This window comes from Rosa chinensis, chromosome 1, assembly GCF_002994745.2.
Source record: "Rosa chinensis cultivar Old Blush chromosome 1, RchiOBHm-V2, whole genome shotgun sequence".
NCBI lineage: Eukaryota > Viridiplantae > Streptophyta > Magnoliopsida > Rosales > Rosaceae > Rosa > Rosa chinensis.
In genome coordinates, this window is record NC_037088.1 from 49,025,836 (window position 1) to 49,096,968 (window position 71,133).

The 71,133-nt window shown below is 38.3% G+C and overlaps 4 protein-coding genes, 2 long non-coding RNA genes and 1 other non-coding gene across 10 annotated transcripts in view; 3 read left to right on the forward strand and 4 right to left on the reverse strand.

Annotated features, from left to right (window-relative positions):
• The window catches only part of LOC112168790, a 6,283-nt gene extending 1,238 nt beyond the window's left edge, over positions 1 to 5,045 (reverse strand). The window contains exons 1-7 of the mRNA XM_040512405.1: positions 5,040 to 5,045; positions 3,123 to 3,235; positions 2,457 to 2,567; positions 2,116 to 2,192; positions 1,510 to 1,576; positions 843 to 883; positions 550 to 624 (exon numbers count right to left, since the gene is read on the reverse strand). Coding sequence (XP_040368339.1) covers positions 612 to 624; positions 843 to 883; positions 1,510 to 1,576; positions 2,116 to 2,192; positions 2,457 to 2,567; positions 3,123 to 3,194 — 381 coding nt within the window. The 5' untranslated portion in view covers positions 3,195 to 3,235; positions 5,040 to 5,045 and the 3' untranslated portion in view covers positions 550 to 611. The remainder of the gene's footprint in view (positions 1 to 549; positions 625 to 842; positions 884 to 1,509; positions 1,577 to 2,115; positions 2,193 to 2,456; positions 2,568 to 3,122; positions 3,236 to 5,039) is intronic.
• Positions 5,046 to 5,075: 30 nt separating this feature from the next.
• On the reverse strand, positions 5,076 to 7,541 carry LOC121050920. Of its 3 annotated transcripts, none has more exons than XR_005804390.1 (3): positions 6,781 to 7,541; positions 6,634 to 6,698; positions 5,076 to 5,683 (listed from the first exon to the last, which is right to left on the reverse strand). It is a non-coding gene; the product is annotated as an uncharacterized LOC121050920 (long non-coding RNA). The 3 variants fall into 3 exon arrangements; XR_005804391.1 differs by lacking the exon at positions 5,076 to 5,683 and adding an exon at positions 5,940 to 6,381; XR_005804387.1 differs by lacking the exon at positions 5,076 to 5,683 and having other exon boundaries at positions 6,469 to 6,698; positions 6,781 to 7,540.
• Positions 7,542 to 25,600: 18,059 nt separating this feature from the next.
• Positions 25,601 to 27,820, reverse strand: LOC112182585. Its single transcript, XR_002929507.2, has 4 exons — positions 27,564 to 27,820; positions 27,231 to 27,470; positions 25,840 to 25,923; positions 25,601 to 25,711 (listed from the first exon to the last, which is right to left on the reverse strand). It is a non-coding gene; the product is annotated as an uncharacterized LOC112182585 (long non-coding RNA).
• Positions 27,821 to 29,072: 1,252 nt separating this feature from the next.
• Positions 29,073 to 32,118, forward strand: LOC112181707 (L-3-cyanoalanine synthase 2, mitochondrial). The gene is made up of 10 exons (XM_024320093.2): positions 29,073 to 29,491; positions 29,957 to 30,066; positions 30,195 to 30,252; positions 30,355 to 30,618; positions 30,733 to 30,870; positions 30,988 to 31,039; positions 31,222 to 31,301; positions 31,444 to 31,503; positions 31,608 to 31,688; positions 31,777 to 32,118. The coding sequence occupies exons 1-10, from the start codon at positions 29,306 to 29,308 to the stop codon at positions 31,873 to 31,875; spliced, it is 1,128 nt and encodes a 375-aa protein (XP_024175861.1). The 5' UTR covers positions 29,073 to 29,305; the 3' UTR covers positions 31,876 to 32,118.
• Positions 32,119 to 32,598: 480 nt separating this feature from the next.
• Positions 32,599 to 32,686, forward strand: TRNAY-GUA. The gene is given in 2 exon segments: positions 32,599 to 32,635; positions 32,651 to 32,686. It is a non-coding gene; the product is annotated as a tRNA-Tyr (tRNA).
• A 13,079-nt stretch (positions 32,687 to 45,765) lies between these two features.
• On the forward strand, positions 45,766 to 56,590 carry LOC112181669 (ATP-dependent helicase BRM). 2 transcript variants are annotated; one of them, XM_024320054.2, is made up of 14 exons: positions 45,766 to 46,525; positions 47,372 to 48,709; positions 48,865 to 50,208; positions 50,395 to 50,507; positions 50,638 to 50,725; positions 50,853 to 50,939; positions 51,110 to 51,202; positions 51,275 to 51,358; positions 51,441 to 51,644; positions 52,155 to 52,397; positions 52,473 to 54,035; positions 54,128 to 54,670; positions 54,978 to 55,229; positions 55,657 to 56,590. In XM_024320054.2, exons 1-14 carry the CDS (start codon positions 46,337 to 46,339, stop codon positions 56,311 to 56,313), a joined length of 6,798 nt encoding a protein of 2,265 aa, XP_024175822.1. In that variant the 5' UTR covers positions 45,766 to 46,336; the 3' UTR covers positions 56,314 to 56,590. The 2 variants fall into 2 exon arrangements, with proteins under 2 accessions (XP_024175822.1, XP_024175823.1); XM_024320055.2 differs by lacking the exon at positions 45,766 to 46,525 and adding an exon at positions 47,026 to 47,239.
• Positions 56,591 to 65,687: 9,097 nt separating this feature from the next.
• Positions 65,688 to 68,545, reverse strand: LOC112181673 (ubiquitin-conjugating enzyme E2-23 kDa). The gene is made up of 6 exons (XM_024320057.2): positions 68,306 to 68,545; positions 68,126 to 68,205; positions 67,500 to 67,614; positions 67,325 to 67,377; positions 67,094 to 67,222; positions 65,688 to 66,040 (listed from the first exon to the last, which is right to left on the reverse strand). The coding sequence occupies exons 1-6, from the start codon at positions 68,347 to 68,349 to the stop codon at positions 65,910 to 65,912; spliced, it is 552 nt and encodes a 183-aa protein (XP_024175825.1). The 5' UTR covers positions 68,350 to 68,545; the 3' UTR covers positions 65,688 to 65,909.
• Between the last annotated feature and the right edge of the window lie 2,588 nt (positions 68,546 to 71,133).

Consider the following 71,133-nt stretch of genomic DNA (forward strand, 5'->3'; position numbering starts at 1 on the left):
AGCCTAAATAAGCTGCAGTTGCTACACAAGTCAAAACTAACATAGCCTAACATGCCTTTTACAATTACAAGTGCTTATCTGAAGGTTTTGAGGTACTATAGGAATTACTAAGTAAATCTAGGGGAAGATGGATGATAGAAAGACCAAAAAGAATGCTGAAAGCTAGCTCATTTCCGAGGTTATCTAAAACCAAAAAGCTAAGCTACCATCACCAATACAGGTTTACTAATTTGCTTCCTGTCACAACCCTTTTCAGTGAAAACTTCATATTGCATAACTAAACCCATAAACATTTGCATTTGTGGAGGTAAAACAGCAATACCCGAATTAGTACTTTAAGGCTGGTAATTGACTTGAAGAATTAGACAAAAAATCCCAACTTCTGATCAACTATGTAAATCTAGTTCATCATATAATGACACTATATACCAAATCTTTTTTATATTACTTGCAACCGTATCGTTGTTTGTCTTCCTCTTCCAGTGAACTAATCATAAACTCTAATCATAAATTTAGATGCATAGCTTAGTTGGATGATCAATAGCAAACCTGTTGTCCAACAGCATATGTTGGTAGCAGTGAACCTCCCCATGATTCAAAGCGATACACATCTAAGTAATTTTTCTGATACAAAAGCAGTAGCAATGGTTCAGATAAAATTTCAAACACTACAATTATTTACCAACCACATAAACATTATATGTAGTATGTAGTGTCAGCCCCTCACAATTATTTCCCTGCTTTCTTTCATCCAAAACTCTCACAAAATCGATAACACAAATCACAATTGAATTCCATACAACCAAATCTAAATAACAGAGAAATAAGTTGAAAAAATTCACCTCAGGAACACTTTCAGCTGCTTCAAAAAAGCTTTCCCTATCTGAAACCCAATAACACTGTCAGTGAGTATAAAATCCTAACAAATTTGGAGAACCAAACCAAATAGTACTAAACATTAAAATGTGAATAAAATCAAAGTAAAAACTTAAGATTTCAGAGTTTTCCATTCAAAACGATGAACTTAAGCATTTACTAAACAATACTAAAATAAATAAAAATTCATGTTTGTTGACAAACATATGAATTTGAAGTTTGCTGACAATTTAGTAAAAGATGGAGCTTTACCATATTGTTAATAGAAGAACTCGGATAGAATCAAAGGTACATGCAATTAAACAAAATATTATGATGGACACATGCCACCAACAATAAGATTAATTATCAAAAGTATGATGAAAATTTGAAATGTAAGGTGCAAAACTATCATGATTAAATTTAAAAAGAACATATATATGAAAACCTTCAACTGAATACACCAAATACTAAAGCAAGTAAATATCATCTTATTAAATTTTGATTTACAGATATAACTATATAAGGGTACTCATGCGGTGCAACTTTTTATTTAAGATTTCCTTTAACTCATATAGCTTATCCATGACTTACAATGTATCTGTAAAAGAAAGAGTTCCTTAATACGACAAATATCTTTAATTATAGGCATACCTTCTCAAGTCGGCTTACTTCATTAGCTTTAGCTACACGAAAATTAAGTGCTTCTTCTTTTTGAAATCTGCTTGAAGTATTGAAGAAAAGAATAAAACCAGATTTATCAAAGTCAAACAAAATCCAGACTCGGTGTTTTAGTATGGCCAAAATTTTCACATTACCCATACCAGAGAGCAACTAATCAAATATCTTATTGAAGATGCACATCCTCGCATGCACCAAATGTATTGAACTGAAGTGCACTATCTCTATCCCTTTATACTTAAATGAAATATAACTGATAAATGTACTCAACACCATATTTGATAGAAGAATCCTATAAATTAATCTTCCCTTTAAAGTTCATCTAAATATGCACATCTGTTTTCTCAAATAAATAAAGTAATAAAAATTATGCTGACTCATTTGAACTTAATGCTCTTGGCAGACCAAAAACAAAAAAAACAAAAGAAAACCTAATACTCTTGGACACACATTTATCTTCTCAAAGACATGGAAACCTATACACATAAACTAGAGTAGATAGATATTGTCCCAAAAAAACAGAAAAAAGAACTAGACCAAATAGATACAGGCAATATGTTTTAAAAGGCCGTTTCAAACCTATGGTCCAAAATGCGCTTTTCTGCTTGTGAGGTGGAATTAGCAAGAGATTCTGATAATACTTTCAATTTTTCGACCTGCAATTTAAAAGAGGAGAGTTCAATAGTAATATGGAAAAAGAAGATTGTTCATTATTAACTACGCACATGCAGTGCCCCTCAGAGGAATCACTCAGTTTCCAGATAAATGAAAAGTATGGCGTTTAGATTAACTATTATAGTATAATTCAAATTTTGTGTCTTAATATTTGCCTATTTGGTACTATTTTTATCCATTGCAACCAAGAAATGCTTGTTCTAGTGCCCTTTTACTGGATAGCTGAAATGACATCAAATTGGGACCTTTTCAGTGTGCAACTCAGGTGAGTCCCCATTGTTCAAGGATTTCTTCTTTAGTAACAGAGACTCCAACCTGGAACATAGTTGAATTTCTACGAGTGCTGCTTTTAAATTCTGCAAGGAAATTAGAGCTTTCAGTTTTGATGAGTCACAACTTCTTTAGTTATATAAAGAAATAAATTTATATCAACACAACTGTATCAGGTACAAGTATCACTAATGGTCAGGTTCAACTGCCTGAACCGTACAGGTAGTTTAGCACAACTGAAACATACTGAACCCAAAGAGTCCATTAACTTTTTTTCCTTCCTTGAAAATTTAACTGAGACCATGTTTGAGAAAACTGATTGAACATGGTCCACTATTCAAACAAAAGGACCAACAGAAGTGCTTAGTTGTGAATAAAGAGATAAAATACAGCAAGCGAAAATGTATGTTGTGCCTTTTGCTGTGATAAATGGGAGCACCTAATATTAAATGGTTATTACAGAGGCATAGAAAAATTGGAAGACAAATTAGAACAAGCATGCACACAGAAATCGGGTGCCTTACTAAAATGGAAATTCAGTTGGATCATGTATAAAAATTATCTTAAACAACATTTGTGCAGTACGGATCTGTTTATATGGATTTTATGCTCATTTGCCTATGCAGGAAAATCAAGTATACCTCTACCGTTGCATCTTTTGCTGTCTCCGATGAATTGTTACAACTTCCACTTAAAGGCTGCTGCAGTGTCATCAGTTTATCAAGTTCCTCCCTTATGCTGCAGGCTTCAGCATCTATTCTGAGGGCATAAGGTCATAAAACCACGAGCAAAAAGATTAGGCGAAAGGTTGAACAGAGCATATACCGCACTCAAATATCAATGCAGACCATTTAAGAATCAAAACATGTAGCTGGAAATGTCAAGCATTCATTAAAATGAGGTCAAATAGAGTATATCCAAACAAAGTTATTGATATACAATATATTCCATACTGAAGAACATAATAGTTAAACAGAGAAAAAGGCAAACCAAGAAATTAGAGGTCTGGAAAGAGAATTGTGAGTTATTATACTAAGAATTGATAATCTAAAACACGAATCAGTTACATTCCTACACACAGTGCTGGGAGTTTCATTAATAGATTCCAAGTTATTGTGAAAATCATACTAAACTAGTTTGGACTTTCATATTCATAAGCCTGAATTCCCACATTCACCCACCAACACTACTTGAAGTTTCATCAATAAAAAGCATGAATTCCCAAAAACATGGACATGCACACTACTTGGAGTTTCATCAATAAAGTCCAGAAAATTATGAAACCATACTTAACAACTTCAGAGTTCCATCAGTCCAAAGCATGAACTCCCATGCATACCCATACAGAGAGCAGCATATATACATACTCATGAAAGTATAATGCTGGTTCATTAGAATCCAAACATGAAATAGTCACTTCAATATGTAAAAACTACCACTGCATATAGAGAAACAAATTTGACTTCTCTAGCCATAAACAAGATAACAGAGCAGTTATTTCCATTCAGAATATAATTTAGTGCACTAAACATTTAGCTACAATGATGGAGAAATGATGAAATATTTTCATCTGCTGTAATGTAAAACTGAAAAATATAACAGTCATGCAGCAAAAGAAAGTTTTATTCCATATGGAAGATGGCAATTCAATCTACGGAGAAAGAAACAGAGTTTTTTCTGGGGCCTGGGAACTTAAGCCTTCAAATGATGATATGAATACGTAACTCATGATCCTTGAATATATAGAATATAACTTTTGGATCGAGACTTGAAAATCTCAAGAACAAAATAGCCTGTAGCTCCATTACTAAAAGAACCAGACAATTGCATCACACTAGCAAACTTATTAGTCCCAACAGCTCGAGTACATGTCAGGTCTTGAGCTTTATAGAGCCCTGACTCAAAACTGAAAATATAGGGCACGCCCTCTTTAATATTGTTATGTATAGAGGCATAGTCTTTAATTGTCCTCATGTAAATGCATGCTGAACTGATCCAGTAATCATATTATTGCCCCCAAACTCTATTTGATGAATGACTAAACCCATTGAAGCTTTAATTCAATTGAAAGAAGAGGTTTATAGTGGATCATATAGATAATATGGAGAAAAAAGCCACAGATAATGATTGATGATGCGAACCCAATCCTCAAGAAATACTCACACTCAGCCCAAACCCATCAAATACCCATCTCAATTCTTAACTTTCCGTAAACCAATATCAAGACAGATATGAAAATATAGAGACTCAAACCCAGTTATGCAGTGCTGCTAAAACTAAAACTAAAACGAAACTAAACAATGGAAAGCAAACCCATTACAGAAACTATAGATAGTTAAAACTCTGTTTTGATCAATAGCAATACACACGAACCCTCAAACACAACCCAGAAAACCCAGACTAATCGCATCAAAATTGATAAAGAAAAGCATGGGAAGAATTGAAGAACTTTCAAGTATAATAAACAAATAACCATAGATCGCCCAAATTAGTGATCGAAAAATGAAAAACTCAACCATAGAACCCTAGATTCACAGTGTAAGTGAATAAAATTGTACCTTGATTTGGCCAGAGAAAAAACCAATGAGCAAGACGGCCAAAGTTCTCAACTTTCTCCAAAGGCTCCATGGACGGAGTTCTCAGGAAGCATCTCAAGGCCGTGGCGGCAACAGACTATTCAACTTGGCCGCTGGCGAAGGCTTCGAATCCAAGGCCATATAGAGGAGATCTGAAGGCGGAGACTCGTTCTCCTTGGCGGCTATATGCTTTCACGGAGGCTTGCCAGACCCTACTGGGGCGGCTCCATCGTCTCCCGTAAGAAATTGTGGCGCAGATAGACTTCATCTCCGTCAATTTCAGAGAGAGACGGAGAGGATTGTAGAGAGAGAATGTGAGATTCGGAGACACAGACAGAGGGAGAGGGAGAGGGAGAGGGAGAGTAGGGTTTGGAAAGACAAGGGAGCGAGAGAGAAGGAGAAGAGAGTTGGTAGATCTTCTACTGAAGTGGCCAGATTTGATAGAAATATGATGAAGAAGTTCAATCTTAGCCAACAAAGAATCGAGAGAGTGAGAATCGAGATCTGAGAGAGCTGAGTGAGAAGGAGAGAGGGCTCGTGTTTGAGTTTTCCTCACGGTTTCTAGGTCGAGCTGAGAGAGCCCGAGTGAGAAGGAGAGAGAATGAGTGAAGGGTCGAGGTCGATCTCTACAAGCACAGGTCAAAATAATTAGAAAATTTTAAAAGAAGCTCCACACTCGGACAACATTTAAATGTTGTCTGAATGTCACAATATTTTCTAGTCAACTAGGGCTTGGTTATTTGAGAGGGAAAAGTACCAAATCAATTTTTGGATATCCCTCCAAATTTGAGATAGGAAATCACCACCTTCTACAACTACACAAATGTGTTGTCTGAATGCTCACCATTTTTCCAAATTAAACCAGTATGGTTTTAGTGTATATTCAGATGACAGAAAAAAAAATTATGTCGTCTGAAAAACTCAGACGACATAAAACAAAACTTATGTCGTCTGAAGTGTGTCGTCTGATGCACTTTTTGGCATAGTGCTTAATTGAAAACGTCCAAGACCTTTAGTTGATTCATTTCCATTTATGTTTAAGGACCAAACTATCAATTACCAGTTACAGTGCATAACCTTATCAAACCATTACTCACTTCATTTCTTACCCTTAGGCCATGTTTGGTTGGTGGAAAGGAAATAAATCATTTTTCTTTCCATTGGAAAAGTGAATCCTGAGGGGGAGGGGAGGAACCAATTTCCTCTACTTTTTCCTTTCATTTGGGAACCAACTTCCTTTCCTTGACTGTCCCAAACGCAGGAAAGGAAACATTTTCCTTTCCCAATGCCCAGATTCTGGGAAACAAATATGGCCTTACAGTATCTAGAATAATTGTTAAAAACATTGCCGTTAGTTAACCTTGATCGACCATTCATAATCTCCATAACCCTAGCACTACCCTCTTCCAAATTTTAAGTCAACCAAGAGCAATTCCAAATCAATTTCATTCTATTCAACCACATATCAATATCACCATAATATTAACAAGAATAACTGTATTCATTCTACTTCATAAAATCCATAAAACCTCAACTTCAATAAAACATAGTTCACGATCCAAAGCCCGACCCTTACCATTTCGCCTTTTCTTTACTGCCAAGAATCTCGATATAAAGCCAATCTCCTACTCTTCAGTGCCCCTTAACACAAATTGAAAGCAACGATATCAATATCCTATCAAACATCATATAACTTTGTCCACAACGGGGGTCGGAACCTAACCTTCCAAAGTCCTCATCACTGAGTAATGGATTTCCCATTTCCTGCATCCAATTCCAAGCTTAAGGTTCCATACACCCAATACACAGATTTCACCAAAACCTCACAATCAAAATTGAACACATTACGTTAGGGTTCCATTCCACAACAGCCAGAAGCTCCAACCTAAGCAAAGAAACGACAGTTTACCTAATAGAGGCGCCTGGGAATCCAGTGACGGAGCTGTGGTGGTCCACATGCCAGTGGCAGAGCGTGCGGCAGCTCTGGCCGGAACTGGAGGTCGGGGTTTTGGGATTTGGTAGCTCGTAAAATCCTGACTCGGGTTATCGTGGTCGTGCAGCTCGAATGTGGCCAGAGATTAAAGAACGAAGAGCCACAGAGTCGACGTCTCCGGCGACGCCGTGTGCGGTGGCTTTCGGGCCTCAGTAGTCGACAAAACTTCTGGGTTTGAAAGTTCAGATTGTTCTGGGCACGATGGTAGCGGAGGTGTATTGAAAAGATAGCCAGAAACCGACGAAGATCAAGGAGTAAGGCGGTGGAACTGTGATTCTCCCGTGCGGTGGCTGCAGGAGGTGCATGGTGACGGTATGGCTCGGGCTCTGATCAGATTTAGGGGTTGCATCAATTGATGGTGGCGGTTTTGTGAAATGGTGGCCGGAGGTGGTGGTCTCCGGTGATGGCAGAGGAAGAGAAGAAGAAGAAGAAAGGTCGGGGAAGAGAGAGAGAGAGAGAGAGAGAGAGACTGTACGGCCAAAAGAGAGAGAAGTGAGTGAGAGAAAATCTTTAAATACCAGAAAGCGTGAAAAGTCTATTTTGCCTATTTTGCCCTTTCAAAAGTTTCCGAAAAGTCCGTAAAAGAATTAAAATTCCGTAGACCGTAACTTATTCAAAAGAATTCCGATTTTTGCGTGCTTCGTGTCTACAAACTCCGCTTAATACCTTCTACAACTTTCATGAAGAAAGTTTTCTCAAAATCGGAACCAAACAAAAAGTCAATTTTTGTAGAAGATTGAACGAAGGTAAAAGTAAAATTCTTAATCATTTACCATCCGAATTACTGGTAAATGGATAAATTTTAGGAACAGAGTGAGAGAAAAACTTTAAATACCAGAAAGCGTGAAAAGTCTATTTTGCCTATTTTGCCCTTTCAAAAGTTTCTGAAAAGTCCGTCAAAGAATTAAAATTCCGTAGACCGTAACTTATTCAAACGAATTCCGATTTTTGCGTGCTTCGTGTCTACAAACTCCGTTTAATACCTTCTACAACTTTCATGAAGAAAGTTTTCTCAAAATCCGAACCAAACAAAAAGTCAATTTTTGTAGAAGATTGAACGAAGGTAAAAGTAAAATTCTTAATCATTTACCATCCGAATTACTGGTAAATGGATAAATTTTAGGGACAGAGTGTAACATTTTAAACCCAAAAAAAAAAAAAGATTATACAAGCCCTATAATGCTCTACATGAGATTATAAGTAAAAAGATCTATATTCTCTACGTGATTCATTTATGAGAGATGATTGTCTTGGAATTGACAATGTATGCCCCAGAAGTGGCATGAGTACCAAAATCAATAAGCTTATTATAGCTAATGCATATATGAATTTGTGAGATCTATGATTAATGATCATCGATGATAATTTACATATGGTAGCTACCAAAAAATCTTTTAAGGGTTGTATTTATGTTATACCACGTTTCATTATGGATGTCGACAAAGTATATTATTGGCCAAATTTGAAAGATGCAATTCCAATGAAATTGAATACTTGAAACGTGATGAAATACTTTGACCTTTAACCCTACAAGTTACAAAATGGTATTTACTAAAGTAAAGATAAATCACTACGACACAATGTCTATTTATAGAGACATGAGATTGTGAATATATTCCCTTATACGAATGACAATTTTCTATAAATACAGTGTTACATATAGCAGTTATATTGACAATAGATTTATGGCACATTGTCATCATATATTATGAAGATCTTAAAGACAAATTGCTAAAAGCAAAATCTCAAAAGTAAAGTGTCATTATAAGCCTATTGCTTATCAAATCCTTGAAGGATTCAAATGCAAGTCCATGAATGGTTGAAAGAGCCTGAAGCTCACTCGTGGAATCAAATAGTCTAAAACTGGCTCATATGTACGCATTTCGTTCTAATCAACGTAATCTAAATTGCCTTAATGAGTACTATGACGAGACTACTATTGAATTCGAATTATGATCATAGTGTTGCAACATATTCTAACTTTCGCAAAGTTTTGAATTACTTAGAGCTCTTGAAGACTTATATGAGATGCATCAATACACAAAGATATTGATGTGTATGGCTAGGTATGCCATGATTTTTCAAAGTTTTAAACTATACAAAGCAAAATGTGTCAATTTCTTTATATTGTTTAGCTATTTCTTTGTGTATGAATTTGAGCATATGAGATTGTTTCTAACCTTATCATATGAGGTAAGGCTTATTGAAAATCGTCTAGCTTTGTTGGTATTGATTAAAATTTGCAGGTATGAAAATTTGTAATGAGCCCCTATATGCAAAGCACACATGGTCTCACTTCAGTGATAGACACATCAAACTACTATACATGGTATATGTAGCTTATCGCATACATAAATGAGGCTTGTAACAATCAGGGGGAGATTCTCATCACTGGAGCATCTAGATGCATGCTACCTAGGACATATGAGTGTTGTGCTCTTTTTCTCCTTCGACCAGGGTTATTTTTGTCCCATTGGATTTTTGTTACCTAGCAAGGTTTTTAACGAGGCAACAATAAGCACGTCTAATATCATCATTCATTAGTGGACATCTAAGAGAGAGGTGTTGTAAATATTATTATCTATGTGGCTGTCCACGTAAATACTTATTAGTTATGTACTTTTATGTAAACTCTACCTCTATATAAATAAGGCTAATGAGACTGAATGAGAATATTTCTACTTCCTCTCAACTATTCTCTCTTTATCTTCTCTGTATTTTATAACAATAATTAATTTGTCACAATTTAACTTGCCTAAGTCAAACCGTGTCAGCACGTTTGACTTCCCAATGATAATTTGACACATCGCCTCGTAATTATTTTAATTGAAAAGTTATTTTTTTCGTTAATCTGTGAAAAGACATTTTTAGGTTTCACTTCATCTTCTTCGATGACGATGTTGGTATAGATACCTCTCAGACACAAATAACGGAAGCACAAAGCTCATTAGCCACTTAAAGTAATGCCAATAAAGCCCAGACATGATGCCGATATCATACACTTGTGGTATCGGGTGGACCACAGCTAGTCCTACATTGGAAACAAATAGGTGACAAGTTCATCCCCACATTATAAATACATGTCTCTCCACTCATTCTCATTGACCAAAAAAAAAAACTTTTATTCTCATTTTTCAAAATTGATGATCATACAAACCAAAACCAAACCCCAATTTCACCAAAAGCAAAACAATGGAAAACCCATAGTACGTTTGACGCCAGCACTCCCCTCTTGTATATTTATTTCGTCATTTTGATGATATCATGACGCCATCAGTTACAAGCCAGACTCACTACTGAGGGAAGATCCTTATAGAGTTATAGTTTAACTTGTAACAAACTTCAATTCTCTCATCTGTCAATTTTGTATAATTTGTGATCTCTGTCTGTGTGGAACAGTCAAAATTTTAATATTATTAACCTCAAATTTATTGCATGCATTACCCAATGTCCAATATGATCTTGTGTTATACAGACAAGGATACATGATGAAGTGTAGACTTACGCGCTTTTATTTCAAATATTATTCAAATTAAATTTGCATACAGTTGGGGTAGAACGCGCCCCACGCGCGAGCTAAAAAAGAAAAAACAAAAGGAGAGTTTTCTCTCCCGGCCGTACGCCGGTGGCTCCCCCGCCGCTGCGTTATGGTCCGGGAGGGGAGTTTTGTTTCTGCGTAGTGATGGGGGTCCATGGCAGTGGCGAGGCTCTAGGTTGGTGGATGGGTTGTCGGCTCCGGGTGTAGTCGGATCGATCTCGATCTGCTACCCCGGTTCATGGAGGTTTTGTGGTGGTGGTGCAGCGAATGATTTTGGGGCTCTGGCGGTGCTCTCTTTCGCCACCATCCCTGCGTGTTGGGCTGTGGTTGTCCTGATCTAGATGCGATGGTGCTGATCCTGGAGGGGACCTGTCCGATCTCGTTTTTGGATATGTGGGGGTTGTCAGCCTAGTGCTGGGGTGGTTTTTTGTGACGTGTCAGGGCGGAGCTGCGGCGAAGGGTTTTAGCATGATGCTGTTTTGACGTGTGGCTTTGGCCTAGTGGCGTTGGCGTTTCTGGCGGTCGGTGGATCTGCTGGTTATGCTTGGCCGTGGCTGAGAGTGGTGGTCTTTAGGCTGAGCTTGATTCTTGGGCCTCTCTGATGTTTTTTCTTTTTGTGTTCTGTTGTTATTTTTTGGTAGTTAGTTTTCGGTGGTTGTTTTGGTAAGAATAACTCCCTCCTCTTATGAGCGAGGGTTAGGGTTTTGGTCTGGTCTGCTAGCGGTGCTTTCTGGCTATCAACGTGACGATGAATCACCCTTACACGTGGTCTGGCTGTTTTGGACACGGTGTCCGAACGGGTGAAAACAGTTCATCGTTTATGTTTCTGGTGATGTTGTATCGCCATAGTTAGGTTTGGTTAAGGTTTAAGTTTGGTTAGGGGTTGGGTCTTTTTGACTCATGTAAGTCACTGGTGGTGATGGTCCCGTAACTTTGGTTTCGATGATATTGTAACCTGTATGGTTATTTGGTTATTAATAGAAGGTGGTACTTTTCTCAAAAAAATTAAAAAAAAAATTGCTTATAGTTGGGTCCGAGAAAATTGCATTTGCATTAGAAAACATATTAACTCAAAGTTCAAAATGTGATAGATAAATGAACACGTCGTCTCATCTATTTGTCGTCCAATTTGAGCTCTCATACTTTCACCTATGTAAAACAAATTTGATAATCCTCATTGCAGTTTTGTAATTTCAGAGAGGCAGAAGGTCTGAGGTTATTCTTAGAATAATGTTAGCTTGATGACCCAATTTTCATTTTCAAGTTTCAACGATGACCAATTAACAAAGACATAGCACTATATTGGATATGACGCAAAATAATATATAAAGACTGATTCAATGGCAGTACCGTGGTACCTCATTTGCAAAGGAAAGGACAAAAACAACTTAATCATGTCGTGATTTAATTATATATACCAAGTTTGATTAAGGAACTCCAAAAGCATGCCTTTTTAGTAGGACAGGCAAAAAACCTAAAAGCCCGAAAATCCGGCCTGACCCGCGTTGACCCGACCCGTACGGTCCGGGCCTTGTTCAGATTTGGGAGAAACAGTTCGGGCTAGGGTTGAGATATATAAAAAACGGTTCGGGCCCGGGCCTTGAATATCATTATATAGAAAGCCCATAAGGCCCGTTAGTACTCTTTTTTTGGGCTGATTCAGTACCCACCCTAGCATATATATAGATATATATATATATATATATATATATATATTATACTAAACGTCTAACCCTACCTTTCCTTACCTTCCCATCTCTTTCCTCTCTTTCTAGCTGCACACTTTCTTCTCTTCCTCTTCTAGTCTACTGAGGAGTCTCTTAGAGCTGGTCTATGTGAGATTTAATTGAAGGAAACCAGCCCATCACGCACAATGCATATATCCCATTGCTTATTCTTCTTCTAACTAAGGTATATGGTATACCTCCATCTTCTTCTTCTTCTAGTCTCACCCGTCTTTTTCTTCTAGTCTCTTCTGGTTTTGAAGTTTTTCTCTTTCTGCAGGTCTTGGTTGGTCTTTGATTCGCATTTATGCAAGATCTCAGAGTCTTTGAAGAACCCAAGCAAAAACGGAGCAACCATCGGCGTCGTTTTGATGTTGATTAGTTAATCGATTTGTTTTTTTTTTTCTTTGTAAAAATCAGATTTGTTAGCTATTTTGTTCAATTAATAACTATATAAGCATGGAGATCTTTGTTTAGTTTATTCGTTTTGTTCAGTTATTACTGCTAAAGGCATCCAGTTGTGGAACCAAGTCAATCAACAAGCTACAGATTTTGTGTTGGTTTTTTGTTAATGGAGGCCGTCAAGCCCAGAAAAATGAAAGAAAAAAATCCCTACTCAGCGGAAGCTGGTACAACGATCCGTGGCCTCGCTAGGCCATGAATATTATCTATCCGAACAAATGGAGAATAAATGGAAAATTTTTGTCCAATCTGCAGATGCAGATCTCTTCGTTCTGTTGAAATTTTGTTTGTTTTTTTTGTTTTTCACTAATTTTCGAAAATAGCAAAATTGGGCCCGAAAAACCCCGAAATCCAGCCCGAAAAAAAACGGTTCGGGCCTAATCCGGTCCCAGTTATTGAAACACATCATTTGGGCCCGGCCCGAAGTAGTGTGGACGGGGTTTGGGCCCATAAAATTTAAGCTAAGCCCGGCCCGTGCCCAGCCCTACTTTTTAGATCTTGCCAAAGAAACTTTTCAAATTCAAGTAATTGCAAATTATGTGATGATATTTTAGATCAGTTCTCCTCATAAATTATCAAAGAGTTTGATAGATTATAATTTGGGAGCTTCTATTCATACCTCCAAAATTAGCATTTAAATCTTCTTTTTTTAAGTAATGATTGACTTTGTCAACTCACATAAAATGACAAATAAAGACACAACATGGAAAAATGATAATAATAAATATAAATTCTCTTCTTACCTCCCCACCATCTTTGATAAACTGAGCTATGTATTCATGTTTCATTTTACCCAGCAAAAAAAATAAGAAGAAGATGAAGAAAAAGCTATTCTTTTTCTGTCATTTGGATTTCACATATGATAACTTCAAATTTTATTGTAATTATATTCATTTTTTCATGATTCAAGAATCAATTTTGAAAACCTACCTAAAATCATATGCAAACAATATAGTAAAAGCGATGTTTCAAAATTGTATCTATTGTATGGTAGCTTGGTTGTGGCCATTAGTCTTTAGGGGAAATATCACCAATGGTCACTAAGTTATGACTTATTCGACACGTAACTCACTGTATTTTTAACAATATCACTTAACTCACTCAGTTTCACATCCGTCTTTCACTTAACTCACTGTCGTTAATTCTACCGTTAGCCGTCAAAATTGAGGGTATATTTGTCAAAACACTTAAAAATCATTTTTAACTTAAAAAAACTACATTTATTAGACTTTTTTCAATTTTTTTAAATTTCTGAAATTTCTAATAAAAAATAATTTTTTTAACTTAAATATAATTTGAAAAAAAAAATTGTCTTTTTAAAAAAAATAAGTTAGGAATGCATTTTTTTAGTGTTTAGACAAAGATACCCTCAATTTATATATATTAAACTTTTTTCAATTTTTTAAATTTCTGAGATTTCTAATAAAAAATATTTTTTTTAACTTAAATATAATTTGAAATTTTTTTTTGTCTTTTTTTAAAAGTTAGAAATGCATTCTTTTAGTGTTTAGACAAATATATCCTCAATTTTAATAGTTTTTAACGGCAGAATTAACGACAGTGAGTTAAGTGAAAAACGGATGTAAAACTGAGTGAGTTAAGTGATATTGTTGAAAATACATACAGTGAGTTAAGTGTCGAATAAGTCATAACTCAGTGACCATTGGTGATGTTTTCCCTTAGTCTTTATCCAGATCTTTAGTCTTTTCATTAGCATGTAATTGTGCATGCTCATGTTCTTAAGTTTTCATCTGCATTTTTTGTCGTCATGTTAGAATCCTAATCAAGATGAATGGCATGTTTTCAACCTCATGCAACACCTTTGTTCAGACTTTCGAAAGAAACAGTATAAATGGGTACTTTCTCGTTGAAATGAATTCTGATTATCCCTTCCTGAGGTTAAACCTCAGTTTTAATATGAGATGCAATCATCTTCCTATTACTCAAAGCAGAGACGTTCAAAAACCTAGGTATAAATCCATCATTGCCATAATCAGTAGCTAGCAATAGCTCTCCTTAATTGTGTTAGACTCTCAAGAAAAGTTCTTTATCGTTTGGTGGTTGAAGCATGGGAGTGGAACTCACTCGGTGGTCGCTTGAAATTCAATGTTTTTGTTGAAGAACCGTAAGTTTGATGATTATATATGGGCTAATGACATTTAGGAAAAATTAAGGAGGTGTACTTAGCAAATTGAGTATTTGAAAAGTAAGTTAGAGGTCTAGTATACAAGGAGGTTCAAATGCCAATTTCGAAGGTATGAATAGAACACCCTTATAATTTTTTTTTAAGGAATTAACAAAAAAAGTAACGAAACAAATTAATGGCCCAGTGGTGTTCACCTGGTCAGTTACTGACCAAAGAATTTATGCTCAATAACCCTTAGATTTACATCAAATGGTGGAAAACAAAATACTTCAACTTAAGAATTTATGCTCAATAACCCTTTGACGTGATGCTTTTATAATTATCATTGTATACGATAAATGTCTGCTCACTTAAGAGACAGTTTTTAAAGGACTGTGAGAGACAAGTGAATCTGACGGCTGAAAATAAATACGCAGTTTTAAGTTGTTATAATTTCTGCTTTTATATTTAATGTGGTTGAGATGCATTTGTCCCTCACAGTTCCTTAAAACTGTCCCTTACATGAGCAAATCTGGTATACAATAACCTACCAATGAAACTAATATGTTCTTACAATAACCAACCGGTCTATTATTACTCTTACTGACTTACTACAATGATAAACTATCTTCATGCAGATAGAATGACCTACCAATGAAACTAATCTATTATTATATGAAATTAATCTACAATAATGTCATCGAAGGAGACCCCATCCTACTACAAAATTAAAAAGAGAGCTTTTGTGGAAAGAAAGTAGAAAAAATCAGTATATGCCACCACATGGGCGGCTGTGGGGGATCTCAGTATATACTCTATTAAGACCATCTCCAACGGAAGTGTCAATTGACACTTGGATACACCAACAATTATAAATGGTAGAAAATGGAACTCCAATGATATTGTCAAATCCTACATGGATTTAACAGATCCTATCTCAATGTCAAATTTGACATAGCTACTAGGTTCTGTCATTTAATATTTTAATATATAAGGACCCATTAGGTGAAAAGCTTTATGAGAGAGTTTCAGAAGTTTGTTAAACAAATGGACCCACAAGTAGTTTGAACATATAATATAACAATATCATTTTTAACTCATCGGTTGGAGTTGATATGTTTGCAAGATTAGTCAAAATATTATTTGCCATATCATGTGTCAAATTTAAATTTGACACAAGCTCAAAGACATTTCCATTGGAGATGCTCAAAGCTGATCTAGTGCAAAGCCGGCGGGTTCTCTCCCCTTTCATATAAGTTGCCCCCCTTTCATATAAGTTGCCAAATGTCACTGAATAGCATTATGCTTCAAATCGATCATTCACACTAAACAAACCCATAACAAAATCATAGGTTAATTTTATATATATTATGAAAAACTGACAAAAACAAACTACAATGAGAACTTGCAGGAATAGTACTTGATTGCTGAAGTTACTCTAGCCGCTAAGAGCGTAGACAGAGAGAATTAAGAGAGGAAAAACCCTTGTTTTCTCAAACCCATCGTTCGTGATCAAGCAACATGGATTTCATGGATGAGATGGCAGTGAGGCTAGCTGCATCCTTCAGCCTGGTTGATGGAAGGAAATTGGTGGTGAAGGTTTACGACATTCACAGACCTATATGGTCGGCAAATTGCTGACGGCTGGGGCTTTTAACAAGCGATCTTTCATGGGCATGTTTTGACGTGCATGAAGGCACGAGGATCATGTTCTGTTAACTTTGATGGACCCTTCTAATCGGAAACATATCCTTCATGGCAGCCCTTAAGGTTTCAAACTTTCAATCAAGCCCTGGCAGTTCTAGCTCCATATGATGGAGTTGGGCCAATCAGTGAGGTGCCCTTGTCATTGTTAGCGTTCTAGATAATGGTCAGAGGTTGCCTCCGACCTTTCATACTTAGTGGTGCCTTCGAAGGATTGACAGTGCGCCAAGGCGCTATATTGAGAAACATTGGTTGGAATTTGAGGCATGCTGGATCCTGATCCAATTTGAGATTGATCTGATGCAGCCAGTGGTTTTCTGACGATGTTTCACATTGGAGGATGGTCTGGATATCGACCTTGATTTCTTCTTTGAGAATCTATACAGAAGGTGTAAGGATTGCAACCTGCTAACTCATGTAGGGTTACCATGTTCCTATGACCACCACTAGCAGAACCATTGAGGGCAACAACTTCACCTACATGTCGCAACCTTGAGCATGCACTAGCTAGGGTTGAGTAGAACATTACTATTGGACTGAGTTTAGTCTTTGGCACTTAAACCACCCAAGCAGGGGTCACGGGATTGGTGAAGTTTGCACTGCAACCAGTACCCAAACCTAGGGCAAGACAAGCTTTACACATCAGGACCATGTAGACTGGCATTAGAGCAACAATGGATGGGCAGGAGGCCGTGACAGTAGTTGAAGGTGAGCAGGAGAACACATCTGTGATTGGCAGTTGTGGTAGCAGTAGGGGTGATACAGTTGCACAGGCTGAAATAGTGAAATGTGGAAATAATCACTCAGGTTGTGTAGGTTAGCAATGAGGAGCAAGGCAGTGACTCTAAAATTGTACAAGTTGCAGGAACTCAAAGGAAGCTTTTTGATAATGAAGGTGTGTCATTGAAGAAGCCTCGGCTTAGTCTTACTGTGGGCAGGACTAACCTTGCTGTTGTGTCTATGGGATTAGCAGTGGTGCAAACTCCACAAGAAGTTACAAAGAAACGTAGGAGATCAAGAGGTGCAAAGAACAAGGCAAAGGTCGAGGTTAATGCTATATCAAGATGTCACCAATGAAGCAGGTTAAGACTCCAAAGAAAGTGGAGAAACTAGTCAATGGATTGCCGGAGTTTACTACTCCATCTGATGTGGGCAGCTCCACCCCTTCGAATGGGAAGGAAGTTGTCACTACCTAGTTCTTTTCTAGTTAGAATAATGCATATGCTAGTAAAAGTTTCTCTAAGAAGTCTTTGTAGAAGTATTTGGTTTTAATGTACCATAATTGCGTGCTCGGCATCTAGGGTTAAATATAATATATTGCCTGCGGAGCGAGTTGTTTTTGTTAGCATAAACTACTCTGAACTACTAATGTCTTAATAGAGTAGTCTAGTTTGTACTATTCTTTGCCCATAATTTAAGGGCCATATTAATGCATAAACTCTTTACATCAAAAAAATAAAAATAAAACTACAATGATAAGTCACAAATGTAGCCAATTTATAAAGAAGTAAGAACAACTTCATAAGGGTGATCATTGTGATTAGTTATATGTTTAATTACTACTCCCCTACATTAGGTTCTTTTTTTACATTTGCTTTATTTTCACTTTAGAATACACTAGCAAAAGCGCCCACGTTGTGCTGCAGGATTGTTGTTAATAATTTTGTATGTAAGTGTCACGCCCCGAATTTTGAATTAAGGATTCAAATCCGGAACATGACTAATAACAATACAAATAACGTTCTGAATTTTTTTTTCTCAGAAACAACCACACCTTACACCTCTTAATATTACATAAACCAAATCCTCAAGTTACTTATTACAGCACACTCTCACCAAATCAAATTGTAAAGCTAAAATGAGTATAATTCTCCTCACAAAAACAAATGCTGTAAATCTAATACTAATACTCTAAACCGCACGATCACTGCCCTGATTCTCCTGACCTGTGAGATTACCCGCTATACAATTTGAATAGTGTACCGGGAATTGCAACAACACAAAACCTTGTAAGCTTTTGACTGATCACAACCAACAAATATTGCAACATTAATATGTGAAATAACATTAAAGCAATACATGCTTGATTCTCTTTTTACTAACACCTTCACATATTAAAAATATATCATAGATAGATATTTGATCAAAATAATATAAGTACACTTCTCTTTTTAGTGAATTTTCGGATTAACTGGTAACAAATCATAAATCCACGTGTTAGGGTCCATAATACCAAAACACCGGAAAACCAGGTTGACTGGTAACAAATCATAAATCCACGTGCTAGGGTCCATAATACCAAAGCACGGGTAAGCCGCAGCATACTAAGGACACTACCAAAGTATGTATACTCAAAGTAAGCACCCTTCCTAAGAGTATAATAGTGCACTATCTGAAGGGACTAGGGCCCACAGCTTAACTTCACATAACACCAAAACACATTTACCAGTAATTCACTTAAGCACGGGGTAGTAGATAACACCCGGCTTCACAATTGTACTTCTCAGACATAATCAAATTCACAAAATACAATCTTTATGAATTATAGATCGTAATATATGTATATATACACCCACATAAAGAGACATATACTTAGGAATATCCTCATATGAAAACATAAGTAACATAATTGTATAACACGAATAAGTAAATTCATTTTATACTTAAATTCATTTTCTTACCTGTGAGCCGCAGCCCTATGAACCGTAGTCGATCTAGTTCATATTATTTCAAAACAAATCTTTATTTCTTAAAACAATTTCCACACATTCACAATTGGGCATATAAAATAGCTTTCACACCACATGATCAACATTTCATTATTCAACAATTAAATGGGAGATTAATAGCTTGAATAATATCCAATCTGTGAGCCCCTGAAAATTTTAGTTAATTTCCGGAAGCAATTTTTCGCCAATAAGATTTTTCCGCAAGGTAATTTAAGTGAAGGAATTTATTTTGGAATTTATTTTGGTATCGAGACCGCCTATTAGGCCTCATGATCTAAGTTTGGGCCGAGATTCTTTCATTTGGGCCTAGAAGGTTACCGAAGTTTAGTGAGGCGACCGTTTGTTGAAGTTTCGAATATGATACATGGAGTTGTAACAAAGTTTTGGATTTCGAATTTCTACGAGATTGAGTTTTGGGCCTTGGACAAAGTGAAGAATTAACTTAGGAAGTTTTCGACGAAAAACGAATAAAAGAAAAGTTACGAGCCCAAAACCCGAAAGGAATCAGCAAGGAGATTTCCGTAATTCGTTGCAAGGGCAAGATGGGTATTTTACACACACAAGTATAAATAGAAACTTAAGGACCCAAAACCCTAATTCTCTCCTTCCTCACCCTCTCGGCCGCGTTCACTCTCTCTCCCCGATCTCTCTCTCTCGTCCTTTCCCTGCCATAACCGGAAAAACCCCATCTCCGGCCACCACCTCATGTCACTGCCACCACCAATCGAACCTACATCCAAATCCGACCCAAGCCCGAGCCTCAGCACTGACATGCATCGCCGGCAGCCTCTACACTCGCCAACCCATTACCGCGACGCCACTGTTCCTCGAGCCTCGTCGATTTCCGGCCATCATTCCAACAATCCGCCGCCACCTACGAGCTCGGGGTAGGCTATTAAGCATTACCCCAAAGCCTCGTCGCTAACCCGAAGCTGGAGAACACCGTACGCACCCTCGCCGGCGATCTGGGCTTCTACAAAACAGGGATACCACCTCCGGCCACGATTGAACGAAGCCACCACCTCGAAGAAGCTTAGGGCTGCACGAATAGCCTTAACCCCTTAGTCCCAACTTCTGACTCTGACCGGAGCCACCCAGCACCGCTGTGAGAGCCACCGGCTTACCTCTCTTGTTTGGTAAGCTCTATTCCGTCACCTCTTTTCTTGGTTGAGGCCTCTGCTTTGAATTGGATTGAGAAACCCTAACCCACTATCACTTAATTTCGAAATGAGGTTCTTGGATTTCTGCGAATTGGAGTTTAGGAGAAGATGAGCTACTTGGGTAGCGTTGGTTGAAACCAGAAATGATGGAGGCTTGAGGTTTGAGGAATCTGCGTTTTTGAAGGTGTTGGAGAAGAGAGAAATTGTTGGTTCAGTCCAATTGATATCGGAGATTGGTAAGGATTCTCAAATTCGGTTTCTGGTTATGAAGATTGGCTAGGGGTTGTCTATTAACTTGTGTTTTGCCCGCTAGGAATCTGAATGGTTGACAGAGGTGGAATGCAGATACGTTGGATTAGCCTCTGGCTAGGGAAAAGAAGAATGGTAAGGGACTGTGTATTCTGGAATCTGTTTGGCCGTGTACTGTTTGTACTGATCAAAGTTATGGTTTTATTGAGTATGCGTGATATAAATTTGATTATGGTAATTGAGTGAATGGCTATGTTGGGAATGTCATTGTTTTAAGGTGAATGACTAAATTAGTGAGCTCTTTAAAGAAGTTGTAAATCGCAAGTTAAATCGTTGTTGTGAAAGAAAATGTTAAGCATGAGTAACTATCAATGTTGAGTGGAGATGGGTAATGAAAATGGTGGATTTTATTTGATTGAACTAAATTGGGATATTGGATTAATGTTCATGAAATAAGGTTAAAGATTGGAGTACTCTAGTGTGGCCATATCCCAAAGTTATCGTAAGAATGTGATCATTTGGGAATGGTAATTACTATTTATTTGCTATTATCTAATGATTAAGTAAAAAGGGTCAAACCGGTTGACTTAGATTACATTAAGAAAAAAAAAAGTATAATCACCATATCCCGAAAGGAGTTTGAAAGGCGAAATCGTTCGGGAATGGTAATTATTATTTAATTGCTTAAGGGTTAAAGCTAAATAAAATGAAGTCATACCGGTTGACTGAAATTTTAACATGGAAAGAAGTGTGATCACTATATCCCGAATGAGCTTACTACGTTAAGTGAATTGTACGGGAATGGTTGCAATTAATTATTGGTTAGAGATAAGTTGGTAACTTATAAAGGAATTGAACAATATGAAATTATGAATTAATTTCTTATCGATTATAGTTTTGTTAAAGGACTCGAGCGTGTGCACTTGGATTTGGACAAGGAATCGAAAGTCGGGAATGAACCCAAATGTGGACGAGCACTCCAATTCCAGGTAGGGTGAGCTGTCCCTTCCTTGATAGAGGCTTTTCAATATATGTAGAATGCTATACTATGATAGTATGTTGCCTGCAAGAACGTTTTTGGTTGTTCATTAGTCGATGCCTCGTGATACATGTGTTTTCAGAACTGATAATTGCTAATTGCGAAAACCGAGGCTAGACTTGCATGTTGAGATACTGTACCCTTGTATGTTTATACTTGTGACCTGAAAGTGAATGGGACCTAGACGCTTAGATTCCTAGGGATTCCACGGTGTCGATAACCGTGAACCTCCGGAGGGGGTTGTGCTCCTATGTTTGTCGAGGAAAGATAAGTATAGACAGTGAACCAGTCATAGGAGACTCAGGGCCAGGAAATGGACATTTTCGCTACTTGTAGTCAGAAGTAGTACAGAGTAGTTGGCCGGTTCTCGAATTCAGGACGAACTAGGTCGGTCACCGATTTGTTTTATATTAGCCGGCAGGTAAGTATCTCGGAGCTCCAAATTGTGTGAAGCATACTGCATATGCTTTATAAAAGAAATAAATGTTTGTGGTTGCCTATTTTCAAAGTATTTTCGATAAACGTACACAATATTATGTAGTAAATATTTTCAAGGATATTATCTTTCAAACCTAGCATGGTTGGGTCGGCCCCTACTGGGCATGCAAGGACGAAAGCTCACCCCTACAATAGTGTGCAGGTTTCGAGCATGTGGTCGGGAAGCGTACTTGGGAGGCACATGGTCAGGCTTGGCGCACTTCTCTTTGACTCTGTTAAAATGAGGTTTTGGCCCCTTGTTGGGTCTTGAAATCACTTGTTGGTTACTTTTTATTTATTTATTTATTTATTTATTTATTTATTTATTTATTTATTTATTTATTTATTTCCTACTCGCTTACAATAAAATTCCAGGAGACCCGCAAACCCTGGGGCGCGTCTCCCATGCTTGCAGTTACTTAGTGATTTGTTTTATTTTCCAAATTGGGCTCCGATTGCAAGCCTAAAACTCTTAGCCCATTTCAAATTCCGCTTTTGAAAATGTGTTGCTTGGTTGCTAGAACAACTTGTCCAAGAAAGTGTTTTGTAAACCAACAGTTTGTACCCAAAAGGCCTTGCGATTTCAGGTTGATGAGTTATCGGGATGTTATTTGTGACATGTCGGTTTCTCATTGGCTTGGGCTCGCGGCGCTGTGGGACCCCTTTCCCGGGTCACCATACAATCCATTCTCAATCATTTCATCACACCAATCACACGTCAACCAAAATATATATTCCACGTAAATATATATATACGTAATCATTCGCTCAGGGATGACCACTAATACCAACTATAGTTCAAGCATAAAAACTGTGAAATTCATTTGTATAATAAAATCATTTTACTTACCTATGGACCGTAGTTGATCAAGTCCATATGATTTAAAACAAATATTTATTCCACAAATATTTTCACACAATTGCGACAAAAATAAAGTAATTAAATTTATTCGGTTCGTAATATGAACCACGTGAGGTTTACTCACCTCTAATCCAGCTGCGTCTTCTAAAAAGTCAAATATAACAATATTCCAAACGCTCGTCAACTCAAACCGTCAAGTACCTAATCAAGTACGGTCTTTGCTTAGTAAACGAAACACGAAATAAACTTAAACGACGATCCAAGGGTCAGATTCTAAAATAAAGACGATCCAACGGTCGGATTCTAAAATAAAGACGATCCAACGGTCAGATCGAAATTAAACGATGATCCAACGGTCGGATCCTCACAGATCACCCTTAGGATCATCCTCCAAAATTATCACGAAGATCCAACGGTCGGATCTTCCTGAATCGTCCTTACAAACATCTCCTCAGATTTATATGAAAATCCGACGGTCGGATTCTCACGAATAGCCTTCCGAATTTCTGTTTTACAAATATACGAAGATCCAACGGTCGGATCTTCGCCCGTGACCTCACAAAGTCATCGGGACAGTCATGCGATCAACATATTAAAATTTGAAGTAAAACCGATGGTCTGATCTTCCCAGATCGTAAACCGAAGATAAAACGTAAAAACGTTAAATACTAACGTCAAAACGTAAATCCACTATTTATCAACTTTTTCTAAAATAATCTTGTGATATATCAAAACGCTCGTATGGATGCGTAGATTATCGCCTAGATAATGAAAACTCAAAAAAAGGTCCGACGCGCCGCCACAAGCGGAGGTCAGACAGCGGTCAACGAAGGTCAACCACCTCCGATGCAAAAGTTGTCAACTACAAACTTCTTCAAAATGAAGGGTTTATGAACTTTCATACCTGGAGCTAAGTCTGGTTCGGCCTAGATCGTCCTAGATCAAGCTTTGAAGTTGGATTAATCTCGTGCGTCTAATCAGATTCCAGATCGAATCAGGGACGTCGAAATCTTCAACTCGTGATCTTTCACTCCACACTCAAAATCGTCGTGCAAAGAGGATATGAGCATGATCAGGGGGAGGAGGAGATCACGAAATGGGAAGGATCGGCCCATGCATCGCCGGAAAAAGGGAATTCCGGCCGGGTCCGATTCCTCTCGTCTAGGCTCCTTCGATCCAGGTCTGGGGGCAGTGGCGGGCCAAGACGACACCGGAGAGCGTCTGAGCGTGGAGCGATGATCACGGGGGTGTCCGGGTCCGGGGCCGGAGGACGACGGAGGACGGCCGTTCGGCCGGGTCGGGTCGAGCGGTTCGGCCGCGTGGGAGAGGAGAGAGAACGGAGGGTTTTCGGGGGCCAAAATGCAAAATCTGATTTTTTTCGTCCTTAATGAAATAATCAGAAAATTTTCCTATTTATAGAAAATTCCCAAATTTCAAATATTCATAACTTATTCATACGAACTCCGAATATTACGTTACACATATGCACGAGATCGTATCGACGAGCTCTACAACTTTCATGAAGAAAGTTTTCCCAAATTCCATACGTATAAAAAGTCACTTTTTGAGACCCCCTAAATAACGTTCGTTTTCGAAAATAAAATCGTTCGAACTAATTCCATAACTTCTCCAAGTTTCGTACTCACTCCTATTACCGCAAAATCAATTCTAAAAATCCACGGAATTTAATTTGAATTTTTCAGGGTATTACAGTAAGGCTCTATAACCATGTTGATGAGCTCACAAAATTAGTTAAAGCAAGACAATAAGTTGAATGCATTCACTTGTCAAGATCAAGAGACCAGCGATAATGCTAACAGAAGGCATGCAGAAAAACAAGAACAATCAAATGGTCCATAAAATTGATTTGGCAATAGACCAACCAATGTGAAATTGAAATCAGCATTACCACTCTAAGATCAAACATCATCACAATACAATCATTTCAAACTTAAGGTGTTTGTGTGTGTTAGATCTGCATAACCTAAGAATTGATGGGCTTTCAAATTTCGTAGGCAAATTGACCTGTCTTAGGTACGTCAACCTCTCTGGTAATGTTAGTAAGAACACTCCTTCCTTCTATCAGCAATCTGCAGAATCTACAGTCCCTTAAGCTCAACAGGTGCTACAGACTTGAAAAACTACCTAGAGATATCATCAGCGTTAGGCATTGTAATTGCTTTAAAGGTCAACTTCTTCCTTAGCATCTTGATCTCTGCTTCTAGAGTTTCCTGCAAAAGAATGGAAAACTTTAAGAATTAAAACGGGTTGTACATGTACACATTTTAATTACCAATTTGCATTGCACTTCTACAAAAACATTAAGGGAAAGCTTGAATAGCACTAATTTAATTCGCCAGTTTCCTATTTTTTATTCGCTAGCTAAAAGAACCAAATATTAAGTACTTAATGGCACTTACTAAATGCAGGACAACTATAAAACTATATAACTCCACAAAACATTTTTATGGAGATAATATTGAGCTTGTGAATGCACTTTCCAGAGGACTAATGACCACACTCTGACAGACTCTTGACTGACCGAAGCCACATTTGTATCCCAACAAAGAGAGTGCACCTCTGTGGAATGCCCTGTATAAGTTCAAAATATTGTGTTGTCTGATTAGTAACAACATATGACAATATAACAGATTTTTTGCAGGTCAACAGATCAATGAAACTGTTGAGAATTTAGTGAAATAAATAGTAGCTAATCATACCTGCAATGAATCTGTCTACCTATCACTCTCAGCATCGATAAATTGTCCAATTCTTGGCTGGAATCTCGCCTGTGCTAAACTTCCCTGCAACATTAAATGACTAAGATTTCGAACAAAAAAAAAACCAGAATTATTGGCAACTTTCAAAGAATTAAAGTAGATCCCAAAATTTAACCTTACAAATGCACAAATACTAATTAGTACTCCAAAAGCGAATGTCATTGTTCACGTCACATGAGCAAAAAAGGTCATTGTTTTTAGCGTGGAAATCAAGTGACATTAAATGATAATTTGGCTGCAATAATGAACTACACTTCAGTAATTTTCAGCCAGGGTGAACCACTATATTTCAAACAATTTGGTTTGTACTTCTTATCATTTAATATATATTGAAAATTTATTTTCTATCAGGAATCATTTTGAGATCATATACAGTGGTTGACTCTGAACTCATGCTAACTCTACCATCATACCTGTCCATATTCTGCTCAGGAGTTTTGTTCTAAATCGAACATCATTAACGATCATCATGTGATGTTTCAGTGTGCTTTCAGTCTGTAATGTTTTCATGTTCCAAATAATAACCTACTAACATAATTAAAAAATAATAATCTGATTGTTATTAAACTGGAAATGAATCTGAAAAGCATTTAACTAACGTTTCCTATTGAAAACCAGTACACATTGGTAAAGCTAAATATGTAGTAAAGCTCAAGGAAGACACCAATTCAAAAATTCAAAAAGAGCTTGAAATTCAAAAATTTTGAAGAATTTGCATATCCACTCTCCTCATCCAAGAACTGTAAAATCAAGAACACCAGTTCCCTACTCAAGGAAGACATTGCCCCAGGTAATCCGAACCGCTGCAATGCAAAGATTGGTAATCAAATCAACTACAATTTTATTTGGGTTTTACCCTAACTCCTTTTAGGATCCAAAAAGTTCAACAATGAAACAAAAAATCAAAGCCGCAGAACCTGTTTCTTCCTTCACCTTTCCTATAATTCTGCTAATCTTTGCATCAAACCAATCATCACCAATCAACTCTTTAAAATCACCAATTTCACAGAGAACCCACAATCGGCTAACCTCCAGCTCAGTACGTAAAAGTAAATGTCTTCCATCACCAGATAAATTTCCAGAGCAAAAACCCACAAAAAAAAAAAAGCACAAATCCCCAAAACAAAAACAACAGAAGCAAACATCTTGTTCAAGCAAACCCACTTCACATAAACCCCAAATAATCCCACAACCCGCGTAAGTATATATGAGCTTAGATTAGAGAGAAGATTACAAAATGGAACCAGATTTTCAGATATGAATAATTGAATCAATCGTTACCAAGGTAACGACACCCAAGAAGGTAAAAGCTCTAAAGGATCTAAATTTACCTGGAAGTTTGCTTTTGCTGACACTGGATCCAAATATTCGCACCCACCTCTTCCCGACCAAACCAACACCGATTCCTGCTCTTCCCCTTCCACAATCTCTCTCCGTCTCTGCACCTCTACCCAAACGAATCTAGATCGATTGCTCCTCTTCTCCTTTCACAGTCTCTCACTCTCTACCCAACCAAAAGTAGAATGAACCGTTTGTATCTGGCTGCACTCAATGTAGGCTTCCAGAACACACTACAAAAACTCAGGCCTTTTTACTTCAACATACAAATCGGGGGAAGAACCCTCAATCACAAACAGAAAGCGATCAAGATAAGAGAAACGCACCAAGATTAGATCGAAGAGCCTAGCTCCCATACAACTGTCAACCACAGCAACAACCGATCTGTCTATCTCTTCTTGCAAAACGAACAAACACACACACTCTCTCTCTCTCTCTCTCTAGATTATTTCGTCGGCAACAATCTAATGCGAAAAGCTTGTAGAACAATAGGGAAACTTGTAGAACAGTAGGGGGAAAAAAAGGGAGGGCAGAAATGTATGAGAAGCTTGCAGAACGATAGGAGAAAAAACGGAGGGTAAAACCGTCACTTCACTGTCCTATGAACAGTGATGAACAGTGCGACCACATTTAGTATGTGTAGAACTATGCTTGAAGCGTAACTAATATCACTTTCTAAATATGACTTGGTGCTAATTATTCGGTGAGTCCATTGCATGTAGCCATTGATGGCCTGGAATATGGTCAAGTTCAGATTTTAGACGCACCTTTTTCTTGACTTTGTTTTCTTCCCCATTTCAATGAAACACCAAGAGCAGAAGAAGCACAATATGTAGTGTGCTTCTTTATACCCACGTGATTGGTTCACCCACTCTTGGGGTATTTGAGGAGCCAGAAATGACTCCAATAGAACATTTTAAGCCAATGCCCATTGGAGATTTGGAGTAGCTGCAATCGGCTCCCTAACAATGGAAAAGCAATCCTGAAAAGTACTCGATTGTCTTCTCTCTTTTTTGAAATTCTGTAGGGTTATTGTCATTGTTTTGGCTCAAGATGCTACTTTTCTGTTTTTTTGTGTGAATTCCTCAAGATGCTACTTTGTGGTTTTGTGGCATGTTGTATAGTGTAGTGTAGTATGTGTTTCTTCTTCTTCTTTCTTTTTTTTTTTTTTTTTTGCCAATGCTTATATAGATATATTCCTTGAATAAGCAAAGTTAAATAGGTTACACGATCAGATATACCTGTTTTAAGTACTTACCAATTCTTTCTTTTTGGGCTTTTTCTAAATGGACGGTTATACTTGTCTTCTTAAAGAGAAGATTTCTAGAAGACATTAGGGTTCAGATCAGAATATGAGGAAAATAAAAAGATGAGTTATAAAATAATTTTAGTATTTTTCTAGACAAATTTGCTATATTTGCTTTTACACTTTTTAATTTTTTCAATTACATTGGCCATTAACGAAAATATTCACCTGGTCAGTTATTGACCAAGAAAATAATGTTCAACCACCCTTGGATGTAAATCCAATGACAGAGAGAATTATTATTAAGTTGAAGTATTTTGTTTTCCACCCTTTGATGTAAATCTAAGAGTTATTGAACATAAATTCTTTGATCAGCAACTGACCAGGTGAACATCACTGTAATGCTATATTTGAGTTTGTGACCATTTGTGTAAATTTCTCTAATTTATTTAAGATATGAAATTGGTCTATATTCATATTTCGATGAATTAATGCACACCGGTGAGTCTACGGAGTCTACATTTATGTTCAAATGAGTTAATGTAATATAGTGTGCTGTATTGAATAGTGTGCGTGTGACTCTGGCGATGCGTGCATCTTTACGCCCATCATCTAGATTATATTCCTCCAAATACCTTATAAAAAGAAGACCACCTATCACCCAGAGTTTCACCCACAACTCTCATACTCTGACATAGAGTCAGGGACACACACTCATTTCCGCAGCTTGCCTACTCTGACTTGAATTTTCATCCCCTAAAAGTTATAAAGCTCAGTCTTCAACGCACGGAGTGATACAGAGCTCCATAGCATCATCCATCAATGGCGTCTTTGACGAGCTTTCTGAAGAAGAGATCCACTCTTTCTGTGTGCAATGAAGCCCTGAGAATGAAGAGACTCTTCTCCACTGCACAACCCATCGCTGCAGATTCTTCTTCTTTTGTTGAAAGGATCAGAAATCTCCCTAAAGCTCTTCCTGGAACCCACATCAAAACTGAAGTCTCCCAAGTAATTAATCTCACTCTCTCTTGTTTTCATTCCTGAGGATTTGGATTCTGATTAGCAAGTCATGTTCTTCTTCTTCTTGTTTGAGATGTTGAATTTTCTATGTTTCTGGTTCTGTTTTTTCAGTCCCCAGAAAAATAAATATATGTTCTTATAGTTTTATTTTTCTGGGTTCTTTCCGTTATACATTCTGCCACTCACGTCGCGCCATGTGTAGTCACTGCAGTGACAGTTATGCCCATTTGGCTCAATATATACCCACCTGATTTTTTTTTCTTATTTTTTTTTTCCGAGAAGAGTATACCTTACCTGATTCGGGTTTGATTGATTGGAACCGAAGATGATCATACTATTGATATTTTACTTTCTTGTTTCTTCCAAATCTAAGTATTGAGTTTTTACCTCTATTAAGAAACCTTCTTCTGTTACATGTATGCGTTTTTGCTGATTAAGATCTTTTCAATTCAGCTTATTGGTAGAACACCCCTTGTCTACCTGAACAAAGTCACTGAAGGCTGTGGAGCTTATATTGCTGTCAAGCAAGAGATGTTTCAGCCCACCGCCAGCATCAAAGACAGGTACCTTACTTTGAAGGAATGAAGTACTACCACATTGTTTTGTGAAAAATTTTGTTGACTACAAATTCTAGAATATGTTACTTCACCGCGACTCCAATTCTCAATGTTTTGATGATGTTTTGTTGCAGACCAGCACTTGCTATGTTCAATGATGCTGAAAAGAAAGGCTTGATAACTCCTGGAGTGGTTAGTAAAAGCCTAAACCTCATTGATGAGATAAATTTGTCTTCAAATTTTACACATTATACCTTCAGGCTTCCCTAACGACTATGTTAAATGTATTAACAGACAACTCTGATAGAGCCAACATCAGGAAACATGGGAATCAGCATGGCTTTTATGGCCGCGATGAAAGGGTACAAGATGGTTTTGACCATGCCCTCTTACACGAGCTTGGAGAGAAGAGTGTGTATGAGAGCATTCGGAGCTGAGTTGATTCTCACTGACCCTACAAAAGGGATGGGAGGAACTGTCAAGAAGGCTTATGACCTTTTGGAATCCACTCCAAATGCCCTTATGCTCCAACAATTCTCAAATCCTGCCAATACTCAGGTACCGAATTATACAAATTTGCTTATGGTGCTTTCTTATACCTGATTTAATCAATTATTAGACTGCTGCATCATTTTGCTATGTGGGACTGACCTTAAAATGGTGAAACAACAGGTACATTTTGAAACTACAGGACCTGAGATATGGGAGGATACTAATGGAAAAGTTGACATCTTTGTCATGGGAATTGGTAGCGGAGGCACTGTCTCAGGGGTTGGACAGTATCTCAAATCTCAAAACCCTGATTGTAAGGTAAAAATCTCTTAAGTTACATTATCCGTGTATTCATTTATTTATTTTTCTTGTTATATGTCTCATCATCTTCTATTTTATTTCTTCGTAATGTTCAATCTCTTTCTGTCATGATAGATATATGGAGTTGAGCCTGCCGAAAGTAATATACTAAATGGTGGTAAACCAGGTAGACCCATGCTTGATTTCATCTTATCTTACTGGTTTTACCTTATTTCAAATTCTTTCTTTCCTAAATGCTTTGTACAGTGTTCAGGGGCCTTTCTATTATTTAGAGTCAGTAGGGGGGTTGTAGAGTTTTTGAGGTAAAGGTCTATTGTCCTGTTTGACTTATTATTGCAATGGTAATAGGTCCTCATTCGATTACTGGAAATGGGGTTGGATTCAAACCCGATATATTGGACATGGACATAATGGAAAGAGTTCTGGAGGTGAGTACCAAATATGATGAATGAAATTTGTTGTGAATAATAAAACTTGCAGCAGAACTGAGGATAGGGGAAATAGTGCTCAATTTTGAAGTTGTTTCTACTTGAATGCTAATTTGAAACTTTTTTCCCACTCATCTTGTAGGTTAGAAGTGAAGATGCAGTAAATATGGCAAGGCAATTGGCACTGAAAGAAGGACTTTTGGTAACTATCCAATGACAAATAATACTTTCATAATAATCAGTAATCATGTCAAGTGTCGATTATTTGTACTTGATTTTGATAAATTCATCTTTTGATTCATCCAGGTAGGGATATCATCTGGAGCCAACACAGTGGCAGCCCTTGAGCTCGCAAAAAAGCCAGAAAACAAAGGCAAACTTATAGTGGTAAGAGCAACTTATCCATCAGATTCTCTGCATGTATGATCAATGGAAACAAATTCTAAGGGTTACCCTGTATGTCTTTGATTTTTAGACGATTCATGCAAGTTTCGGGGAGCGATACTTGTCGTCTGTCCTATTTGAAGAGCTAAGGAAGGAAGCTGAAAACATGCAGCCAGTCTCAGTTGATTAATACCTTGAGTAGGACTGCCCAATCCAGTGTTTGTGAATTAGTAAACCTCTTGTATCATTGTATTGGTTGATTTCTGTTGCAGTGTGATAAGGACAATAATGTATCCATGTCTAATAGTAGGCCTACGATTAAGGCATTTCAGCTTGATATTATAGTAAAACTTGTCTCTTGTCATTGTAATTTATAACTCATTGTGATTCTTCAGAATTCAGATCATATGTACAAGCTGATATTATACTATTATAGCAAACCTAAACACCATCCTTCCCGGAAAAACTTTGCACCAAAAATTTTCTCACAGGGTTAATTTGTCCAGGGCAATTAAACCATTCAATGGTAAAAGGATAATTTGGATTATGAACAACCCAAGTTCAACATGAGCCATTCACAAGTCATAACCGCTTCACAGTGACCTTAATGCTATGCTTGGTAACAGAAATCTGGGGAGGAAAATTTTGCGGGAAAGAGAGATTGTCATACCTCTTCTAGACGTAATTCCTAACAAGATAGTGACTGTTTGAGTGATGACACAAATTACCCTCTACGGCTCAAATGGAGGCAAGCATAATGCAATTGCCATATAATCCAGCAGGAAGAGAGCAACTTGTTTCTTGGTCATAAGATAGTTTCTTTTGGGTTTAGTTTAATGGGAGTTAGAAAATCACAGTTGAAAGGAGATACTTGAAATGTTATAGGTAGAGAATATGGAAATGATAAACAAATCCGACCTTAGCTCAGTTGGTAGAGCGGAGGACTGTAGTCGTTGCAAGCAGACATCCTTAGGTCGCTGGTTCGAATCCGGCAGGTCGGATATTTTTGAATCCTAGTGAACAATATTTCTTGCCTATTTCTTACCTAGGGTTCGAACCCCATTATGCTCTAGAAACCTTTTTGCTAAACTCGTTTTGACTTAGAGTTCATTTTGACTTATTATAGTTCAATACACAATATATGACTAAAATTTGAGAAAATTACATGTAAGTGCATCTTTGAATGTTTTTTTTAGCCATAAGGCCACCTATTAGTTTTTTCCCTCATAAAGCCACTAGATTAAAAAATGTGTTATATTTTGGATATTAAAAACCAATATATTTACATAAGTGCTACTAGAGTATAAAATCAACATTCATTCTCTCTCTCCTCTCCGACGAGGTCTTCAGTCAACTGCGGTGGGTCTGTGGCCGACCTTCGGCCAACTTCCGGCGAGTCTCCGGTCAACTCCGACGACCACAAAAGTTACTGTCACTAACACCAAAAGCTACTCTGATGAAATTTCCGACAACCTCCGGAGATGTCACAAAAGCTATTGTAGCTAGCAATAAAAACTACGCTCCCCAAAATCAAAAGTTACTATTCCCACCAACAATTATTCCCGACACCAAAATCTACTCTTACCAACAACAAAAGCTACTCCAGTAAGTTCTCTAACGAGGTAACAAAAGCTACTGTCAACAACACTAAAATCTACTCTCACCAACACCAAAAGCTACTCCAGTGAGTTCTCCGACGAGGTAACAAAAGCTACCGTACCACCAACACCAAAAGCTACTCTTACTAATAACAAAATCTATTTCGGTGAGGTCTCCGACGATATCACAAAAGTTACTGTCACCCATACCAAAAGTTACTGTCATCAACAAAAAAAGTTACTCTCACTAACAAGAAAAACTACTTTCACCAACAGTAAAAACTCCGCTCACCAACAAGAAAAGATACTGTCCAGATTACTACCGTCTCCAACAACAAAAGCCACTATAATCAATACCAAAAACTACTCTTACCAGTACCAAAAGGTACTACCAAACTGAACAAAATTACTCCTGAAGACTGAGAAAACTAGTACTCCTAATTTTAACAAACACAAATCCAATAGAGAAATCAAAGGCGAGTAGAGAATCAGAGCTTGCTTGCTGACCTTGAACATCTACATGCACTGGTAGAGCGACGCGAGCTTGTTGGCACCGTGGATCTTCGAGTCACAGGTCAGACACAGGTAGACTTAGTCGGTGAGGCAAAAGAAGGTCGCCGGCAACAACTTGCCTGCAAGAAATCTCAACGCCTAAGTACGAGCATGAGGTCGAGTTCACAGAGAAACCAGAGGCGAGTAGAGAATCGGAGAGATTTGAGCTTCGTCGTTGTCGTCTTCAGGCATGGCAGAGCTGTTTCGAGGTTTTGCAACTGGAATCTCACCAGATAGGAGGCAGTGGTCATCGGAATCGGGGCGGTGGAGAGGGTGTGGAGAGAGTGTCGTGCCTTAATCGGCGATGGAATCTCACCATATCAGAGGCGGTGGTCGTTGGAATTGGGGCGGTGGAGAGGTGTGGAGAGAGCGTCGTGCCTTAATCGGCGATGGGATGGCTGGGCTTTGGTCAGGTTTGTGTTGTGGTTCAATTGATGGTGACGGTGATGAGAGATGGTGGCCGGAATTGATGCTTTCCGGTGATTGCAGAGGAAAGAGAAGAAGAAAAGAGATCGGGGAGAGAGAGAGAGAGGAGAGGAAATGAATCTCTTTTGGTTTGGTCGGATGATCATGAAGTTAGTTTTCTTCACGAAGGGTAAAATTGTCAGGGTGAAAATAACTTAAAGCTACAAGTGGCCTTATGTGTACAAGAAAACTTCAGTGGCTTTATAACTAATTTAAGTTTCAAACTGATACTTGTGTGTAATTTTTTATAAAAATTTCCAAACTCAAAATAAAGATGCCTCTAAATTCAAGTGTCATCTTCATGATTTTTTTTTTTTTAAATAGAGGGTTAATTGTATTAGATGGCTAGTTAAAAAGCTAGAGTCTACACACCCTTAAAAGACAGAAAAATGGCGGGTAACAACCAAACTCATTACAAGAGCCCACTTTTAAAGCGGACTCATAAACAAAGAACAACTTCGTGTCTTCTTAGGCAAAATCATCTTCTAGTCAACCATCCGCCAATCACGCAATTGTGGTATGAAATAGAATGTTACTTCCCAGCAAACAAATAGAAGCCAATTCCTCATCCATAAGCCACTTTCTCCAGCCCAACTCGAGATAATTACCAATTCCAGAGAACCATGATCTGAGTTATGACTGACACTTGAGAGACCATAAAGGCCTAGCATCGCCCAAGGAGGTTCAGCTCTCGGGCCAGGCTAGCCCAAGCACTAAGTAATTGTTGATGCCCAAAAATCCAACTATCAGGCCCAATTCATTTCTCGAGCCCAATAAGCAAATTATACCGACAATCATCATGCCACGCATGTGGACCCCAGCCACATTCACGCATTTGGGGCTTGCAAGAACGGGCGTGGTGTGGAATGTAACGGAAATGCATGAGGCCCATTATTAGTTTTAGGCCTTGTTGGTAATTTCGGACTTGGGGACCGAAATTCAAGCCCAACAGCCCAATTCTGATTATGGGTAAGTGAAGAAGAAAGAACCCAAAAATGCTTAATTACAACAACACTTCTTTTACCCAACACCAAACCATTTTACTTAAAAACCATACATCTCAAATACTATACCACATCCTTTTACACAAATACCAATTCTCCACCTTTGACTTCCCTTTTTCCAGCAGCAAATCTTGGAACACGATTCTTTCTTGGGAGAACAGCAGCGGAATCCTAGAGTCACACGGTAGCATGATTCCTGGGATTACAGCAGCAGGATTTCTGGGATTACAGCAGCAAGATTCCTGGAACAGCAGCAGACCTAAGCCACCACCACTCTATAAATCGATGGTTATAGCTGCTGTGAAGAGGGAGGGCAACAGAAGCTAACCGCTAACAGCCCAAGCAATTCCCTGATTCTCCCAGAAACCATTCCTAAAGCCAGAAACTCCTTTACCTTCATGTGGATTCAAACTTATCATGCTTGATTGTATAAAGATCTCCTAGGCCATGCTTCTTCTCTCCCAAAAATCCATCCTTAGCCCTCTACCATTCCCAACTTATATCCCTTATACCGAATACCTCAACTAATCCACCAATCACTGCCGGAATTTCTTCTTCCGAAACTCATGTTTTTCTAGCTCCTACACCACGCACATCTTGCCAAGCCTTTACTAAAATTGCACACTAATTCACTGCCGTGAACATGGAGAGGAGCTGCTGGGAAGAAATCAACAGCATTCTTCTTAGGATTTATTATCCTTTGAGGTTGGCTGGGCCTAGTTGCTGCTTACTCAGACGAAGGGGCAAAGTCTTGGGACCTTACCCATGAATTTTCACTGCCGTACAACTCCGATCAAAATGCCCCTCACAGTAATGAATGAAGGTGTCAAGGCACCCTCCAACCTGACCCAACTCTGAAAAGAATTAAACCAACTCAACTGGGCCCAAAAGAGATAAAGCCCATATCGTCCAAGCCTAGACCCAGAGGCCCAACCCCAGACGAAAGCGCTGGCCAAAGCACTACTCCCCCACTGCCAGCCTGCCGCCGCTGCCCAATCCGAGGGACGTCCAACCCAGACAGCTATCCCTGCATCCATTCCCCTTCCAATCAAAACCAGACCTTCTATCAAAAGCGGCACTACACTATCGCGCAACACCACAGATCGGGAGAATCCGACCTCAAACGTCGATCATGACATCGATCAATCACCAGAAGAAGCAATATCCGCCTCCCCAAACCACTATACTATGCTTCCTCGACACCGGCAACCGAGACACACCAAGTTTCGGCTACCAAGCCGACTCTGATATGGTTTACCTTCAAATCGGAGGTGATTCGATCTTCAGGCACCACCAATCCACTGTGAAGCAAGATGCCTAAAGTTTCTCAGCCACAACGAGGCACCTCTCCGGTACTAACAACAAACGACAACCGAAAAATTTCCGCCGTCGCCGCACACTGCTCAAAACCCTAGGGCTTTGCTCACGTGTCATCTTCATGCTTAATCAAACAACAACTGTTATATGCAAAAATCAAAAACACAAATTTGATACTTTCTGAAAATTAGTTTTGGATTTACATTTGCTTTACCATTGTTTGGTTTGGCAGGTTCTTCAAGTTACATAAAGATACAAGAAAGAGGATATAGAGCTGGATTTTATTTTGTAAATTAGAAAATATGAAAAATTTAATATAAACTTGTCCTATAACTATAAAATAAATTGTAGTGCATAGTTGTACACCCTATAAAAATATGCTTATGAATTCACGTGTCACCGATATTTTTAATCAGACAAAAAACGGTTACAGGCAAGAATTGAAAAAGTGAATTTTGATGCTTCCGAAGGATTCATTTTGTAAATTTGTAATTACCTTGATCACCCGTTGGCATGTTCTCAATTCATCGTAAAAATGGTAAAAGTAATAGTATGCTATGCTAAAATATTACTTGGTTTAATATTTCTTACTTATTTGAGATCTTCAGCTCATCCCCTGCTTTCTCTAAAAGCATTTTTGCTAAACTTTCTTACACTTACAATTTACATATTAGTTCAATACACATTAGTCTCTGGCTTTAAATTTCTAAAGGCAAAAGAAAAATGTTTTTAAACTCATGAGTCATCCTCTTGCTTAATCAAACAAAAACGGTTACATGCAAGAATCAAAAACACAAATTTGATGTTCCTTGAGGATCAATTTTGGATTTATATTTTCTTTTCAATGGTTTGGCTTGGCAGTTTCTTTCAAGTTGCAAAAAGATATAAGAAAAGAGCGTATGTTGAGCTGTATTTTATTTTGTAAATTAGAAAAACTTAAAAACAAAATATAAACTTGTCATATGGCGATAAAAATAAATTGTAGTGCGTAGTTATACACCTAGTAGAAAGATGCTTACGAATTCACATGTCATTGATATGCGTAATCAGACAAAAAGCGATTATATGCAAGAATTAAAAACGTGGATTCTTATGCTTTTTGAGGATTAATTTTAGAAATTCGCAATCACCTTGGTCACCTATTTTGACATGTTCTTAATTTATTACAAAAATGGTAAAGTAATAGTATGCTGAGCTAAAATTTATATTACTTGGTTTAATATTTCTTGCTTATTCGAGCCATCTTCAACTCATCCCTTTCTTTCTCTAAAAACACTTTTACTGGACTTTTTTAGACTCACTATATATATATATATATATATATATATATATATTAGTTCATTATACATTATTCTATATATGACTTTGAATTTCTAAACGCAAAAGAAAATGATTTTAAACTCCTGTGTCATCCTCTTGCTTAATCAAACAAAAACGGTTATATGCAAGAATTAAAAACAAAAATTTGATGCTCCCTGAGGATCAATTCTGGATTTAGATTTGCTTTTTAATAGTTTGGTTTGGCAGTTTCTTCAAGTTGCAGAAAGATATAAGAAAAGGGTATGTCGAGCTATATTTTATTGTATAAATTAGAAAATATGAAAAACATAATATAAACTTGTAATATGAAGATTGAAGAAATTGTAGTGCACAGTTGTACGCCCAGTAAAAAGATGCTTCTAAACTCACATGTCTCCGATATGCTTAATCAGACAAAAAGCGATTACATGCAAGAACAAGAAATGCTAATTTTGATGCTTCCTAAGGGTTAATTTTTGAAATTCGCTATTACCTTGGTCACCCATTTTGATATGTTCTGAATTTATCACCAAAACGGTAAAGTAATAGTATGCTGAGCTAAAAGTTATATTACTTGGTTTAATATTCTTGCTTATTCGAGCCATCTTCACCTCATTCCCTTCTTTCTCTAAAAGCACTTTTACTAAACTTTCTTTGGACTAGTTTGAGATTGCTGTGACTTTTAAAAAAAAACTGCTACTACTGTATTGTGAGAATAATCAGCTGTGAATAAAACAGTTTCATATTTGGTAAATAATATTTTTAAAAGTGCTGTCAGTACATAAAACAATTGCACAGCGTGTTTTGATCCACAACAGCTTCTAAAAGCAACCTAGGCTGGTTCTAAAATCTGCTGCCAATGACCTATAACTTTTAATTAAAGCTGTTTTTTTATTTATTTACCAGACACAATAAAATCTAAAATTTTGAACAAAAGCTGATTTTTTTTAAAAAAGCAAAGCAATCCCAAACGGGGCCTTAGACTTACTATATACATATTAGTTCATTATACATTATTCTATGACTTTAAATTTCTAAATGCAAAAGAAAAATGCTTTTAAAACTCCTGTGTCACCCTCTTGCTTAATCAGACAAAAAGGGTTACATGAAAGAATTAAAAACACAAATTTAATGCTTCTTGAGGATAAATTTTGGAATTATATTTTCTTTTCAATGGTTTTTGGTTTGACAGTTTCTTCAAGTTGCAGAAAGATATAAGAAAAGGGTATGTTGAGTTAAATTTTTTTTTTGCAAAATAGAAAATATGAAAACATAATTAAATTTGTAATACAAAGATTGAAGAAATTATAGTATGCAGTTGTATACCCAGTAAAAAGATGCTTCCGAATTCACATGTCATCAACATGCTTAATCGGACAAACAACAGTTACATTATGCTTAATCAGACAAACAATGGTCACATTGAAGAATTAGAAACGCAAAATTATCAAGATTAATTCTTGAAATTCGCAATTACCTTGGTCACCCATTTTTACATGTTCTTAATTTAACGCAAAAAAGGTAAAGTAATATTCTGCTAAGCTAAAAGTTACATTACTTGTTTTAATATTCTTCCTTATTCTAGCCATCTTCACCTCATCCCCTTCTTTCTCTAAAAACATTTTTACTAAACTTTTTTTTTTTTTGAGTAAAAAAGTCATCCCTTTATTGAATTGTTGAAAAATTACAGAGTAATAGAATCAGCTGCAATAGCAGCTACTAAAAAGCTAGGTGTTGAAACATAAAACTCCTCCCGGTTGAGAGTTTTGGCATGTTCTGCAAGAAGATGAGCCACCTGGTTCGCACCCCTCCTTGTATGAATGATGTTGACATTTGGAACTGACCTCAAAACTTCCCTAATATCATCGTATAGCCTGTCCAGTATTGAAGTGTTTGAACTAGACAGAATAGCAACTTGTTGCTTCACTAACAGCTAATCAATCTCAATCACGGCTGGCTTCATGTTATGATCCAGAATAAACCTCACAGTTGCTTGGCATGCCAATGCTTTTGCATGCTCAGCAGACATAAGATTACGAAGAGGTGTAGCCCCCCTAGCCAACATGGAACCACTAGAATCTCGTATAACAAAGCCTAAGCCTCCCTGCCTTGTAGTAGAGAGGAAAGCACCATCTATATTAACCTTGAGTATCCCATCCAAGGGACGTTGCCACCGCACCACCCTGTAACTCCGACTTATATTCCCAACCTTGCCATTGTGAACACGGAATTCAGCTAACCTTGTACTAGCACATAGAGCTACATCAGAAGCCTGAGAAAATGTTTGTTCCTACACGCGCTTATTGCACTCCTTCCAAACACACCACATCAAGTACATAAAATCCTCAGAAACCTGGGTGGAAATCAGACAAATATATATGAAGAAAAGATAAATATGAGTAAAGTTAATCTGCTTCAGAAATTGACCAGTGTGAAGAAAAGATTGCACTGCCTCAATAACCTCCTCATTAATAGTCTCCCAGTAATGTTGGAAAAATAAGGGAGGCATACCATCCGGCCCGGGCAATTTTGTAGGATACATTTGAAATAAGGCTTGTTTAATCTCCTCTCCTGAATATGGTAGACAAAGTTGCTCATTCATCTCTGGTGAAACACTTGGCTGTATTGCAGCAAGAGTAGTCTCCATAGCCTCATGATCCAACTCCGAAGCTGTAAACATCTTGGTAAAGTATGAAGAGACCACTCTTTCCAACCCATCATCATCTTCACACCACGTACCCTCCTCATCATACAACCCCTGTATCTTATTCTTACGTTTTCTATTCGAAGCTTTCGGTCCCCCTCCCTTAGCCACTGTATTTTAGATCTTTGTCTCCAAAAAAATTTCTTCCCGAGACAATAAGCTTTGTAACCTACCCATAAGCGCTTGCTTTTCGGCATGTACACCAACCAAGGATTGACCCTCCATTAATTCTTCTAGTCGCCCCATAATTCCCAACATGGTTTGCTGTCTCACACAGAAAGCATCCTTCTGCCATTTATCCAATACCATTCTAGTATGAGTGATCTTCGTTGTAACCCGAAACATAGGGACACCAGTAACATCAGTGGTTTGCCAAGTCTCCTTTACTAAATTATCACAATTTAGATATTGAAGCCAAAAAGCTTCAAACTTGAACTGGTGAAGCCTTGGCTGTTTAGGAATGGGAACGGTGCTCGCCCTTAGCAATATGGGAATATGATCAGAATCACTTGGGGCGAGATGCACCACCTTCGCATATCCAAAAATATCAAACCAAGACGGATTGCAGATAGCTCTATCCAACCGCAGCTTTGTTTCAGAGTTCTACCACGTAGTCTTTTGACCTTGAAACCTTAAATCTAGAAGATCCCCATAGCCCAACGCCTCCCGGAAGCCTCTCATTTGGAGTTCAGACTAGATAGGACTGTCAATTTTCTCTCCACAGTTTAAGATTTCGTTGAAATCTCCTCTCACCACCCATGGAAGCGAATCTAAGTCAGCCAAGTCGTGCAACAATTGCCAAGACTTGTCCCTCTCCACCGTTCAAGAGTGCCCATAAAAACCCGTAATTCTCCAAGATGGAGTGCCAGGAACACCCTCTACCACAGCGTCCATATGATGCGTAGATGTCGTTCCCATCTTAAGTTTCACATCATCATTCCAGAAAAACCGTAAACCTCCCGACTGACCTTCACTCAACACAGCTGCTGAATGCGCAAAACCTAGAGCCCGATGGAGCTTTTGGAAGTCTCCCTCTCTACTGATCTTTGTTTCACATAAAAAGATAATTTGAGGCCGATTATGAGAGATCAAATCCTTCAGAGCCCTAGTTGTAGTGTCATTGCAGATGCCTCTGCAATTCCAACTCAAGATATCTAGATCCATGGATCAACGTAGTTTGCTTTCTAAACCCTAGAAAGTAACCCTAGCGCAAGAGCGACTAGGTCAAGAATGTTGTCCTATGTTCACTTAAAAGGCCGGGGTTCATCAACTTTTACTAAACTTTCTTAGACTTACTATATACATATTAGTTCATTACACATTATTCTATGACTTTAAATTTCTAAAAATAAAAGAAAAATGTTTCTGAACTCCTGCTTCATCCTCTTGCTAAATCAAACAAAAACGGTTACATGCAAGAATTAAAAACACAAATTTGATGCTTTCTGAGGATCAATTTTGGATTTATATTTGTTTTCCAATGGTTTGTTTTGACAGTTTCTTCAAGTTGCAGAAAAATATAAGAAAAAGATATGTTGAGTTTTATGTTATTTTGTAAATTAGAAAATCTGAAAAACATAATATAAACTTGTAAAATGACGTTTGTAGAAATTGCAGTGCGTAGTTGTACATCCAATAAAAAGATGCTTACAAATTCCCATGTCACTGATATGCTTAATCAGACAAAAAGCAGTTACATGCAAGAATTAAAAACGTGAATTTTGATGCTCCCTGAGGATTAATTTTTGAAATTCGCAATCACTCTGGTCACCCATTTTGACATGTTCTTAATTTTTCAAAAAAAATTGTAAAGTAATAGTATGTTTAGCTAAAATTTATATTACTTGGTTTAATATTTCTTGCTCATTCGAGCCATCTTAAGCTCATCCCCTTCTTGCTCTAAAAGCATTTTTGCTAAACTTTCTTAGACTTACTATATACATATTAATTCATTACACATTATTCTATGACTTTAATTTCTAAACGCAAAAGAAAAATACTTTTAAACTCCTGAGTCATCCTCTTGCTTAATCAAACAAAAACGGTTACATGAAAGAATTAAAAACACAAAATTGATGCTTCCTTAGAATCAATTTTGGATTTATATTTGTTTTTCAATGATTTGGTTTGGCAGTTTCTTCTAGTTGTAGAAATATATAAGAAAATGGTATGTCGAGTGGTATTTTATTTTATAAATTAGAAAATCTAAAAAACATTATATAAACTTGTAATATGACGATTGAAGAAATTGTAGTGCGTAGTTGTATACCCAGTAAAAATATGACTCTGAATTCACAGTTCACCGATATGCTTAATCAGACAAAAAGCGGTTACATGCAATAATTAGAAACACTAATTTTGATGCTTCCCGAGGATTACTTTTTGAAATTCGCAATCACCTTGGTCACCTATTTTGACATTTTTTTTTTTTTTTGAGGGGAAAGGAAGATATATTCCTGTGATCGAAAAGATCATACGACCGTACAAGGTCAAGCTAGGAGATCCGAAGATCACCCATTATAATCGTTGCTCAAATAGTGCACTGACTGCACATTAAAAATTACTACTAGCCTAGACTACTCCGCCTTGATCAATGAGAGGCTACAACACCAAAAATGCCAGTACATCCGCCTAAGACCTTCTTGGTGTACATCAGGACTGATCATTAGACACATTGTAACAACCCAAAGAAACAAGGTATACAGGGCCAAGGCCCACTGCACCCACCAGTAAAAGATGGCGCATTATTACACAAAAATAACAAACAAATAATAAAATTGGGCCCAAAGCAAAGCCCAGACCCAAGAGCACTCAAACCCTAGCCAAACTCCAAACTGCAGCAGCCACCACGCCTCCACCACGTTTAAGAGACCCTAGCCACTGCCACAAGTAGACGTCGGACGACCATCCACCCCTCCATCGTCGCCAGCACGCCGACAAGAAGCACCACCTCCTCCCTGCTTGGTTCTGAAGCATCCATACCAGATCGGAAAACTTTGATCCAAAACGCGCTCGTCTAAGCCCCACCACATGTTGTCCTGCCAACCGCAGCCGTCGGTCAAGGGAACAGAGCGCTGATACCACTAGTCTGCCAGCGCCAAAGCCTCCAAACGATCAGAAGATACAGACCCACCACAGGCTTGCAAGCTTGTCAAGATCTAAGCCGCGCCGTCACAGCACAGGCTGAGAAACGGCCATCAAAATGTCCCCGCCCGGCTCACTCACCGTTCACTGACAAGGCTAATAGCCTAGTGCGGCACGGGAGCTGCCGTACAAGATCCTCCAAGCCTACCTAAGGAAACCTAGCCACCCTCTCCTTGAGAGAGAGAGAGAGAGAGAGAGAGAGAGAGAGAGAGAGAATCACTTCTATTTTGACATGTTCTTAATTTAACACAAAAACAGTAAAGTAATAAGTATGTTGAGCTAAAACTTATATTACTTGGTTTAATATTTCTTGCTTATTCAAGCTATCTTCACCCCATCCCCTTCTTTCTCTAAAAACAATTTTACTAAACTTTCTTAGACTTACTATATACATATTAGTTCATTCTACATTATTCTATGACTTTGAATTTCTAAAAGCAAAAGATCCCGTGTCATCCTCTTGCTTAATCAAACAAAAACGGTTACGTGCAAGAATTAAAAACACAATTTTGATGCTTCCTAAGGATCAATTTTGGATTTATATTTGCTTTTCAATGGTTTGTTTTGGCAGTTTCTTCAAGTTGCAGAAAAATATAAGATAAAGGTATGTCGAGCTGTATTTTATTTTGTAAATTAGAAAATCTGAAAAACATAACATAAACTTGAAATTGTAGCGTGTAGTTGTACACTGATTGAAAAGATGCTTACGAATTTCCATGTCACGGATATGCTTAATCTGACAAAAAGCAGGTTACATGCAAGAATTAAAAATTAAACGCAAATTTGATGCTTCCAGTGGATTAACTTTTGGAATTCGCAATTGCCTTGATCACCCATTTTGGCAATGTTCTTAATTTTTTGCAAAAATAGTAAAAGCAAGAGTATGATGAGCTAAATTTTATATTACTTGGTTTAATATTTCTTGCTTATATATTCGAGCCATCTTCAGACTTTAGTCATCCCCTTCTTTCTCTAGAAGCATTTTTGCTAAACTTTCTTAAACTTACTATTTTCATATTAGTTTGATACACATTAGTCTATGACTTTAAATTTTTCTGTAATGCTTACTGTAACATGAGGTTTAGACACCATGTGTCCTCCCCCCCCAAAAAAAAATATATTTTGTTGTTTCATTAATCAAGATTTAAAAGTAAAGCAGCCGCACCAACCCTTATTTTAGAGAAAAAAAAATTTTCAAAACAAAAGAAAAATGTTGCCGAACTCTTGTGTCATCCTCTTGCTTAATCAAACAAAAAGAGTTGCATGCAAGAATAAAAAACACGAATTTGATGCTTCATGAGGATTAGTTTTGGATTTGTATTTGCTTTTCGATGGCTTGGTTTGGCAAGTTCTTCAAGTTGCATAAAGATGATAAAGAGTATTTCGAGCTGTATTTTATTTTTTAAAATAGAAAATATGAAAAACCTAATATAAGCTTGTCATATGACAATATAAGGAAACTGTAGTGCGTAGTTGTACATCCAATATAAAAAAGCTTATGAACTCACGTGTCACCGACATGCTTAATCAGTCAAAAAACGGTTCCATGCAAGAATTAAATACTCGAACTTTGATGCTTCCTGAGGACTCACTTTTAGAATTCGCAATTACTTTAGTCACCCGCTTTAGCATGTTCTTAATATTTCGCAAAAACAGTAAAAACAAGAATATATGTCTAGATAATCTGAAGATGAGGTCCAAAAGCGCACGAACCAAATCCCAAACGAGCGAGATCTAAATATGCATCATGAACCATCAAATCACAAAATACCATAATTATTCGGTAATAATCCACAAGTTCATGCATCTTTCTTTATTCACAACATACCCTTATTGAAAAAAGAAAAGGGACAAAAAAAAAAAAAACATTTGGTAATAAATAGTTGCGCATATGGTAATTCCGTAATTACATGACCAACAAGGTCAAATTTCCAAGCGTACCCCTCCCCCGCAAATATCTAAAGCAGAGACGTTTAGTCAACCGGACCCCAAACCTCTCCCACAGTTAGAACAGAGAGCCGTATAAAGCTTCTGTGCTCCCATCACCCAAAAACTCAGAGAGTAAAAATTTTTTAAATCCCCACCAAAAAACAAAAATAAAAAAATTTAATTTTTTTCGTTAGGGTTTGACGCGAAGAAAAGAAAAAAAAAAAGAAGAAAAAAAAGAATTTGGCGGATCGCGGAAAAGATTAAACCCCATCCCAGAAGCAAAGCGAGAGAGAGTGAGTTGTGGAGTCGCCGATTCTCCGTCAACTTCGGTTCTCTCTCTCTCTCCCTCTCTCGGATCCAAATCTCGGGTCGTTGTAGCCCCCACCCGGCGAAAGTCCCGCGCTATTTTTTTTTATTTTTTTTTATTTGGGTTGTTGAAAGAGGAAGAAGGTTTGAGCTTCCGGGGTTTTTTGAACGTTGGGATCTGAGGGCCCGCTGGATAGGGTTTTAATCTGGGTCTGTAAAATTTTATTTTTTTGGAGGGATTTGAGTTTTCTTGGGATTTGGTTTTTTTTTTTTTTCCTTATAAATTTTGGATTTTGGGAGTGAATTGTTATTTTCTGGGGGTGGATTTGGGGGATGCAATCGGGCGGAGGAGGAGGAGGTGGGCCCGGGCGGAACCCGGGGGTGGGGCCGGCGGGACGGGCAACGTCGAATTCGTCGGCTGCTTCGCCGTCCTCGTCGTCGTCGGCGGTGTCGACGCCGCACTTGGGGTTTGATTCGGTGCAGCAGCATCAGCAACAGCAGCAGCAATTGGGGTCTAGACAGGTGAGAAATTTTGTGGCTTTTGTGGAATTGGAATGTGGGTTGTGGAATTGGGAGTGAGTCTGGAAATGGGTCGGTGGGGATTTTTGGAATTGTTAGGTTTTTGATTTGGGTTGTGGGTTTTCCTAATTGGGAGTGTTCTTGGTTTTTGGGTGGGAGTGAAATGCATTTGTGTGTTGTGGTTTTACTTGCTGGTTACTGCGGTATTTATGGTTAATTAGTGAGTAAAAGCTTTGAGGGATTCGAGGGAGTCAAACTGTCAAAGTAGGCATGTCTTAATGGGAAGTGATTGTAGAAATGGAATTTTAGCTGCTTGACTCTTTACCTGGATATCTGATCTTACTGCCTTAAATTTGTGAGAGCTTAATGACAACAATGTGGGGGACCCCGGCATCTGCTTATGGATTTGTTTTTTTCTAGCTGTCTTACTTCACTCTTGACATGTGATGTTTAGATTACAGGCAATCATGTGCATTTCTTATCTGTTTCAGTTTTCCCCATTTTGGAGTTCTGGATGAGTTTGATCTGGTAGAGATAATGGTGTGATTTCCTAGTGGTTGTGTGATTATCTGAAATAAGATATGCCATTGTTACTTTGCATGAGCCTGTGGATTTTATGGTTATGTTAGTTCCCGTTGGTCTGGTGCGCTGATAGGATTACATTATCAGTTGCAATCTGATTGGGTTCTGTGAATTTGTTTTAGTCCTTGTTTCAAGGTGAAGATATTGATATCTTGCATGCCTTTATTGGTTGGAATTGTTATGCAATATTTTTCTCAAGTCATAAGTTGATTTTTGTATGCAATGATATTGTGACCGAGGTTTTTATGTCTTTTATTGTTCATGTAGCCGTTGCAACAACAATATTTAAGAAAGCCTGAAGGGAATGAAGCTCTTTTAGCATATCAAGCTGCTGCTTTCCAAGGAGTTTTGAGTGGGAACAATTTTGTTTCAGCTCCCGGCTCCACTCAAATGCCTCAACAACCTAGGAAGTTCATGGATATGGCTCAACAGCATGGTTCACAGGAGGGGCAGAATAGGAGTCAAGGTGTTGACCAGCAAGTGCTAAATCCAGTCCATCAAGCTTATCTTCAGTATGCTTTTCAGGCTTCACAGCAGAAGTCTGGTTTGGCAATGCAATCTCAGCAGCAACCTAAAATGGGGATGTTGGGGCCTCCATCGGGAAAGGATCAAGACATGCGGTCTGCAAATTTGAAAATGCAGGAATTCAATTCTATGCAGGCAGCTAGCCAGGCACAAGCATCATCATCAAAAAACTTGTCATCAAAGAACTCAACAGAGCATTTTGCTCGTGGAGAAAAGCAGATGGACCGAGGACAGTCACCAGCTTCGGACCAAAGGAGTGAATCTAAGCCTTCAGCCCAGCCAGCAGCTGTAGGACAATTCATGCCTGGAAATCTCATGAGGCCAATGATGGCTCCACAGCAAAGCATGCAAAATATGCCAAACAACCAGATGGCACTGGCTGCTCAGTTGCAAGCATTTGCACTTGAGCACAATATTGATCTTTCACAACCTGGAAATGCCAGCTTGATGGCACAGCTGATTCCAATGTTGCAGTCTAGGATGGCTACTCAACAAAAGGCGAATGAGAGCAACATGGGTGTACAATCGTCTTCTGCTCCGGTTTCAAAGCAGCAGGTTACTTCTCCTCAAGTTGCAAGTGAGAGTTCTCCTCATGCTAATTCATCAAGTGATGTATCTGGGCAGTCAGGCTCTGCAAAAGCAAAGCAGACAGTTTCACCTAGCCCTTTTGGCTCAGGGTCAAGTAGTGGGATCTTTAACAATAGTAACAACATTCCTATGCAGCAGTTTTCTGGTCACGGCAGAGAAAACCAGATACCTCCTAGGCAGTCAGCTCCTTTTGTAAATGGAATGGCTCCTACCCATCCCACACACCCATCTACAAACACAAGCCAAGGTCTCGATCAATCTCTCCATGTAAAAAATTTACCTAACAATCCTGAAACATTGCAAATGCAATACCCTAGGCAGTTAAATCGTTCTTCTCCACAAGCTGTCGTTCCTAATGATGGGGGTTCGGGCAATCACAGTGTTCAGTCACAAGGTGGACCAGCTCCTCAGGTGCCACAACAACGCCCTGGATTCACCAAACAGCAGCTGCATGTTCTCAAAGCACAAATACTAGCATTTAGGCGAATCAAGGTACACAGAACTCTGTTTCCCTCCTATTTTCTCATTGCCTTTTACTTATCTATTGGGTCTACAGCTTATTTTATTTTTATTTTTATTTCTTTTTATGAAAGTGTGGATGGTTTAATGGAGCATGATGCTTACTCTCATTTCCTATTGCTTGATAGAAAGGTGAAGGTACACTCCCTCAGGAACTTCTTCGGGCGATTGCTCCACCACCTCTAGAGCAACAGCTACAGCAGCAAATTCTTCCTGGAGGAAATATTCAGGACAAATCTTCTGGGAAGATTGTAGAAGAACATGCTGTGGAGTCCAGTGAAAAAGATTCTCATTCACAGGCTGTGGCATCAGTGAATGGACCGAACATTTCAAAACAGGAAGCTCTTACAGGAGATGAGAAGGCAACTGTATCAACAATTAATGTGCATGGAATGCCTGCTGTGCTGAAGGAACCTACTCCTGTGGTCTCTGTGGGAAAAGAACAACATTCTGCTGTAGCTTCAGTTAAGTCAGACCATGAAGTTGAACGTAGTAACCAAAAAGATTCTGTCAGAAGTGATTTTTCTGTAGATAGGGGAAAGTCTGTTGCACCACAAGTTGCTGTATCTGATGCCATGCAACTTAAAAAGCCCGCACAAGCAAGCTCCACACCCCAGCCAAAAGATGCAGGCTCTGCCAGAAAGTATCATGGACCACTGTTTGATTTCCCCTTTTTCACTAGGAAACATGACTCCTTTGGTTCAGCAATGATGGTAAACAACAACAGCAACAACAGTAATAATAATAATTTAACATTGGCATATGATGTCAAAGACCTTCTTTTTGAGGAAGGTGTGGAAGTTCTTAACAAGAAGAGGACAGAAAATATAAAGAAGATTGGTGGTCTCTTGGCGGTAAACTTAGAGAGGAAAAGGATTAGGCCAGATCTTGTTTTGCGGCTGCAAATTGAAGAGAAAAAGCTCCGACTTTTGGATTTTCAGGCACGTTTAAGAGATGAAATTGATCAACAGCAGCAAGAGATAATGGCAATGCCTGACAGGCCTTATCGCAAGTTTGTTCGTCTTTGTGAGCGTCAGCGTATGGAGCTAGCCAGGCAAGTGCAGGCCTCTCAGAAAGCTATGAGAGAGAAGCAACTGAAATCTATTTTCCTGTGGCGTAAAAGGCTTCTTGAAGCTCACTGGTCCATTCGTGATGCACGAACTGCACGCAACAGGGGAGTTGCCAAATATCATGAGAGAATGTTAAGGGAGTTTTCAAAAAGAAAGGATGATGATAGAAGCAGAAGGATGGAAGCATTGAAGAATAATGATGTTGAAAGGTACAGGGAAATGTTGCTAGAACAGCAGACTAGTATTACAGGGGATGCAGCAGAGAGATATGCTGTTCTTTCATCATTCCTGAGCCAGACAGAGGAATATCTTCATAAGCTTGGGAGTAAAATAACAGCTGCTAAAAATCAGCAGGAAGTGGAAGAGGCAGCAAATGCTGCTGCAGCTGCTGCACGATTGCAGGTATGCTTTGCTCTCTATCATTTTTCACGGCCTTCATAATGTTTTAAGTTCGGGTTGCCCTTTTCATATGTTTTTGAACAAAACTCTTTCACATGTGGGTACAAATTTACATTTTCTTGTTATACAAGATACACCCTCTCTTTTTCCATGTTATTTATCTGTATTGCAACCTCTGTTTACAAATAGGGTCTGTCCGAGGAAGAAGTTAGGGTGGCAGCTGCTTGTGCTGGAGAGGAAGTATTGATTAGAAATCGGTTTATAGAAATGAATGCACCAAGAGATAGTTCATCCGTCAACAAGTAAGTAAATTAATTTCTCTGCAAAAATATCCTAGCTTATGTTGAATGAGAGCCCTTTTATGTATAGTTGTACTTTATTGATATGTTCATTACTATCAATAATTTATTTCTTATTGCCCCCTGTTCCCAGGTATTATAGTCTTGCACATGCTGTAAATGAAAGGGTCATAAGACAACCATCAATGTTACGGACTGGAACCTTAAGAGACTATCAACTTGTAGGTTTCTAAATCAAAACTGTTACTATTTTGGGTTTTTGATTTGTATCAACTGGTACTTCTGTTGCAGTTTGGTCTTCTTCTTTTTTTTAAACTATCATGTTATTTTTTTCTTCAACTTCTGCAGGTTGGGCTTCAATGGATGCTTTCTCTGTATAACAACAAGTTAAATGGAATATTGGCAGATGAAATGGGTCTTGGGAAAACTGTACAGGTGAAATACTTTTTTGTTCCATGAATGTCTCCAGACATGAAAAGCTATATCTTGTATTTTAATTGTGATTTGCAAACAAATTTGCGGGTTGATATATTTGGATGTGTCATACAATATGAGGGTATATGTCTTTGAGTTTACCTGAATGTTCCATCATTTTTCCCATGCAGGTAATGGCATTGATTGCATATTTGATGGAGTTCAAGGGGAACTATGGACCGCATCTCATAATTGTTCCAAACGCTGTTTTGGTAAATTGGAAGGTTAGTATATTCTCTGATCCATATGACATTATTCAAGCCTTATCGACATTCCTAACTGAGGTGCTCTTGCAGAGTGAGTTGCATACTTGGCTTCCATCTGTCTCTTGCATTTATTATGTTGGGAGCAAGGATCAACGATCAAAATTGTTTTCTCAAGTAAGATTCTGCATTTGCTTGTCTACTTAAATGTTCGGGTTGTATACAAGGGCTAACTTTATTTTTCATATTTGCTATACAGGAGGTTTGTGCCTTGAAGTTTAATGTCCTTGTGACAACTTATGAGTTCATCATGTATGATCGCTCCAAACTATCAAAAATTGATTGGAAGTATATAATAATTGATGAAGCACAGAGGATGAAAGACAGGGAATCCGTTCTAGCACGTGATCTTGATAGATATCGTTGCCAACGGCGCTTGCTGTTGACAGGAACACCATTGCAGGTTTGTTATGACACCATCTGACACATGGTTACAAAATTATATGGAGACAATTTTATATGGTTGCAATTATGTTCTCTCTATTTGGAAGGACTTAAAATTTATCCTTTTTCAAGCCTTGTTGAGTCGGCCAACAGGGTAGCATCCTTAGATCTTTTGATCAAATTGTCTGCTTATAATCCCCTAGATGTAGGGATGGGAATCATGGGATCAACTGATATTTAGGATTGGAAGTGGCTAAGTTGCTGATTTAATTGCTTAACCAGAACTTGGTGTTGATGAGATTTGTGTGCTTGTTTATCAGTGGCATTAGATTAAATTAAGTTTATTTTTTATTCTTATTGATTTTTTTTCCGGAAACGCAGAAAAATGTGAAATATTTGAGTTCCCCCCCCCCGGTTTTGCATATTCTGAGCTGCCTGATTATTAATTTCTTCCATTCACGTCTGTGTGAATATCTTAATATTATTTATTCTTAAATTAAGCTGAATTGGAGCAACTTTTTAATTGCAGAATGATTTGAAGGAACTCTGGTCACTTTTAAATCTGCTTCTTCCAGAAGTTTTTGATAATCGCAAAGCATTTCATGACTGGTTTTCTAAACCGTTTCAAAGGGAGGCTCCTACACCGGATGCGGATGATGATTGGCTTGAGACTGAGAAAAAGGTTATCATTATCCATCGACTCCATCAAATATTAGAGCCGTTTATGCTCAGGCGGCGGGTTGAAGATGTCGAAGGCGCACTTCCACCAAAGGTATGCTTTAGTAATTATTCTCGGGGATGATTTCCTTTCCTCCAATTAATTTCTAACACCTTGGATTGATTGCAGATCTCCATAGTTTTAAGGTGTAGAATGTCGGCTATTCAAAGTGCTGTATATGATTGGATAAAATCAACAGGCACCATTCGTGTTGATCCCGAAGACGAGAAGCTAAGGGTCCAAAAAAATCCACTTTATCAGCCCAAGGTGTATAAAACCTTAAATAATAGGTGTATGGAACTTCGAAAAACTTGCAATCATCCTCTGCTTAATTACCCATACTTCAATGATTTTTCAAAGGATTTTCTCATAAGATCCTGTGGGAAATTGTGGATCCTGGATAGGATCCTAATTAAACTTCAGAGAACAGGGCATCGGGTACTTCTTTTCAGTACCATGACAAAACTCCTTGATATATTGGAGGAATACTTGCAGTGGAGGCGACTTGTGTACAGACGAATTGATGGAACCACCAGTTTAGAAGATCGTGAATCAGCTATAGTGGATTTCAATAGCCCTGGTTCAGACTGCTTCATCTTCTTGCTTAGTATTCGTGCAGCTGGTCGGGGTCTTAATCTCCAGTCTGCGGACACTGTTGTCATATATGATCCTGATCCAAACCCTAAAAATGAAGAACAGGCAGTTGCTAGAGCCCACCGTATTGGACAGAAGAGGGAAGTCAAAGTCATTTATATGGAAGCAGTTGTTGACAAAATCCCTAGCCATCAGAAAGAGGATGAACTAAGAACTGGAGGCACTGTTGATTCAGAGGATGACCTTGCTGGTAAGGACCGATATATGGGATCAATTGAGAGCCTCATAAGAAATAATATTCAGCAATACAAGATAGACATGGCTGATGAGGTTATCAATGCTGGGCGTTTTGACCAGAGAACTACTCATGAAGAGCGACGAATGACTCTGGAAACTTTACTGCATGATGATGAGAGGTATCAAGAAACTCTCCATGATGTTCCCTCATTGCAGGAGGTAAATCGCATGATTGCTAGAAGTGAAGAAGAAGTTGAATTGTTTGATCAAATGGACGAAGAATATGACTGGATTGAGGAGATGACGAGGTATGATCAGGTTCCCAAGTGGCTTCGTACTAGTACAAGAGAAGTAAATACTGTGATTGCTAGTTTATCGAAACGACCATCAAAGAACACTTTGTTGGGTGGAAATATTGGTTTGGAGTCGAGTGAAGTGGGTTCTGAGACTGAAAGAAAGAGGGGTCGACCCAAGGGAAAAAAGCATCTCAGCTATAAGGAAGTAGATGATGAAACTGGAGAATATTCAGAAGCAAGTTCTGATGAGAGAAATGGATATCCCATGCATGAAGAGGAAGGAGAAGTAGGAGAATTGGAAGATGATGAATATAGTGGTGCTGTTGAGGCAACTCCAGTTGAAGATAAGGAACAAGTGGAAGATGGTCCTGAATGTGATGGTGGGTATGATTATCCACCAGCTTCAGAAAGAGTTGGAAATGACCTCATCGTAGAAGAAGCTGGTTCCTCAGGTTCTTCGTCAGACAGTCGGAGATTGATGCAGCCACTTTCTCCTGTTTCCTCTCAGAAGTTTGGTTCCCTGTCTGCCTTAGATGGTAGGTCAGGATCTATTTCAAAGAGGCTGGTACGTATCTTATCTCTTTGTATTGATGCTTTGTAAATATATATCTTTCCCTGTGCTATTTATTCATTTTCAATCTCTTGATACTTTGACAGCCAGATGAAGTAGAGGAAGGGGAGATCGTTGTATCTGGAGATTCTCACATGGAACAGGTACAATCTGGAAGTTGGAATCATGACCGTGACGAAGGTGAAGATGAACAGGTTTTGCAGCCCAAGATCAAGAGGAAGCGTAGTATTAGGATTCGCCCTCGTCATACCATAGAAAGGCCTGAAGAGAAGTCTGGTAGTGAGACACAATCTGTCCAACGGGGAGATTCATCTTTGTTACCTTTCCAAGCGGACCATAAATCTCAAGCACATATAAGGGGTGATCCTGAAATGAAAACATATGGAGAATCCAGTGCTTTGAAGCATGACCAAAGTGATTCATCCTCAAAAAGTCGACGAAATTTGCCTACAAGGAGAGCTGCTAGTGCATCAAAATTGCACCCTTCAGCCAAATCTGGCAGATTGAATAACATTTCTGATCCTGCAGATGCTGCTGATCACTACAGAGAAAATTGGGAAGGGAAAGTTGGGAATACAAGTGGGACTTCAGGTTATGTTACAAAAATGCCTGACATCATACAGAGAAGGGTATGTACTGTTAATTTGTCTGTATTTTGCTGTGTACGTTTCTGAGGTCACAGATGAATCAAACTATGTCCTTATCTGCTGCTAATCACTGCATGCACATGCGCACAATTATGTCATTTTTTCTGCTAACTGTTTTATTCCATATTCCTGGAAGCACAATTTTAATATTTATATTTCAAGATGGTGTATGTGATTGACTTTCCTGGAATGAGACTTGCTTGGACCCTTCCCCCCCCCTTTTTATGTTTTTTCTTCTTCTGTAAGTAGCGATCCTCTCTGAACTAAACTATGGTTTTTATGCATGCAGTGCAAGAATGTTATTAGCAAGCTCCAGAGGAGAATTGATAAGGAAGGTCCTCAAATAGTACCTTTACTCACAGATTTGTGGAAGCGGATTGAAAATTCTGGTTACACAAGTGGATCGGCAAATAACATCTTGGATTTACGAAAAATTGATCAGCGCATAGAGCGGTTAGAGTATAGTGGAGTCATGGAGCTCGTGTTTGATGTCCAGTCTATGTTGAAAAGTTCAATGCAATATTATGGGTTCTCGCATGAGGTACGGTGGCTCAAAGTTTAATTCTTCCTGTCTCATTGACTCTACTATGCATTATTGCATTTGCATCCTCTTTTTGTTTTTAAAGTCTCATTAGCAAAGCGGTGCGCAGAGTCGTGCAAAATTCATTCGTGCATCACTTACCATCATTAGTATTAATCTGGCATGTTTCTTTGGGAAAAGCAGTTATATGAGTATATTTTAGTCTCTTGTATCAACCCACATTATTGTTTTGCACTCGAAAAAAAATATTGGATCTGTTTGAGTATGACATAAAATCTGTGGGTAATAAATGCCAGTAACTTTGGTTAAAGTTTCAATGCATTTTTTTTTTCAGTTTAATTTACTTTTAATAGATGACCTCATGTATTGTGGGTGCCAGTGGTCCAATATAATGACCTGAGAGCCTTTGTGTAACTATAATGCACAGGTACGAACTGAAGCGAGGAAAGTACATGATCTTTTCTTTGATATCTTGAAAATTGCCTTTGCTGACACTGACTTTCGAGAAGCCAGAAGTGCACTCTCTTTTACCAGCCCAGTTGTGGCCACCAATGCTCTATCCCCAAGACCAGGTGTTGGACAAAGCAAGAGACACAAATCGATAAATGAGGTGGAACCTGACCCCAGTCCTCTACAGAAGCCACTACGGGGACCTATTATCAGTAGCGAAGAAACAAGGGTAAGAAGCCATATGCCTCAGAAGGAATCAAGACTTGGGAGTGGTAGTGGTAATAGTCGGGAGCACTATCAGCCAGAGGATTCTCCATTGCTTGCTCATCCAGGAGATCTGGTTATCTGCAAGAAGAAGAGAAAAGACAGGGAAAAGACTGGGGTAAAGACTAGGAATGGACCAGCTGGCCCTGTTTCACCCCCTAGCATGGGTCGCAGTATTAGAAGTCCTGGGCCAAATTCAGTCCCAAGGGAGACAAGATCAACCCAACAGGCATCACATTCACAAGGGTGGGCCAACCAGCCTTCGCAGCCTGCTCAGCCCGCAAACAGGGGTACAGGGTCCGTTGGTTGGGCAAATCCAGTAAAGAGGTTAAGGACGGATTCTGGAAAGAGAAGGCCAAGCCACTTATGATTTTATGTGCTGGGAGAAGTGGTCACTTTTTTTCTTTTTCTATCTGTTCATAATTTTAGTGGCATAAAGTGCAATTAGCCATACTTTTCATACAGTGTAGGTCTTCAATTACAACCAGCTTTTCCTATGAAATTGGTAGCTACTAGTATCTGTGCCTCACAGGTCTTACCCTCTACGCATTAGAGGGGACCTTTGTATAGTATACATTCACCAAATACCAATGTTGTAGATTTTGGTCTCTAATGCTATTCATTCTCTTACATGATTGCTGGTTTCTCATTCCACTCATTTGGAGAATTCAATAGTTTTGGTTAATTTTTGGCAGGGTTCTATCAACCATGATCCATTTCAATACGATACTTCAGCACATGGAAAAGGATGTTCTGTCTCGAAAGGTTTTTTAAATAAGAGAGAATCACTCCTCTCTACCCTTCTTTCCTTGCGTTGATGCCTGTTCTCTACTAAATGTAGACAAATAGTCATGAACTTTGTTCTGGAAAAAACTGATTTTTGTTATGATTGTAGAGGACTAGTGGTTCGGTGCTAATCTTTGTGAGATCACAGAACTTTTGGAAAGAGAATAGATTTCAGGGTTACAGCATTCATTTCAAAAGGGGGAATGAAATTCACTCATCTTACGATCCACATTATGTTTTTTATTTATTTTTAGTCACACTGTTTCTTTTTTTAATATCTTAAATTGTTCTTTGTGAAAACAAAAATTTGTGAACGAGTTTTATTTTAGAAGAGGAAAGAAGAAATATGAATTGCAAATTTAGGAAGACAATGATACCCAGGTTATCTAGCCCGACCCAACATATGTACCTGCGTCCCACGCTTGCGCAGCCCACCTAGTGCCCCGCGCCTGCGCAGCCCACCCAGTGCCCCGCGCCTGCGCAGCCCACCCGTGCCCAAGATGATTGGAGAGTTGGGAGGAAGAAGAAAATGAAGAGAGTTTCAGGAAGAAGAAGAAATCTGGTGAAAGGACGAGAATACCCCTCAAAGTTTGACAATTGACCAACTCCGTAACGGCCAACAGTGTTCTAGGTACTAAAGTTGGGTCGGGGTCCGAACTTCAGGTATTAAAGTGATAGTTTTGGAAACTTGGGTACAGAAATTCGGAGTCGACCATAATTTGGGTACTGTTTGTATTTTTTACCCATTTAGGAATGTAAATTTCATTCTTTTTTTATAAAGTACATGATATAAAAAGTTGAAGGACAAAGATGAGGACCATCCGAAGTATTTAGGAAGATTCACCTTGGTTGAAGGAAACAAGTACACACTTTCGGCAACAAATTATTCGTCGGCGGTATTCTCTGAACTTTTGGCAACAAATTATTCGTCGGCGGTATTCGTCGGGGAAAATGGTCCATACGGTACCTGAACTTTTCCTCCTTATAACTTTTGGTACTTGAACTTCAAAAAATATCAATTCGGTACCTGAGGTTCTTTGCCCGACCAAAAATTGGTACGTATGGCCGTTAGCTCCGTTACGGAACTTGCTATCTGACAATTTTCTAAGGGTATTTTTGTCAGTTTATGTCTTCATTCTCCCTAATCCCAGCCATGTCCCTAATGTTAATAGATTTATGGTAGTGATCATGTAAACCTCTGCACCCGGGTTGCACCAAATCACTCCCCCCTCCTCCTCCTCCTCCACCACCACCACCACCGCGGCTGCCATTAGATCACCTATGGCCGCCACCACCCCCGCACACTCCCTCTCTTTCTCTTCCATAAGCTTCTCCAGGAGTCAATGATCATTCAAAGTGACAAAAAGCAAACAGAAAGGAAGAAAGACAAAGACCCAGATCATTCAAAGTGCCATGTTGAATCAAAATCCCTCAAACAATAACAAAACCAACAAGATACAATTTCACCTTTTGCAACCAAAAAACCAGTTTCTTGAATCAAAATCCCTCAATTCTTGCATAACCTTGATCAAGACTTGTGCTTTTTCAACAAAATATAGGAACCATTTCTTCATTACTATTGCTACAGAACAAAGGATGATTATGACAACAAAAGAAGAAGAATCAAGCTTCAATCCCGACACCAGCCAGTCTCCGCTGTCAATTTTGAAGACGACGACGAGGATCAACATCTCCATTACCGCCATTGCCCTCTACCTCACCATCTCCATCCTCCTCCACCTCCTCTGCTGCCCGAGTCGACCCGTCCCTCTCGGACCTATCCCCGCCCTCCTCATGACCCTCCTCTCCCTCACCATCTTCGTCTGCATCAACCTCTTCCGCTGGTTCTTGCGGCGCTCCAAAACCCATGAAATTGATGGTGAGATTCAAATAGATTGGGATAGAGAAATGAGAGGGGAATCAAGGACTACAAGATCGGAGGAAATTGAAAGGAGTGATGCATTTGGAAGGGAAGAAAATTGAAACTAAAACATTGGGTTTCTGTTTGTATTTACTTGCTTTATTTTGATAGAGCTTCTGGTAGTGCAACTGAAGAAGAAGAAGAAGGGGAGAGAGAGGGGGGAGACATGGAGAGAGAGAGAGGAAAAAATGTTAAGAGAAAAAATAATAATAATTAAGATATGAATGGACAAAAGTGCCTTTCTAAGATTGCCAGCTGGCAAGCTCCGTAACGGAGCTAACGGCCATATGTACCAATCTTCAGTAGGGCAAAGAACCTCAGGTACCGAATTGATATTTTTTGAAGTTCAGGTACCAAAAGTTATAAAGAGGAAAAATTTAGGTACTGTATGGACCATTTTCCATCTCCGATATAAATAATAGGGAAAACATCACAAACCATACACCAACTATTGACATTTCTACACTTTGGTATACCAACTTTCATATATATCACAATGGTATACCAAGTTTGCTCAAATCTTTCACTTTAGTATACACCGTTAACTTTTCCGTTAAATATCCCCTAGAACAGTTTAAAAAAAAAAATTTATTTTTCCGTTAACTTTTGCATGCAAAAACTTAACGGTGTTAACATGATATACCAAAATGATGTTGAAATGCAAAGTTCATACACCAATCTGATAGTTCTCAAAGTTCATACACCAAACCAAAGTGTAGAATCATCCATACTTCATACACTGTTTGTGAAAATATCCCTAAATAATAATATAAAAAAAGTTGGAAAAAGATCTAGTCTCTGTTACTACATGTTACAAAACAATTAGTGTAAATTACTTGAGATTGTTGTAGTAAAATGGAATTGTAGGGAGAATTGTGTGTTTATTATTGATAATAGAAGCTCTTTATATAGGGAATTACAGAGTACATAAAAGGTAATAGAATCTGAACATAACTAGGAAACCTAGAACCTTCTCCTATTACAACTCTAGGGCTAAACCTTAGTTTGAAGAGGCACACATCATGTCAACATCCTTCAACACTTCCCCTTCTGCCGCTCAAACTTGGTGATGACGCTTTGATCGTTGCCTCACTAAAAACCTTGCCAGGTAACAAAAACCATGTGGGACAAAAATAGCCCTGGTCGAAGGACAAAAAGAGCACAACACGTCATTCACTCTTCGAGATTGATCATGTAGACATCATACCTCCCCCTGATGTCAATATCTCCCCCTGATTGCAACAATCATGGGAGTTTTGATAACTTTCTCAATCCAATGCTCTTCACATGTTTCTCGAAGGTGGATTTGGGTAACGACTTAGTAAATAAGTCCGCTACATTATCCTCTGATCGGTTTTGATTCACTTCAATATTTAAAAGTGCTTGTTGTTGCTGATTGTAAAATAAATTAGGCGATATATGCTTGGTGTTGTCGCCCTTGATGAAACCTAATTTCATTTGCTCAATACAAGCTGCATTATCTTCATAAATGCATGTAGGTTCATCTGTGGTAGACTTCAAACCACAAGTTCCTCGAATATGTCTAATTACAAACCTTGGCCATATGCATTCACGCACAACTTCATGTAGAGCAATAGTCTCTGCATGGTTCAAGGAAGTAGCAACATTGTAGACCTCCAAGATATCGTGGTGCTTCCCATGGTAAAGACATAACCCATTTAGGAGCGACCTTTGTGAGGGTCAGAGAGATACCCTACATCAACAAACATCACCATCGTTTTGGTGTACGGGAGGATGATGATGCAGGCCACCCTTGGCGGTGGCAGCTTTGCTGGTCATGGCGTCTTTGACGGCGCCTCTTGGGCTAATGAGATCCGTTCTCATTCTTCCGTCATTCTTTTCTCTCTGTAGGGATAGAACAAGCCAATATCTATCGTACATTTTAAGTAACGAAAGATTGTCTTTATACTAGTCCAATGACGTTGCGTTAGCGCGGGACTATATCTAGCCAACAAGTGCGTAACAATTGAGGTGTCCGGTCTTGTATTGTGATAAGTACAATAATGCGCATATTGTACTCAGGTAAGCACTTTTGCTATTAACACGTTTTCGTCATCATCCCTGGGACGAAACGGATCCCTCTTAGGGCCAAGACTACGGATGACCATGGAAGTGCATCTTTGACTTTATAAAAATGCCTAAGCATTTATTAATACGGTATGCAAGTTCTGAATCTAGACAAAACCGTGTTCTCCCAAGGTCCTTCCTCTCAAACTCGGATTTCAGGTGTTCAGCGGTTTCCCTTAACTCTCATGGGTTCCAATTATGTTTATCAATATAAACCGCGACAATTGCAAATCCAGAACTTGTCATGGAAACGTGTGGGCATAGTTCATCATATCTCTTCCCAATCAAGCAGTCACTTTAGTGAGCGTTTCAACCTCGTTGCAAACGCACTCCATGGTCTAGAGCCACTTGACTTGGGTAAATGAAGTTCATGATAACCTTCATTATATTCCATATCTAGATCCCCATAAAGATATGTAGTGACCACATTCGTAAGCTGCATGTTCAGTTATTCAGAAACTACCAAACTGACAAGGTAGTGGAGTGCAATGACATCCATTACGAGAGAATATGTCTTCTCGTAGTCGATTTCAGGGCGTTTTGTGAGAAGCCTTGCGCCATAAGGCGAGATTACCATCTCTTTTTCTCATCACGCTATCTAACGAAGACCTATTAATGTCAACATGTTTTATGTTAGGAGGTCGTGGCATCTCAGGCCCGAAATCCTTCCTTTTCGTTAGTGAATCCAATTCAACCTAGATCGCATCTTTTCATTTATGCCAATTTTCTCTACGTTGGCATTCTTTAACGGAGTAAGGTTCGATGTCATTGGTCTCAATAATTCCACGTCTTCATGTACACTAGTGTAATTCATAGAGATCTCTATATTCTCAGGAATTGGTTCTAACATTGAGGCGTCCTCCAACGATGTCTCTTGGACATAACCACAATCCAGAATATTCTCATGAGACGGATTTTGAGTATCAATGATCAATGGATCAAGTTGTGCCAAACTTGCTCTCTTCTTAGGGCGAGAATCCATCGAACCTATGGGTCTCCTACGCTCTCTAGCGGAACCCATGGCCTATGACGCCATTATGCCACCTTTGTGGCGTCACCATACCACCATCCATGGTAGTGGTGATGTACCCATCTCCTCTGGGTGGAACCATGTCCTCTTGTGGGGACATCAATCCTTGCAGACATGTTTGTAGTAGGTATACGTGATCTCGTTAGTTTTAGGGGATCAAGATGAGACATAGTGGGGACAGACCACGACAATTCCTGTCGTTCCTGTTGAACATTGACGTTCTAATCTCCCCTAACACCGGGACGATTGTCTCATCAAAGTAACAATTCGCAAATCCAGCGAAAAAGAGATCGCCTGTAAAGGGTTCTACATAGTGGACTTATGGTTGGAGACTTATGTCCAACACAAATATATATATATATATATATATATATATATATGCATTCGTTGCAATGACTCATGTTGATGTGCTGTGGCGGCGCAATTAGCACATAAACTGCACACTCAAATATGCATTAGTACGAGGTATTAGACTTGAACCCAGTCACTAGGTGTAACGCAAATAAATGTTGAGTGGCTTCTATGAGTCGTAGACGAATTAGCATAGCTGCATGTGATATTGCATAACCGAAGCGGAAATATTAGTGAGCATTACCAAAGTCCGGGCTACCATCGTAGTCTTTTAATAGTGGCTTTTCCGCGAGACCAATTGGGTGTGCACATGGAAATATGATACTTGATATCAATACCCAATGACATGTAATAGTCATCGAAAATTTTCGATGTAAACTCTCAAGCATTATAAAGTCAAATTGACTGAATGAGATGATCTGGGTAGTGAACCTGTAGCCATATGTTCTGGGGTAGGAGTTTATCATAAGCAGCATTACGAGTGGATGATAGCGCGACACGTGACCAGCGTGTCCGCACATTAACCAACACCATAAAACATCTAAGCAGTCCGCAAGTTGGTTGAATCGATCCACAAAATCCCCTTGGATTCTATGTAAGAATGAAATTATTTCTTTAGTGTCTTTTGCATAGGATGGTCTTGATCATAAAAAAAGTAGGCTTTACAGAACGAAAGATTGGCCTTATAATCAACCAATGAAGGTTTTGGTTGAGCCACAATGTCACAATTTACTTTGAGAAGTAGAGAGAGGAGCCAAGTCTCCATACATGGCGTCAAAGCCATGATTTTGCCGCAGGGGGATCACGGCGCCGGCACTGGCCGGCCGCTGGAATGCTTTCTTTGAATCGACTTTTGATTCTCACTTCTCTTCGTTCTGAAGAAGAGATGTCCGTGTGAAGTTTTTAGTATCACGGATCATCATATCATGACCTGCGTGTCCCAAATGGTCGTGCCAAAGCCTATATGTGTCAGAATTCCATAAGTCATCTCTCATGACATGGTTGGATTCAATGACTCAAACAGTGGTTGCATACAACCCACTAGTACAACCCACTAGAGCGACACATATGTTTCTCTATTTCTCGTTTATGTCTGTAGTCATTAGAGGTGATGCAAAGGAACTCTTGTCCATTCTCACAATGTGTTTCCACATGAAAACCATTGGTTTTTATATCTTTCAAATAAAGTTTGAATTAAGGTATGTCCAAGACATTAAGTAAAAGAATTGACACTTTTATTAATAGCCAATGATTACATCAAAGTTTCTTAACCAAAGTCTAATCCAAAATAAAAATCAAACTTAGACAAATCGTAGTCACTCAATCCGTTTGGTAACTCCAATCAAATATGACCAGGGAAGTAGAGAGAGATGTCGATGGAGCGAGGCTCTCTTAAGTATCACTAATCTCAATCACTTTCCTAGACATCATACTTTATTGGATGCGCCACTTGAGAAAGAGTTAATACAAAATTGTCATTTATTGATTAAGGCATAATTGCCATTACATAATTCTTGGAAAAAAAAAAAAACTATTCGAAATAAAAATCTGCGGCATTTTGTCTTCATCGCCAGATTTAAAGTCTTTTTGAACTCGATGTCTTGATCACCATTGATCAAGTACTCCATAAAACATAATGTAGAGGATGCTCTCTTGATTGAGGCGTATTGACGCAATATAAATGGTCCCTAGGACCATTGGCGTTGGAATAGTGTTACCATGGCCAAAAGTGGCGCCATGGTGTCCAACCCCCAACCCTCAACATCATGACTCCTTTGGTCATGTATTTGCCAACTTTGGCAATTACCTTCATGAGCATGTTGATCATATCATCCATGGTGACTTCTTCTAGCCATTGAACGGTGCTCATGGTAGCCATCTTGAGGCCTACCATATTTTCCATTCACAAAGTTCGTGGCTGTGCCTTTCAACACATGCCATAACTCCAATTAGCTGATGGAAATTTGTGATCCGTCTTGCGTTTACATGCGTCCGAAATAAATCAGAGGATCTCATAGCATAGACAGGGAAGGTATTAAGGGTTTTCTCAATCAATTGTTCTTCTGTGATAGTTTTTCACAGGCATGCATCAATGTCTGACGCGGAGAGCTTCCGAACAATATTCCATAACTTTGTCAAAGTTAGAGAAGCAGAGATAATTCCATCATGCCTCTAAGTTCGGAAAATTGTGAATGTTGTTAAAACATTCACGAAGTGCTACCCAAAGGTTTCTAGCTCTATCCTCATTCATGTACTCAAACTGGAGTGTCATCTCCATGTGGCGCTTTATCAGGGTAAGTGCCTTGGAATTATCTATCTCAGTTTGTGAGTCAAGCGGTTCCTTTAGAACAGGACTCTTGGATTGTAGGCAATAAATATCTTGTGCCCGTAGAATCCAATGGAGTAAAACCGAGTTTGTTCAAGTTTGATATCCAAAAAGGAGAAACAAGAACGGATTAGTTTCGGAGTCAATGCTTCCACGAAAACTAATATTAAGATTTCCGAGCCTTAATGCTACCAAGAAATCGATTTCCGAGAAATTTGGATTAGACCGAAACAATAATGTTTTAATATGGTCACAATTTGATGCTTGCGGACGCTCTTAGTCCGAATATTATGAACACTCTTAGTTCATTGATTACGAACGCTCTTAGTTCGTTTAACATGAATCCCCACAATTTCGCTTACTAAATAATCGAACTCATGTATATTTCAAATCCTACAGAAAATAAAGGAATTTAAAAGACAAGAATGCAGGAATTTTAATCTTTAAAAATTTACTTGATGATTTAGGGCTTGAGTCACGCGCGTGTTGATGCAGGCGTGATGTGGCAGAGCTTGCAGTGGTGTCGGATACGAGGGGCAGCAGGGACTGCAGTGGTAGCGTGTATGCAAGGCAGCAGTGCTGCGAGGCTGCGGGGCTGCTGGTGCGTTGCGGAAGCACTACTGCGGGGCTGCTGGTGCGTTGCCGGAGCGCTGCTGCTGGGTGTTGCGCAAGGGCTGCAGGCGCTCGGGTGCGCAAAGTGTGCGGCAGGAGTGCAGGGGAGAGTAGCAGACGTGCGGCAGAAGGCGTAGGGCGCGCGTAGGCGGGCTGGCAGACGCTAGCAGTGTGCGTTGGCTGCAGGGGCAGTGTGGGCTGGGCGCAGGGCTGTGGGGCAGCAGGTGCGCTGTAGGGGAGGCTAGGGCTTGCGGCAGGGAGGCTGCGGTGCTTGTGGCTAGGGTTGAAGGCTGTGGCCGTTTTAGGGTTTTTTTTTTATGCTAGAGTTAAAGCTTGTGCTGATAACGTGTTGTAGTAAAATGGAATTGTAGGGAGAATTGTGTGTTTATTATTGATAATAGGAGCCCTTTATATAGGGAATTACAAAGTACATAATAGGTAATAGAATCCGAACATAACTAGGAAACCTAAAACCCTCTCCTATTACAACTCTATGGCTAAACCCTAGTATGAAGAGACACACATCATGTCGACATCCTTTAACAGAGACTGTATTTCTCGGCAGAATATATTAGTTGTATGTGTTCAGATTCAATGTTGTTAAAATGCATATATGATACATAGCCCCAATAGATAAAAACAAACAATGCCGAATGGAAAACAATGGTACATTTATTTACATTGACAACGGAAACCAATACAGACTGGGGGAAATTCTTTCCCTTCCCAATATCCAGAGTCTTCTTTGGAGTTGGGGATGAATTAAGAAAAGGCTACATCATGTACAGAGTAACAGATGACACATATAGTTTAGACAGAACATGAGAACAGAAGAAATCCCTATGACTATGGCTATGGATCTGCTTGACCGGCCACTTGGTCATCACAGGAGTCAGATTCATCTTCACTCAGTTCTTCATCACTTGATTTGTCTTCTGGGACAGCTCCTATATCTTCAGGCTTGGCATACTTCAGACAGTATTCTGTACCATATGAGCGACAATACAAAGCAAAATATCATCATCTCCTAGCGAATGGGAGCACCAATAACTATAACTCAATTGATATATAACTACTTGTAGGCCTAGTTTTCTATAATGAGGGGCTTTTTAGTTCTGCTAAATAAAATATTATATACGGAGCTACTAGGCAAAATGCTTACAGCAAGAACTCAAATTATCTTAATCCAAACCAATGATCTATAGCAAAATCAAACCAAGTTGAAGATGTAACCAAAGCACTAAAATATTCTTGCCTTCACAAAGAACAATCAATAAAGAAAAGGAAACGGTCGTGTTTAACGATGCATTTTGAATGTCATCATGGAATTGATTAATCACAATGCTCTTTGGATGGGATCCCCTAACTACCAACTCCAGTAGATAACATCTATTGTGCAGGCAGGTCTGTGAGAATTTTGTAAAATTTAATTGCCATACCACGTCTGAATGTGAGTGATGACTCTAGATCACACTATATTTCCAATTCTGTTTTAAAAGGAAGATCTCAGCCTTAATACAGTATCAGTGAAAGTAACTCTCAAGTCTCAACACATGCAGATTACTAATATGAGCCCCCAAGAGATCACCACAAATAAAAAAAGAAGCTCAAAAGATATTTTGGATTTGGACCATTGTTCCTAATTTTCAATCAGGGGTAATACAGACAAGGGTCTTGTATTGGCATATGCAAATAAAACAAGACCTGTCCTTTTACTCAATTATTGAAACACCAACAGTTGTCTGAGCATCGATCTTGTAGTTGTATTAGAGTAAAATTATTGCTTCACTATACATCCGAGTAAAAAAAATTCTTTGCAGGCAGCAATCATGTAGTGTGAATACTTCAAGATGGGTCATGTATCTGTATCCATGCTTCTTTGGTCAATTTACAACTCTAAGCACAACGTTGACTAAGAGACAGAATGGCACTCAGTTGGTACTAATACTAAGATATGAAAAACTGTGAGATGAGTAATCTGAAACTATCACAGAACGGAATGATGCATGACCAGGAAACCAGACTAGAATCAATACCTTTGACTCTTTGTTCATAAGAAGCTCGGTCACGCATCATTAAAGCTGCAGCCTCTCCATTTAAAGGGTCTGATGGATTGGGATACAGCAGAAGCTGTGGCAGGAATACTTCAAATACATTTACCAAATCTGGAAACACAAGTATATAAATGTCAGACCAACAATTGCAACCTAAAAACTGGAAAGAAAATTGGATTCAATATAAAACGAAGGCTTACTAAATGTGCTTACCAAACATGGGGCTCCATGTTTGATTGATAACATCTAAGCAAACCGAACCTGACCTGAATTAGATTCGACCATTACAATTAGAAATGGACACTATTCTTCTTTGGAGTTAATGAATGGAGCACACTACACAATATAGAATAACAGGTTTTCTAGACAGGTTTAGTATATTACTCACATCTCATCAACATTTGGGTGGTAGATCTTATTGATAAAGCCTATTGAGGGAGATTTATAGGGATAAGCATCTGGTAGTTCAACTCTTATCCTCCACACGCCTCCCTGATAAGGACCTGCCAGAATCCATGATATGGAGGAAAAGAGATTACAGGTCCAGAAAATAAACGAAAATCATTGACGACTCTGAATAATTTTCCAAACTAAAATATCCAATCCCATGAGTAGAATGAACAAAGAAACATTTCTTCAGTTGATACCAACACAACTTGTAACAAAAACCAAGAGAAGTCTATTACCCTTTCTTTTATCTTGAAAGGACAAGATTTCTTCTAGATTTGCAATAAAAAAAAGTAGGTAGTTGGAACACAAAAGTGCACAAAAATAGAAAGAACTACTAAAGCAATTCCAAAACATAGAGAGAGACTTTGATAAAGCATAGATTTTTATGGGAAAATTATATCATAGGTGATAATACCTGGGAATTGTAAACCTTGCTAAATCAAGAAAGAATCAAAATTGACAAAGACCCACAACAGAAACCAACTCAAGAAAAGAAAAGGAAAAAAAAATCATCTTGGAAGCACTGAAAATGAGAAAACAAAGATATGGGTTTTGAAGGTATACTCTCGCTGGGTCCATGGAAATCTACATAGAACTCATGCATTCCATCATTAATCATGTCCACCTTGTAATCACTCATCATCCTAACCAATAAAAACAACACAAGCGAAGAAAAGTAAGAAAACAGGATTGACAAGTTCAAAGTATATCTAGATGAGACTATATATTGATGAGAGAATTCACAGTTTCATCAAGTCCATCTCTCTGCGTTTGCTTGGGGAAGACATGGTGTTACTGTGCAAAGCCTGTTTCTTTGTTCTTCTTCTTCTTCTTTTCAATGAGTTGAAAGAGAGAAATGAGTCTCTTGGAAATGCAAACGGTTCAGACAAACAATAAGTGAAACTAGGAGATAACAAAAAGTATCAAATGTAAACAGAAAGAAATAAAGAAAAAGATAATAAAATTGGATGTATGAAATTTCTAGTAGGACCTTGCCAAAAATAAAAATACCAGCAGGACCGACTTGGAAAAGTTTAATACTCCTTTTATACATGGCTTGCACTTTCATCAGAGATTCCTTCTTACCTCAGCTAATGATCCTCGTCTCTAGTGCTTCCATTCTAATCACCCACCAAAGGAATAATAACAAGAATTTCCTTACTTGGTAACTCTAAAAGTCTAAATGGGAGTAATGTAAAATTACATCACATATAAAAGTATTCATCTATGATGTATGTGTGTCACTCGGTAATATTATATCGATATATATATATTTTTTTTTTTTTTGACTTTGTCAAGGGGAACCCAAAGACTTCCTAAGCCCAAGATAAACCCCTTCGGCGCATCGATATGTTGGTAATATACCAATCCATCATATCTCATTACAAAATTTAATTTTAGTGAGCATTCAATTTTCATTTGTATTAAATTAGGGCCAAAATAACCTACAGAGTCCATTCTTAACGTTTGTAAAATAAGATAGTTTTTTTTTTTTTTTAATGCATTACTTTTCTTTTAGATTGTGAACAAATAACAAGTAAAGTTTTAGATAGGATGACAATTTCTTGCTACATAATGATGCCACCATTGCCGCTCCCTTGGATATGATTTTAAAGGCAACGTGACCTTGTAGGGTCTCAGGTCTCTCACATATGTTAAAGTCTAAAGGCATACCTTGGCAAGTGGGTTAAGCACATTGACGCATTGTCTTACAACTCACGGGAATTCTTTACCTCAAAAGATGGATTTTCACATAGACGACACAATCGACCTTCCTCTTTGTCAAACTAAGCTTTGTACGGCTTTATTCCTGGGTCAAGAACTTGCGGCATATTTTGGTATAATTCTTGGGGCATTTTGCATCTAACCATGTTTAGCCTTTCAACCGTATAATTATTTGATTTCAGTATATTACAACTAATAAATCTTATATGATTAACCTTTTTGTGAAATTTCTTTGGGTTAGTCTAAGTAGTGAGCGGAGGTTGAGAATTGAGTTAAGATTAAACTAGATTAAGAATTCGGTTCCCCTTCAATATAACATAGAAAATAAAATTACTGAAAAGATTCCCTTATCAATTTATCATCTTATCATGTTTTATTTGACATGAACAACTTGTTATCAACTCGCCAATTATTCTGTAAACGAATAAAAGAAAAAGACAATTGAGTAATTTAACAAGATATTGAAAATTGGTGTTCTTCGTAATGTTGAGGTTAAAATTATGTTTTCATCAACGTTGAAAAAAAAAAGAATTAAATTATGCCAATACCTACCAAACAAGCTAACTTAACATCTAGATTTGAAAAACAAGTGGAACAAGTTATTGTCACATGAATCCAACTCAAAACACGTGCCCATTAATGGCCCTAAAACCATGCTCTTCAAGCTCAACCCTTGTTTCAAACAAGTTGTTTGCGTCTAGAAGTGGTAAATCAAGGTGGAAGTGAATTACTTAATAGAATGGCCGGTTAATTGTTAATCCACACACACAAGAAAATAATTGAGCTTCTTTGAAGTCGCTTCCAGATCAGAAAGTACTCTCAAAAGCGTATAGAGACTGATCTCTAAGATGGAAGACGACTTTAGGGGAGGAAGTTGTCCGAAAGAGTCATCCTTTTTCTTTATTTCTTTGCCTTCCAACCAATAATTAGGTGCATCCAACTATAAAGTACATATATGCAGAGATATTTATGTGAAAGATGCATGCATTCCATAACCAAAGCAGGTTTTGCAAACAAGTAGAGGGAGGAAAAAAAAAAGTGGACATGTTGAGTAATGTTAGATGTATCACTTTTTTAGATACCATGCCACTAGCAACTCACTTTATGTGACAGCTAATGTAGCACAAAATTCAACAAATCAAAATATTTTTTTAAATAATGAGGCGATGTTACTGCCAGCGATTTATTTTTAATTCACCTAGTGATATCTAAACTGCGTAAATAAAGTTATAAAATATTAACCGTTATATTTTTATTTAAGTGTGCGGTTTAAATTTCAAACCTATAGTCTAATAACATGAAAAAAGATATTAATTTATTTGATTTAAGTAAGAGGAATTGATGATGGCTTATAGCTCTAGGATGTAGATTTCCCAACTCTACATCTGTTTTAAGGGCAGCAGCTGAATTGTTTGACCAATTTTCTATTATTCATTGTGCTAGTGGACGCTAGAAGTGTCTAATTTTATGAGTCATTGAATGGATTGCATTAGTTATCTATCTTATGTTAACACATATAAAATTGAGGTGGTTACACAACGTTGCGTGGGGACACTTGTTTCAAATGCTTAGCAGCTTGATATTTCTGTCTTATTTATTGAAGTTGTGGGAGGAAAGAAAACGAAATTAAGGTTCCACAAAAAGACTAAGGCAAAAGATTTTAGAAGTTCCAACCAAAAAAAAAAAAATGTAGAAGTTACATTAGAGAGAGAAAGGTTCAGCTGGTATTATGATGCATTCAATGGAGAATGGACAGCTCAAATAATTTGTATGTAGAAAAAAGATATACATTTCTGACGAATTGTGTTTTTTTCTCTCATTTCAAAAATGACTGAAGATATTAAGAA

Excerpts from the sequence above, each read along its gene's own strand:
- LOC112181707 (XM_024320093.2), top strand. The coding sequence starts at position 29,306 with ATGGCGTCTTTGACGAGCTTTCTGAAGAAGAGATCCACTCTTTCTGTG. Across the intron at positions 31,302-31,443 it reads TAATGGAAAGAGTTCTGGAG|GTTAGAAGTGAAGATGCAGT; the intron begins GTGAGTACCAAA and ends CTCATCTTGTAG. Across the intron at positions 31,504-31,607 it reads CACTGAAAGAAGGACTTTTG|GTAGGGATATCATCTGGAGC; the intron begins GTAACTATCCAA and ends TGATTCATCCAG.
- LOC112181669 (XM_024320054.2), top strand. The coding sequence starts at position 46,337 with ATGCAATCGGGCGGAGGAGGAGGAGGTGGGCCCGGGCGGAACCCGGGG. Across the intron at positions 51,203-51,274 it reads CTGTTTTGGTAAATTGGAAG|AGTGAGTTGCATACTTGGCT; the intron begins GTTAGTATATTC and ends GTGCTCTTGCAG. Across the intron at positions 55,230-55,656 it reads ATTATGGGTTCTCGCATGAG|GTACGAACTGAAGCGAGGAA; the intron begins GTACGGTGGCTC and ends TATAATGCACAG.
- LOC112181673 (XM_024320057.2), bottom strand. The coding sequence starts at position 68,349 with ATGTCTTCCCCAAGCAAACGCAGAGAGATGGACTTGATGAAACT. Across the intron at positions 67,378-67,499 it reads CACCCAAATGTTGATGAGAT|GTCAGGTTCGGTTTGCTTAG; the intron begins GTGAGTAATATA and ends AATCTAATTCAG. Across the intron at positions 67,223-67,324 it reads AACATGGAGCCCCATGTTTG|ATTTGGTAAATGTATTTGAA; the intron begins GTAAGCACATTT and ends TTGTGTTTCCAG.